At 35.1% G+C, this 72,089-nt stretch overlaps 3 protein-coding genes and 1 pseudogene across 7 annotated transcripts in view; all 4 read left to right on the forward strand.

Moving 5' to 3' along the window:
• Positions 1-22,287: 22,287 nt before the first annotated feature.
• On the forward strand, positions 22,288-35,139 carry LOC105032120 (phytyl ester synthase 1, chloroplastic). Of its 4 annotated transcripts, none has more exons than XM_073249950.1 (13): positions 22,288-22,846; positions 22,994-23,045; positions 25,784-25,839; positions 26,064-26,222; positions 26,343-26,447; positions 26,530-26,636; positions 28,951-29,072; positions 29,449-29,557; positions 30,002-30,135; positions 30,225-30,594; positions 31,758-31,871; positions 34,347-34,429; positions 34,567-35,139. In XM_073249950.1, the coding sequence occupies exons 1-13, from the start codon at positions 22,303-22,305 to the stop codon at positions 34,862-34,864; spliced, it is 2,253 nt and encodes a 750-aa protein (XP_073106051.1). In that variant the 5' UTR covers positions 22,288-22,302; the 3' UTR covers positions 34,865-35,139. The 4 variants fall into 4 exon arrangements, with proteins under 4 accessions (XP_073106051.1, XP_073106054.1, XP_073106057.1 ...); XM_073249953.1 differs by having other exon boundaries at positions 31,791-31,871; XM_073249956.1 differs by lacking the exon at positions 31,758-31,871.
• Positions 35,140-35,281: 142 nt separating this feature from the next.
• LOC140854297 (uncharacterized) lies at positions 35,282-46,019 on the forward strand (annotated as a pseudogene).
• A 588-nt stretch (positions 46,020-46,607) lies between these two features.
• Positions 46,608-58,894, forward strand: LOC105032122 (uncharacterized). Of its 2 annotated transcripts, none has more exons than XM_010906475.3 (3): positions 46,608-46,852; positions 58,030-58,139; positions 58,431-58,894. In XM_010906475.3, the coding sequence occupies exons 1-3, from the start codon at positions 46,762-46,764 to the stop codon at positions 58,716-58,718; spliced, it is 489 nt and encodes a 162-aa protein (XP_010904777.1). In that variant the 5' UTR covers positions 46,608-46,761; the 3' UTR covers positions 58,719-58,894. The 2 variants fall into 2 exon arrangements, with proteins under 2 accessions (XP_010904777.1, XP_010904778.1); XM_010906476.4 differs by having other exon boundaries at positions 46,621-46,852; positions 58,033-58,139.
• Positions 58,895-61,770: 2,876 nt separating this feature from the next.
• The window catches only part of LOC105032123 (double-stranded RNA-binding protein 2), a 16,643-nt gene continuing 6,324 nt past the window's right edge, over positions 61,771-72,089 (forward strand). Inside the window, exons 1-2 of the mRNA XM_019846191.3 lie at positions 61,771-62,028; positions 62,751-62,998. Of these exons, the coding sequence (XP_019701750.1) occupies positions 62,753-62,998 (246 nt within the window). The 5' untranslated portion in view covers positions 61,771-62,028; positions 62,751-62,752. The remainder of the gene's footprint in view (positions 62,029-62,750; positions 62,999-72,089) is intronic.

Raw genomic sequence — 72,089 nt, forward strand, 5'->3', positions numbered from 1 at the left:
TATCAATTTTGAGATGTTTTATCTTCTGGATGTCATAATATTAACATAACATATTATAATTTTGATCTAAAAAATCATAATATTGTTAAACTATCTTTAAAAAATATTTTATCTATAGAATATTATAATTTTAATATAAAATATTATAATTTTAATCTAAGATGTCATAAAATTATTAAAAAAATATTAATTTTGAGATATTTTACCTTCTAAATATTATAATATTAATATAAAATATTATATTTTTAATTTAAAATATTATAATATTATCAAAATTATCTTTAAAAGATATTTTATCTATAAGATGTTATAATTTTAACATAGAATGTCATAATTTTGATCTAGGATGTCACAAAATTATCAAAAAATATCAATTTTGAAGTATTTTATCTTTTAGATATCATAATATTAATATAAAATATTATAATTTTGATCTAAGATATTATAATATTATCAAATCTATCTTTAAAAATTATTTTATCTATAAGATATCATAATTTTAACATAAAATATCATAATTTTGATCTAAGATGCCATAAAATTATCAAAAATATTAATTTTGAGATGTTTTACCTTCTGCATATCATAAGATTAATATAAAATATAATAATTTTGATCTAAAAAATTATAATATTAATAAAATTATCTTTTTTTTGGTAGTGAAAAAGGAAGGGGTGGGGGATGATACCCCCACTATAGCTACCCTCCACTGAGGATCCCTCCCCCTCATCCATGGAAATGTTCGATTTGAGCCCTCAAGCGGACTCTTCCCACCACACGCACACCGACAGGTCATCGGGCATCTATTTTCTTATTTAACTGATGCACGTGCATTTCGAATCTGCTTGCATGAAAGCCCATGGCCCGTTTTGCCTGGGCTACTGCTTAAGCGATATTGTCAAAATTATCTTTAAAAGGTATTTTATCTATAGGATATCATAATTTTAATACAGAATGTCATAATTTTGATCTAGGATGTCATAAAATTATCAAAAAATATCAATTTTGAGGTGTTTGACCTTTTAAATATCATAATATTAATATAAAATATAATAACTTTGATCTAAAATATCATAATATAGTTAAAACTATCTTTAAAAAATATTTTATTTATAAAATATCATAATTTTAATATAAAATATCATAATTTTGATCTAGGATGTTATAAAATTATCAAAAAATATTAATTTTGAGATATTTTATCTTTTAGATGTCATAATATTAATATAAAATATTATAATTTTGATCTACGATATCATAATACTGTTAAATTATTTTTAAAAAATATTTTATTTATAAGATATCATAATTTTAACATAAAATATCATAATTTTAATCTAAAATGTCATAAAATTATCAAAAAGTATCAATTTTGATATGTTTGACCTTCTAAATGTCATACTATTAACATAAAATATTATAATTTTAATCTAAAATATTATAATATTATTAAAATTATCTTTGAAAGATATTTTATTTATAAAATATTATAATTTTAATATAAAATATTATAATTTTGATTTAAAATATCATAAAATTATCAAAAAATATCAATTTTAAAGTGTTCTACATTTTGAATATCATAATATTAACAAAAAATATTATAATTTTGATCTAAAATATCATAATATTATTTAAATTATCTTTAAAAGATATTTTATCTATAAGATGTCATCATTTTAACATAGGATGTTATAATTTTGACATAGAATGACATAAAATTATCAAAAAATATTAATTTTAAGATATTTTATCTTTTGAATATTATAATATTAATATAAAATATTATAATTTTGATAAAAATATCATAATATTATCAAAGCTATCTTTGAAAGATATTTTATCTATAAGATGTCATAATTTTAATATAGAATATCTTAATTTTAATTTAGGATATTATAAAATTATCAAAAAATTTAAATTTTGAGATATTTTATCTTCTGTATATCATAATATTAATATAAAATATTATAATATAGATCGATGATGTCATAATATTAGTAAAACTATCTTTGAAAAATATTTCATCTGTAGGATATCATAATTTTAATATAAAATATCATAAATTAGATTTAAGATATCATAAAATTATCAAAAAATATCAATTTTGAGATATTTTATCTTCTCAAAATCATACTATTAATATAAAATATTATAATTTTAATATACAATATCATAATCATATCAAAATTATTTTTGAAAGATATTTTATCTATAGTATGTCATAATTTTGATATAAGATATTATAAAATTATCAAAAATATTGATTTTGAGATATTTTGTCTTCTAGATATTATAATATTAATATAAAATATTATAATTTTGATCTAAAATATCATAATATTATCAAAACTATCTTTGAAATATATTTTATCTATAGAATATTATAATTTTAATATAGAATATCATAATATTGGTATAGAATGTCATAAAATTATTAAAAAATATTAATTTTGAGATATTTTATCTTTTAGATATCATAATATTAATATAAAATATTATAATTTTAATTTAAAATATCATAATATTATTAAAATTATCTTTGAGAGTTATTTTATTTATAAGATGTCATAATTTTGATTTTAGATGTCATAAAATTATCAAAAAATATAAATTTTTTGATATTTTATCTTTTATATGTCTTAATATTAATATAAAATATTATAATTTTGATCTAAAATATCATAATATTGATAAAATTATCTTTAAAAGATATTTTATCTATAAGATATCATAATTTTAATATAGAATAATATAATTTTGATCTAAGATGTCATAAAATTATCAAAAAATAAAAATTTTGAGATGTTTTACCTTCTAAATGTCATAATATTAACATAACATATTATAATTTTGATCTAGAATATCATAATATTATCAAAACTATCTTTGAAAGATTTTTTTTTATAGAGTATCATAATTTTAATATAGAATATCATAATTTTAATCTAAGATATCATAAAATTATCAAAAATATTAATTTTGAGGTATTTTACCTTCTGTATGAGGTTTTTTATCTTCTATATATCATAATATTAATATAAAATATTATAATTTTAATCTAAAATATCATTATATTGTTAAAACTATCTTTGAGAGATATTTTATCTATAAAATATCATAATTTTAATATTGAATATCATAATTTTTATCTATAATATCATAAAATTATTAAAAATTTTAATTTTGAGATATTTTATATTTTAAATATCATAATATTTATTTAAATATCATAATTTTGATCTAAAATATCATAATATTATCAAAATTATCTTTAAAAGATATTTTATCTATAAAATATTATATAATGTTAATATAGAATGTCAAAATTTTGACTTAAGATATCATAAAAATATCAAAAAATATATTTAAGAGATATTTTATATATAAAATATCATAATATCAATATATAATATTATAATTTTGATCTAGAATATTATAATATTATCAAAACTATCTTAAAGAGATATTTTATCTATAGAATATCATAATTTTAATCTATAATATCATAATATGAATCTATAATGTCATGATTTTTACTTTAGATGTCATAATGTTATAAAAAATTATTATAAATAGAAATTATAACATCTTAACTTATTATATAATTTTTTTAAAAAAATTTATATGACATGCTGTATTTCAAACTAAAAAAAAGCTTTATTTGAACCGATTTGATGAGTAGGACATATTACTTGGATGGATAATATTATCTGGATGCTAGCCAATAGCCTCAAACGAATAATTCTTACAGTAAAATAAATTTCGGACACCTAGACGCTCAGACAGAAGTTCAACAAAATGAGAAAGAAGAGAGAGAAAAGAACAACATTCGTAATATCCAATCAGACTTTAAAATAGTAAAAACACTTCATCTTGAAGAGAAAAGATATTTTCATCATGTTTAATTTAAAAAGCAGCCTGTGACGTGCATTAAATATATTCGATGATCGAATAAGATGCTACCCTCATTTTTTTTATACCTTCAGATGCTCAATTTGATGCGAAGTGACACATGTCACATCATGCCATGAGGATGCTATGTGGACTAATTGGGTGAGGTGGTGCACTCCACGTCAAATTTTCTACACCGTGGGTGGTGTGCAAAGAATTTTGCTTAATCACCATTCTAGCAAAAGTTAAACTTCTATTTGGTGGCTCTATTTGAAAAGCATCCTTACTAGGTGATGGTTGTGTTAAATTGAACGGTTTGGAAAAGAAAATTCTTCTAAAATATGAAAATTTCTTTGATAAAGCACAAAAATACAAAAAATTATAAAAACATGCTCCTAGTTTGGGCCACTTATATATGGATTTCAAAAGTTTAAAAAATATTAATTAGCTATCAGAACTTCAAATTTGGTGCAATCTGATCCAACCGTCTATTTTGGTTACAAAAAATTATCATGTGATGGTTACATGATAACTAGATTTTTGTAAAATCCCAAACTCACCCTTCCTACTAACATAGCAAGGGCCTCTTATTTTGGTATAAATTGATAGAGACGGGTGGGAGAGTCATATAGGTGGAGTGCTTTGAAATTTATGCAAATGGATGAATGATAAAGGATGGAATATTTTGAGATCTGTACAGGTAGATAGATAATGAAGGATATAGCACTTTAAGATCTATGCAGGCAGATGAATGATAGAAGATGAGCATTTTAAGATCTATGCAGATGAATGAATGATAGGAGATAGAGTGCTTAGAGATATGTGTAAGTAGATGGATAATGGGGGATAAAAGATAGAGCTTTTTGACATCTATGCAAATGGATGGATAATATAGGCCAAGGGCTTTAAGATCTATGCAGGCAGATGCATGATAGAGATGAAGAGCTTAAGAATCTATGAAAGTGGATGATGCAGGTGGATGGATGATGAAGGATGAAGCACTTTGAGATCAATGTTGGCAAACAGATGATAATGGATGGAGTATTTTGAGATCTATGTAGACGGATAGATGATGGAAGACGGAGTGCTTTGAGGTATGTGTAAATGGATAAATGAAAGAAGATCGAGTGCTTTGAGAATTTGTAGATGGATGGATGAGGGAGGATGGAGTGCTTTAAGATCCGTACAAATGGATGGATGAGAGAGGATGGAGTGTTTTGAGATCCACATAGGTGGATCAATGATAGAGGATGGAGCCTTTGTAATTTATGAAAGAAACAAGCAGGTATTTCAAGCATGCTTTTTAAAAATTTTTTAGTAGAATACACAAGATTAAATGATTTAATCTAATAAGCATGCTTCAGATCATATCTAAAAATACATACTCTAGGATTTATAACATGATATATTGCATAAAAATGATCTGAAAATGAAAATCTATATGCATGATCATATCAAACATATGGTAGATCTAATCTACAATGAATATGAGTTCAAAACTCATCACCTGAGCACGGATAGCAAATCTCCATGATTAAACAACATGGATTTGAGATCTTGCTTGTTGGTCGTAGCCCCATAGGGTATCTGGCCTCTATAGATCATCCACTCGAAGTCTTGTACTAATCGATCTCTATGGGAGTGCTAACTCATGGGAAGACCACGTTGAAGGCTGATCTAGTTCTTTGCTTCAGAGCTCTCGATCACTTCCAGAGGATGAAGAAGGCCTATAAGGAGGAGACAAAATGATAGAAGGGGATAAAGAGAAGACACTCTTACTCTCCCTTCCCACAAAACCTTAGATAAAATCCTAGGGCACCCACACCTGATCCTCATGCCCAAAGAGAAAGAATATATACTCTGTACATGCACAGAAGGCCCACCTCCTCTCTGTTTCATGCCCCCTCTCTCTAAGAAACTCTTTCTCATGATAAAAGCCTCAGATTTGTCGCACAAATCAAAGGGGGTTTAATGTGGGCGATGAGAGTGGATAAGGAGATAGGATAAGGATTTGTTTTGATTCAAATTCAAAATCCTTTTGAATTTAAACTCAACTAATCTCATCCTAATCCAAAGGAGTGGGCAACAACAAGGTTTTGGTGTGTAAATTCTCCATGCAAATTTTGAATTTGTATGGAGAGCAGAAGGGTGTCGGTTCAGGTAGCGCAAGGTGTTTGAAATTCAAACCATTTTGAATTTAAATCAATCTAATTAGGTTCTTATCCTAATCAAATTAAATTAGATCCAATTAGATATTTGAACCTAATCTAATTAGGTACTAAATTAACTCAATTAAATCTTAATCAAATCAAAATTTAATTAAGCCCACCAGGGGGCAGGGGGGCAATGGCCCCCCTTAACTTTTTCACAACTTCTATATGCTCGGATTTTCTCCTTTCATCTCATCATATAACCTAAACATGCATAAGATAAGTATACTGAAATAAGTGATTAAAGAGCGAGGATTGTGATGGACACTTATAGGACATATAGGTCGACCTCTGTACAGTTTAGCAAAGCATATGTCTCTACCTGTCGAAGTTCGGTATCAGAGAAAATCTGATAAATCTCATGCCCAAATTCTCGAGCAAGATAGGCAAATATTGAAATCTCCCGCTCTGATCCATCAGCACCACCATCATCATTTTGGCCCATTTGAGTCAGCTTGATCTGCACACTGGGATTAAAGTAGTGTCAGCTGAAATTTGAAATCGCTTCTATTATATAAGCCTCCACAATAGAACTTTTAACTCAGATTTTATTTTTCACTTTTTTCTTGAGATTGTGCATATATTTTTCAAATAAATACATCCACCTGTACTGCACTGGACCCCCACCCTAGGTTCATATGCCAGATGAATCATGAGGTGTTCCATGGAGTCAAAGAAGCTACGACGAAATATCTTCTCCAACTTGCATATGGTCTCTACACTACTGGCCTCAAAACTAGTGATGTGGTCTATGGATAATTTGGTAGCACAAAGGTCTCTGAAAAGAAAGCTAAGCTCGATCAAAAAACTCTATATGGAGTTGGGAAGGAGATCACGTCAAGCCAATGGGAGTAATCGTTGCATGAATACATGGCAGTTATGGCTCTTAGCACATAGAACCTGTAATTTTTGACATTGACACACCGAGTTAGATTACTTGCATAGCCATCTAAAAATTTAAGGCTCTTAAACCATTCGCAAACATCCTTCAGCTGCTCTCTTGTTGAGGTATAAGATGCTTTCAACTTTAAAAATTTTTCAGATGACACCTCAACCAGCTCTAATAGAGGATGTTTGCATATATTCTTTATATCTGCTCGAGCCTTGGGATTGTCTTTCGTCTTGCCCTAACATCCATAACAGTATAGAAAATAATATCGAATACATTCTTCTCGATATGCATGATGTCAAGATTATGACGGATCAAATTGATGGACTAATACAGTAATTCCTAGAAGATGCTTCGCTTCACCCAGTTATGAGTTGTACCAAACTCCGAGGCTTCTGCTTGTCAAATTCAATGCCAAACGGGACTTCATCCAATTGGAATACCCTCTAAAATACTTCCGTACTACTGAGGTACTGGGGTGCATGATCCTTCTCTATCTTATTCCACCTGAAACTATCCCGTTACTTTCGAAAAGGATGATGCTCAGAGAGGAATTGATGATGACAATCGGACCAGCAGGGCTTACGACCATGCTCAAGCTGTAATGATTTTATATTTTTCATGCAATAGGGATATGCTAGCTTCTCATGAGTGCTCCATCCTGACAGCATCCCAAAAGCAGAAAAATCACTAATGGTCCACATCAACATAGCCTTCATTATAAAATTCTGCTTCTTCGATGCATCAAAAGTATGAATGCCATTGGACTATAATAATTTCAGCTCATCAACAAGAGGCCTTAGATATACATCAATACTTCTACTAGGATGTCGCGGTCCAAGAATGACTAATGTAAGAAAGATGTTATATTCTTTAATGCACATCTCAAGTGACAGATTGTATGGAACAATAAAGACTAGCTAACATGAATAAGGAGCCGCTGCATGATCGAACGGTGTAAAGCCATCCGTAGATAGATCCAACTGGACATTACGTGATTCCTGAGCAAATAAAAGGTGGTAAGTATCAAATTGCTTCCATGCCTTGTTGTCCGATAGATGACACATCATATCGAGGTGCTTACATAGTCCTTCTTTGTGCCATCCCATCTGTCTGATAGTACTCTTGGATAAATAGAGCCTTTAAAGTCTAAGAGTAAGAAAAAGATATCGAAGAACTTTATATGGTATGTCCTTCTAATTCCTATCCTCTTGTCTCTGCTTAAATCGGCCTGCACCGCATTCGCTGCATGATCTCTTATATTGGTCCTTCTTATAGAAAAGCATATAACCATTATAGCATGCATCTATCTTTTCATATCCCATGCTCAATCTTTTTATCATTTTTTTCAAAGCACAGAAGCTCCCAACAAGCTTCTCATCCTTCGGTAGCATTTTTTTTTATTATTACTATCATCCTATTATAATAATTGACCATCATATTAAAACTCGACTTTTCAGTTCAACAACTTTGACACAGTTGATAGAAATCATCGCTGTCAGTTTCTGGATCATCCACCACATCTCAGTTAAATTCAGGATCAGTTGCATCCATAACCATGTCCACCATTCTATCTGTGTCCATGTCCTGTTCGATTCTAACCCTTATAACTTTCTCTCAAATCTCTCAACGCAAGTACCAATGCTTGTAGTTAAGTATAAATCCACTCTTATACAAATGGATAGTAATTGATCCCTTTCAAATATTTTTCTATTACTACATCTGTTACAAGGGCAACGAGCCAATTTTTGATGTAAGAATGCCGCATTCCAAAAGTAAAATTACAGAAGTACTCTACACCCTCCCTGTATTCAGCAAAAATCTTTCCATCGACTACTTGTTGATCCATCCAACTACAATCCATGGTAGACTATCTAAAAATTCTACATGTACATAAATACAAGACAATTGCTAATTACTATTTTATCATTCAAAATGACTGACATAGTAAATACATCCTATCATCAACTAATATGTAAAGATAGATCCTATCCTATTCAGAAAATACATTAATTCTATAGGTCTATTACAGTAATCAAATAATACGTAACAAGGATCGAAAGAAATTTCAGCGGTATTTCTCTTTTATTCTTCCGTGTAGGGAGAACAAAAAAAAATACTGTCCAAATTTTTTTTTGAACCCTCAGTATACCATTTGATTACTGTAATGATTTATAGAATTGTTTATATTTTTCAAACTGTCCATAGTGGATAGTCAATTGATCAATATATATAATTTTTTCATCCATACAAAAATAAATAAATATATGGATACATTAGAATATGTACATCAATCAACTGATGGATCTATTACTCCATGCAATGCAAATTTTATTAAAATTAACACATAATTAATACTGTCTGGCACTTTCCGTCGGCCTAAGCGTACAGGGCGTGCGAGGGCAAGATACCTTGGACGCCAGTTGTGACTCGAGGCCCGGACATGTCTCGACCCCGTGTTTGCAATGCTATCTGGCACCTTCTCTCGATCTGAGCACTCTGGATGCCGAGACATAAGTCTCGTGCATCTAATTAATTAATTAAATATCTAACTAATTAATTAAATCAATATTTAATTAACTTTTAGTGACGATAATAGCCGTCACTGATACTAGACAATACTATTTACCATTGCTAATACTCACAATAGAAGGCGTGCTGGCACAGGGACGAGGCTGCGAGGCAGAGGCCGCAGGATCTGGGCTACAGGCTGGGGGTGGTGGGGCAGGAGCCGCATGGTCAAGCCAGCAAGGATGGGACCATGGGGAGGCTGGTGGGGCAGGGTCTGACCGATAGGATCGGAGCGACCGCGGGCAAGGTGGGGTCGGGGCGACTGGCTCGGGGCTGCAACGTAGGAGGCATCAGTAGGGTCGGGGCTACCGCGGGTGAGGCATAGGAGGCACTGGTAGGATCGAGGCGGCTGCAGGTGCGGTAGGCTTGGGGCTACAGCATAGGAGGCGCCGGTGGGGTCGGAGCGGCTGCGAGTGAGGCAGGACCGAGGCGGCTAGCTCGGGATCGCGGTGTAGGAGGTGCCAGCAAGGTCAAGGCGGCCACGAGCGAGGTGGGGCCGATGCGGTGAGCTCGGGGCCGCAACGTAGGAGGCATCGGTGGGGTCGGGATGTCAGGAAGGAGGATGCGTGGGGAGTGGAAAATGCTGGGAAGGACGCATCGAGGAGGGGGGTTGCCGTTAGTCAAGAGGAGGCACCGATGAGGTGGGAAAAAGTCAGAAAAGAGGAGAACTAGAGGAGATTCGTAGAAAGGAGGAGAGCGTGCCTCCGACGGGTTGGAGTGTGTTTTAGGTGGACTATTACCGATGGCAACCCGTCATCGGTAATACAGTCGGTAAAATATCATTGTATGTGCCAGGATATTAGCGACGGTAATTTTCTTCGCTAATACCCATTCACTATCACTAACTATTAATTTTTTAAAAAATATTAATTTTTAATATTAATTTTTTTTAATTTTTAAAATAATATTTTTAAAAATATTAGTGATGGCAAATTATTCCGTCTTTAATGCCGTTGTGAATACTATTAAATTTTTTTAAAATATTAAATTTTAATATTAATTTTTTTCTTCTTGATCATTTTTTAGGTGGTTAAAAATCATTATTGAGCTTTATTAAATTTTTTAGCTTAATTAATTTATGAATAAAGTCTTAATTGATTTAAATTAAATTTAATTTATTTAGACTTGACTTAATTTAAGGTTAATTGAGTTTTAATATTTCAAGTAGGACTTCGATTCAAAGCTTATTAAATTAGGTTTGACAGGATTTTAAATTAGATTTGAATTGAATTATGGATCAAGTCCTAATTGATTTAAATCAGACTTAACTTAATTAGGCTTGACTTAATTTTTATAATCTAAATAGGACTTGGATTCAAAGTCTAATTGAATTAAATTTGACAAGATTTTAAATTAGATTCGAATCAGATTTGAATTAGATTCGAATTGAATCATAGATCAAATCTTAATTGATTTAAATCAAATTTAATATAATTAAGCTTGACTTAATTTGAGGCTAATTAAATTTTATAATTCAAGTAGGATTTGGATTCATAGCCTAATTGAATTAGGTCTGACAAGATTTTGAATTAGATTCAAATTGGATTCGAATTGAATTCGAATTGAATCATGGATCAAGTCCTAATTGACGTAAATTAGATTTAATTTAATTAGATTTGACTTATTTTGAGGCTAATTAAGTTTTATAATCTAAGTAGGATTTAGATTTAAAGTCTAATTGAATTAGATTTGACTGGATTTTGAATTGGATTCGAATTAAATCATGGATCAAGTCCTAATTGATTCAAATTAGATTTAATTTAAGTAGGTTTAACCTAAATTGAGGCTAATTAAATTTTATAATCTAAGTAGGATTTAGATTCAAAGTCTAATTGAATTAGATTTGATAAGATTTTGAATTGAATTCGAATCTGATTCGAATTGAATTTGAATTGAACTCAAATTGAAAACTATTTTCATCTAATCGATTTAAATCAGATCAAATTTAATTAAACTTGACTTAATCTAAGGGTAATTAGATTTTACAATCTAATTAGAAATTAGATTCAAAGTCTAATTGAATTAGATTTGACAGGATTTCGAATTGAATTCGAATCGAATTTGAATTGAATCTAAATTGAAAATTATTTTTTTAATTGATTTAAATAAGATTAAATTTAATTAAGTTTGATTTAATTTGAAGATAATTTGATTTTATAATCTAAATAGGACTTAAATTTTAAATCTAATTGAATTAGGATTGACAGAATTTCGAATTGAATTTGAATTGAATTCAAATTGAATCCAAATTGAAAATTATTTTCTTCTAACTGATTTAAATCAAATTTAATTTAATTAATCTTAACTTAATTTGAGACTAATTAGATTTTATAATCCAAGTCAAACTTGGATTCAAAATCTAATTAAATTAGATTTGATAAAATTTTGAATTAGAATCGAATTGGATTTAAATTGTATCCAAATTATTTTCTAGATTATTAGCAATAAAAAAGTATCCCATCATCAATAACATTTTCAAAAGAAATTATTTTTTTAAATTATTATTGAAATTTTTTTTAAAAAAATTATTAGTGATGGCAAAATTTTTATCGCTAATAACGCTAATTCATCATCGCTAATAATTATTTTATATTTAAATATTATAAAAAAAATTTAAATACATTTAGCGATTGCTTTTGCCATCGATAATAGTTAAATTTTCATCGCTAATAGTATTAGCAACGGTTAGATTTTTGATCGATTTTGTGATGACTAAAAGATGTTATTAGTGATAGAATTTTTTTCGTCACTAATACCATCGTTAATATTCAATATTCTTATAGTGATTGTGCGTTTCTTGGATATGTGAAAAAAAAAATTGAATTCCTCACATATTGTTGCTATGAAGAGCTATCATGATTTGATAAATGAGAGGTAACATATTCAAAAAGTAGTTGAGAGACAAACCTCTGAACAGATTGCTCAGAATTGTTTATAGCTTAAGACCTCAGTGGATGCAATTAGATGGCTTACATTTTAGGCTTGTGCTTTTCGAGGACATGATGAAGCCCAAATTCAAAACATTAAGATAATTTTCTTGAACTACTCAAGATTTTAGCATGTTATAATGAGGATATTGGAAAAGTTGTTTTAAAAAGTACTCCTAGTTATGCTTCTTATACTTCACCAAAGATACAAAAGGAAATTTTATAAATTTTTTAAAGAAAGGTGAGAAAAGTCATAAGAGATGAAATTGATGATACCAAATATTATATAATTATTGATGAAGCTCGGGATGAATCAAGAAAAGAATAAATGGCTATTGTTTTGAGATTTATTGACAAGAATGGATTCATAAGGGAGCGATTTTTTCATATTATCCATGTCTCAGATACAGCTTTTTGGACTCTTAAAGATGCTATTGCTACTATTCTCTCAAGACATAATTTAAGCATTAAACATATCAGAGGTTAAGGCTATGATGGGGCTTGCAATATATGTGATGAATGGAATGGTTTGAAAGCTTTGATTAATAATGATTGTCCATATGCTTATTATATCCACTGCTTGGCTCATAAACTTCAATTAGCACTAATGACTGCATCAAGAGAAGTTGTTATTGTTCATCATTTTTTCAATGATTTGCTAAATATTGTTAACATTGTGAATGCGTCCACAAAACATCATGATGAATTAAGAGCAAGACAAGTAATCGAAATTGCAAATTCATTGGCTATTGATGAGCATGAATCTGGAAGAGGGCAAAATTAGATTAGTAGTTTACAAAGGCCTGACGAGACTAGATGGAGTTCATATTTGAATTTTGTTTGTAGCTTGAAAAAGCTGTTCTCAATTACTTATTCTATTCTTGAGGATATTACTCATGATGGAGTTGGTTATGCTCGATGTGGAGATGCTGATGGTGCATTACATTACTTGACATCTTTTCAATTTACTTTTATATTATATTTGATGATAAAAATTTTGGAGATAACTGGTGACCTTTGTCAAGCTTTATAAAAAAAATCCCAAGACATTCTCAATGCAATGCATTTGGTAAAAAGTATAAAGATTTTATTTCAAAAATTAAGAGAAAATAGATGGGCCAGTTTATTAGAGGATGCGATACTATTTTGTGATAAATATGAGATTGATGTTCCAGGTATGACTACTACTTACAAGCGTGGTGGTTGAGGTCATCGACAAAATGATATTACAATTGAGCATTATTTTTGGGTTGATATATTTAATGCTACTATTGATACTCAATTACATGAATTGCATAGTAGATTCAATGATGATGCAGTTGAGTTATTAATTTTTAGCAGTGCTTTGGATCTTAAAGATGGTTACAGGTTATTCAATTCAGAAAGTATATGTCAACTTGCAGAGAAATTCTATCTAGAAGACTTCTATCTTGGCCCGACCCATTGGGCCTTCAACCCAGCCCAATACACAAATGAAAAAAAAAAAAGAGGAAGGAAAAACAGAGGAGAAGACTTCTGAAAGGAGTCTTCTTCCTCCTCTCACCGACTCCCAATCGGAGTTGGAAAGAGGCCCTCTCCGACTCTATTTAAGAAGGAAATCCCTCCTCTCTCTCTCTCATCGGAGAACCCGAAGTCCATCGGCGGCAATCATCGAAAAATCATCACGGAAGACCGACTCTGTGCCCGTCTAATTTTCTCGTCGGAAAGCCTCGCCGGCATCGAAGGTGAGCCTTCTCCCCTTCCTCTCTTCTCTTCATTTCTTCTCGTGCCAGTGTGCACGCTCGTCGGCGATCGGAGTCGTCGGATTTCTTTGAGAAAGGAGTTTCGATTTCATTTGAATTTTAGCATCGGTGGTCGCCGTCGGCCATCGGATTTGTATTTTTCTTGGGTGGTGGGTCACCGCCCTCCTGTCGATGGCCGCCTCTATGCAGGCTGCGCCGTTGGTTAGCCAGCCAACGAAGGGATTTGAGATCCCCTGTTTCAGCCCAAGGCAAGCCGCGGAAAGAAGAAGAATGAAAAGAAAAGAAAAAGAAAAAGAAAAAGAAGAAGAAGAAAAAAAATAAAAAAATAATAAATAATAAATAGACTCTCTCCCTCTTTTTTTTTTCTTCTTCTCTCTCTACTTTCTCTCTCTAAGTTATTTCTCTCTCCTAAGATTTCTAGAATTTTGAGAAGAATGATGATGAATTTAAATGATCATGTGATGGATTTTTGATCTGTGATCGCCGGACGGTACACCGACATCTACTTTGATAGGATTAGGTATTTTTAAATTTTATTTTTTATAATTTTATTGAATTATCCATATGATAATTTCAGTATGATTTGATCTGATCGATCAAATTTATTGAATCATATCGTCTGAAAAGTCCAAGATGAATTTTCTCTCTCTAATTTTTTTTTTTAAAATTATTTCTCTCTCTTGATCGATTTATCAATGAGAAATTTTTTTTAATATTTCTGATCTGATGAAGAATTCTGATCTATGATTGTCGAGCAGCGTACTGGCACCCACCTTGATCAGATCAAATATCTTTAGATTTTATCACCCATGATTCTATTGAATTATCCATATGATAATTTCAGCATGATTTGATTAATTTATCTTGATCTGATCAATCGAATTTGTTGAACCGTATCGTCTGATTAGTACAGATTCATCTTCATAAATTTCTCTCTCTAGAATTGTATCTCTCTAGAAATTTATTTTTTTAAAATTTATCCAGAAAAAAATTTTATTTTGATGAGTTTGAATGATTCTAATGAAAGCATCCTGATCCGTGGTTGTCAGGTAGTATGCCAGCACCTTGATCAGACCATGAATCTTTAGATTTGATCATCCATGATTTCGATCTAGCCATGACTTGATTAGATCATGTTGATTTCACCAATTGAGATATTAGACCAATCGTAATGATGGATTGTGTCACCTGATCAATTCGAATTGTACCTCATAAATTCTCTCTCCTCTGATTTTCTCTCTCTACTTGATTTTATGAAACCAATGAAGAAACCTCGGTCCTATCACTTTGAATTTGATTTGATCTGATAATCAAATTTTGGATTGTTTATGTCCTAATTAGATTTTGAATAGATGAAAGTAGATGATCGGATCCAATCTAAACCATTGAAATATGGTATCCATATTCTTTCTGATTATTGAATTTGATCTCGTATATGTATCATTGACACCTGATAATCGGATATTGTGATATGATTTATGAATTGAAAAATTTTAGAAGAAAATGTATAGAATTATATGAATTTATTGGAATGCGTTCGAGATAAGTAATGTTTCATTTTTTTTAGATTTATCAGCAAATGATAATATATTTTTCTGATATGATTTGTGAAACGATGCATGAATTGGATGAATAATATTTTATTATGAAAATATCTTATTCGAAATGTTATGATGAAGCATGATTGAACATATTGATTTCATGATACATTATATTGATTGATTTCGATACTACATGATTATATGTTTTCTTATCGAAATTAGAATATGAAATATGATTTATGAAGAATTCTGATATAAGAATAATATGAATTGACAACCTGACTATGTAAAGGACCCCGCCAATGGAGGCATATACGTTGGTAATTGATTTGTCTTGAGGATTTATGTTGCCAGCGAGACTAGCGATATGTCGCTAGAGAGACCAGCGACATGTCATCAGAGAGATCAGCGGTTCGAAGGACTTTGCTGCCAGATGATTCGCAGCTCATCGCAAGAAGATACGCGGTGTTATGACTCTACCATAGAGAAAATATGGTCATAGCTCATGGTTGATGAAAAGAACTTAAGAATGAAAGAAATTGAAATCTCGAAAGAAACTCGAATTTTCGAAAAAGAAATGAATTTGGCATGAATTATGTTGCATAATTGAAATTGATTTCGAATTGATGAACTCTATGTGCTTATTTTCTATAAATGATTATTTACTTAAATGCCTGATGAAATCTGTTGAAAGTGATCATTGTTTACTGGGCTGTCTAGCTCATTTCCTCTTATTTTACTATTTTTACAGATGTTGAGGAATTAAGATGATACAAGATATGAATGGAAGAGTAATGAGAAGGAGAATCTTCAAACTTTTATTTTAGACTGAAAGTCTTATTGAATTTGATGTAAGGTGTATTGAACATTGTTGAATTTATTGAGATATTAATGTTGAAATTTAGATTGTTATATTTTGGATTTAAATTATTGACTAATTATTTCGCTGTTGTTTTATGATAGTATGATAAGATGCCTTGCATGCTTATGGGAAGAATTTCCTATGAATATGCGGCGGTTGCCATGACCCTCGATTCACAATCTCGGATCGTGGGCATGATAACTTCAGCGAGAATAAAAGAAGATTTTTGATGAATCAATTACAATATTATCATTATTGATGTTCCAAAGAATCTTGAGTTCCAGAATATGTCTACAATTTCAGAATTATGTCAAGGATTGGTGAGAACAAGAAAGTCAGATGTTTATCCGCTCATTGATAGACTGATTCGTCTAGTATTAACTCTTTCAGTTTCAACTGCTACTATAGAGAGAGCATTTTCAGCAATAAAGATTATCAAGATCAGATTGTGTAATAAGATGGAAAACTAATTTCTTGCCGATTATTGCCGATTATTTAGTCACTTACATCGAGAAGGAGATAGCTGAAAATTTTACAGTAGATTTCATTATTGATGAATTTAGTTTTATGAAAGAACGTCGAGTTCAACTCATATAATGTTTATAAAAAATTATTTAAATTAATTTTAATTATTTATTAATATTTTTTATTTTTATATTCTTTTGGTCCTCTCTATAAAAATTGGTGCGGTCTGCCCGTCCTCCTGGGGTGCCATGAAGCTGGCTAAGTTTGTGAACCTAGGTGGCGGAGCATTTGTCCATTTTTTTGCTTTCCTAGAGGATGCATAGTCTCAATTGGATGCAATATTGTCCTTTGGGAAAGCAGGCCCGTTTAACGGGCAATATACGCCTCTTTCTGCTTGGTTGCGGAAATAAAACGTAAGGCCCCTTCTGTTTTTTTTTGGTTTAGTTACGGTCAGGCCGCTTTCGTTAACATGGCTCTAGGCGTAGGCGCATAGCCTGCTTCATGGCCGCTCGTTTCACTTCTCTCATTTTCTTCTCCGTCTCCGTCCCATAAAAAATTGGGAACTGCTGCTGCTCGGTCGTAATCTGACGAGAGAGAGGTCGGATCGGTAGGCGGATTATCCCCATAATAGGAACAAAAAGACAAATATTTATCATGTGTACTGCAAAGAAATTTTGGTCATTTAAAGAGAATACTTTAAGAGTTAAAACATCATACAAAGTTAACATATATACACGCAACATATGGGCGAGAACCTCTCATTATCTATAATCCGAGATTATGGTGCATGTGCGTACCTTCAATTGCCATCCCATAACGGTCTCCACCATCAGAACACTTGAAAAAGTGAGTCCCTCGAGTGTCCTTTCTCTCCTATAAATGATTCGATTATGTGTACTTAGGACCTCCTGGTACCTTCTTTCACGTATCATATGTGAAACTAGCTCACTGCAACAAATAGAAGTTTATCACAATGACATTTTAGTAATAACCGATAACATTGGTTTATCAAAAGTATTACTAAAAATTATTATATAGCAACAATAATTTTTAACTGTTATAAAAAATTATATTTTATAGTAACGATTTTAAAAATTATCATAAAAGGTCTATAATATTGTAATAATTATTCATAAATATTGATAAAACTTTTTATATTGTGATGATACTATATATACGAGGACAATATTTTTCTGATTCAATAAGATTTAATTAGCAACATATATAGTTTTATTGTAAGATACTACCTATTTAACAATGAAATAAATTTTGCCATCTATATGTCGTTATATAACTAATAGTTTTCATTACTAATTATTTATGATTTATTTTTATGACAAATTAATACCATTGTAAACTAATTTAGATTTTTGATAATAATAATAATATTTCATCACTAAATATGCATCAGAATTTTTTTTGAAATAAAAATTATAGATATCTAATAAATTTTAGAAGTAATAAGATTTCAACTATATATATTGACTATCATATGTTCTAATAGTTGGACAAGTTTAGGATGGGTTCAGCTTGGGATTTTTATCTTATTACTAATAATTTGTTAATATGATGGGTGTGTAATATTTTTTTACCTGCTCTCATGAAAAATGAATCCTTAATATTTATTGGTTATTTAATGAAATTGATTATGTATTATGTTTGTACTGAAATTTTTTTCATGCATTAAATAAGTTATCTTCGAGATTTGACCCGATCTTTTTATTGAAAAGTTAAATCAGGCTAACAATTAATTTTCAATATAAAATCCACTACCAATATTGTAAGGTGCGCACTATAATCAATTAATGGTCTGAGATATAATAATTAAAATTTACATTGAGATTAATTTAACCAAGGATTTGGATCATTGATCCAACCTAATTTATATTAAAAATATATAAAAAAATAAAATTTTCTATATAAAATATATTATATAAAGTATTAAAAGTATTCTATATTAAATAGTATTAAGTTTTAATTATAGGATGAACAAAAAGAATCATGAATTTATTTACCTTAAAAGATTTCAAAAAAATTATATATAATTACAAAAATACTTTTAAATTTTTAATATTTTTAGTGCATGGACCTGTTTTCAAAATCTTATGGGTAGTGTTTGGTTACCTTCTTTATATTTCTAAAATAGAAATACGAATTTTTGGAGAATAGCTATTCATCATGTCTGTTCCAGATTTCTGTTTGGTTGGAGAAATGCTATTCCACTGAGAATAAGGTACAATTAATACAGTGTTATTTCATATATCTAGAATAAAATATAATTAATACTCATTAAAGATCTAAAGTAAACTATTTCATGTCCATCATGGAATAGCTAAATCAGGGTACATGAGAATAAGGTGCAATTAATGCATGTTGATCGAAATTGCTAAACATACGGAGCCCACCACCACTTTTTCTAAGTTGCATTTGGTTACACATTTTGATTTTTGATTTTTAAAAATATATTTTTTAAAATTTTTGCTATTGAGTAAAAACAAAAGAAAATAAAAAGTATGTTTGGTAAAAGCAAAAAAAAATAAAAATTTTTATAATTTTTTTATAAAAATAATTAATTATTAAAATATAAAATATCATAATATATTTGAAATCAGTATATTTTATAATTTGAATAAATTTATAAACTAAAACAGTAAATTAGAAGCTTATGGCGGATGGATAGGTATTTTTTATCAAATATTGGCATAGATTTTGTCGGTGATTTGACATGTCTTTGTCATAATTTCAATCGATAGTTTTATATATAGAGAGAGAGAGAGAGAGACATATAGACAGGACATTTTTGTTTGCGTAGTTTAAACGTCAATCTTTGGTGGAGGGTGGGGGTGTTGCGGTAGTTTGCGTACGTGAAATGGCTGGTCACCGACAGAACGACGTGTATGATTCCCGTTGAGACCGGCTTCTGCGGTCCTCTGCATGACCAAAGTGCTACAGGCCCCCCATTCGCACACCTCCGGGTCCCCTTTCCTGCCAACCATCTCAGGTAAACGGCCGTTATAAAAATAATAATGGCGGTTATAACCACCTTATGGTTGTCTTAGTCTTAACAACCATCATTTAATGTTTAGTTCCTAAATAATATCTTCATAAATACAAAACTATTAATAATGGTGTATCATCTAATTTTCTTCTTATTGGTAAGTCTAGATTTTCTGCAATCTAAAAATACATTCTATTTTATTTTATTCAAAATTTTGGATCCATTGAGCTTGATTCCTTTGCCCCATTTTGTGTCCATCAGCTGTGCAGCTGTGGCCCTCTACATCGAAGGCCTATTGATTTTGTGCAATCATAAAATTTTATAAAAATTTGTACCTAATAGAAGTTGCTTGAGTTCTGAAGATTAATTGAACAAATTTATATAAAAAAAGCCAGTTTGCTGAAAAGGATAAATTTGTAGAAAACTCACAACTTAAATTCTGAATTAAGTAGTTTTGTATTAGTTTGTATGAATTTTAAGTATAGCTCGAATATTTTTTTGATCAAATGACAAATAGCCTGGACACATGTCCTATTGAGGTGAAGACTAATGGTATTTTCATCAAGTTTGGATCCTTTTGAAGTTGGGATTGAATCAAAGTGGTACAGTTAATGTATATCAATTATTCATGAGTTTCAGAATGGTTGATGATTAAATAGGATTCACCTATTCAAATAAAACTCCATCCAACCAACAACCATTCTTGGAGACATAACAATTACTCATTTTGCAAAAGATGAATGGCTAGTGCTTTAATCTCATATCTTGTTTCGCCCCTATAATTTCCAGCTCAGTCATGCAATATAGAAGATTTCAATTTTTAATTTAACAGTAAAAATGTGTTTCAATTTCATATAACAACAAAAGCAATCATACTATTTGTATTTTTGATGCAAAATACAAATAGTAAAACTAAGATGCTATTTGGCATAAAAAATAAAATATTATATTTTTTATTTTTCTAAATTTAAAAATAAAAATATATTAGTATGATAAATTATTTTTAAAATATACATATGATGATCAGTAGGTAATATCAGTAATGATGGTTGCGTAGATGATACGGTGGCAGTAGCAATAATGATAATAATAAAATAATAACAAAGGCATCAATAATATGGCAATGGTAAAATTGCTAGCTAAATGGTGAAGACATTAATGATGATACTAATATGTCGAAGACAATGATGATAATGTAGGTGATAGTAATGATTGTAGAAATGATAGTTGTGATGATCGATGAAGCGATGATTGCAGTGGTTGAGATGAAGCGATGATGTGGTGATCATGATGGTAAATTTTTTTTAAAAAAATATTGAGAGTAAAAATTTTATACTTTTATTTATCTAGAAATAATACAAAAATATATAATAACATGAAAATATTTTTTTTATCTTGATTTTAATCATTTTATTCAAAAATAATAAATAATAAATAAAAGATGCCAAATGGATCATTTATTTACAAATTATCCTCTAAAATAATAATATAATCTTTCAAAAGCAATGCCAAGCATGTTCTAACAATAACGTGCTTTTCATCTGTCTCTCTCTTTCCATCCATGGCCAATCCCTCCATATGCTCTATTCAAATTTTTATACATTTCACCTCCTTATTAAGAAAAATGGATGTACAGAGAATAATTTTTGAAAGAATCTTAAGATTTTTAGCTAAGCACGTAATTGCTATCTTTAGAATATTATTTGCTTCCACTCAAAAGAATTTGCTCTCGGATTCAAAGGAAATATACTCTCAAGATACAAAAAAAATTTTATGGATTCTGTAAATAGCAATTTTGAAGAATCTTCGAGAACTCTCTATAAAATTATTTAGATACTAGAAAAAAAAATAAAATTTTAAAATGAAAGAGAGAGGATTAATTGATTGATATTTTCGATCACAGGGTTCTATATTTATAGAGTCCGAATAGATGCAAAAGCATCTTTCCTGAATATATAATTTTTAATTCATAAATACATGACTTCAGTTTAAACAGAAATTAAATATCAAAGATTGTCTTATCACGATGAAATACCTCTTAGAGAGAAATCCATCCGGGTGGTCGATGGGGATATTTTTTCTAAAAATTTCTTCAAAAAATAATTATAAACATCCGCTAATCTCTTTCTTTCTCTATTTTTATTTATTTATTGTTTTAAAAAAAAACCTCCATTTCTCTTCCACATTTTATTTAAATATTACAATGTATCCAACACTCCCATCTCTCGGCCCACCTTCGCGCACCGCGGCCTCCCTCTCCCTCTCCGTCTCTCTCTCAATCGTTCAAAACTTATATTTCCAACATTTCCCACCACCTGCTCGTATCTCCAACCTTCCCCAGTTCTCCCTCCTCCCATTTCCTTCTCGGCCTCTCTCCATGCTTCTGTCTTCCGCTCAACTCCCCTTCCTCCCCCTCCGAACCCCAACACCTCCCTTTCACTCGCCGAAGAGGTGTCGGCTCGCTGCGGTTTGCAAGAACCAAGTGAAGCATGCGTCCAGTTTGGAGCTTGATCGGTCTCTTCCCGGAAGTGGGGATTCCCATGCCGAGAAGAAGGCGAAGGGGACGAGAATCAAGGCTGGAGAACTGAGCGGACGGTATGATGATGGATTCGGGACGAAGAGCATGAAGGACTACTTCGACATGGCGAAGGAGATCATCAAGCCCGACGGAGGCCCCCCTCGCTGGTTCTGCCCTGTTGAGTGTGGACCTTCGATAAAGGACGCTCCTCTGCTGTTCTTTTTACCTGGTAGGTTTAAAGTTTTGTTTTGTTTTTGTTTTTTTTTTTTTTTTTTATTGCAGAGTACAAGTTGTGGTAAAAAAAGTTGCAGTCATAACTCATAAGGACTCTATGGGAGGTTCCATAAACTAAATTTTGATGTCTTATGATGTACAGGTATCGACGGCACTGGAATGGGGCTCGTTCTGCATCAAAAATCACTTGGAAAGTACGTTGTCCTGCCATACTATTTTTTAGGACTAATGTGTAATTGTTTACTTTCGCACTTAAAGAAAAGGAATAAAAAATCATGTCTAAGTAAGAAAACAATGTTTTAAGATCATTCTGAAGTGTAGGCATTTTGTTTTCCAGATATTTCATCATTGTTATAGATACGTCTGAATTCATTGCAGTTGAATTGATAACTTTCACTCTTTGCTGATATTTTTCAAGAAATAATGATGACTTAGTGCAAGATATCATGAATTTAGGAGTGAATTAAAAACTCATGCAATATGTGGAGGGGATTTTACTTTTTTTTGATGTCGAATGTACATATTGGTTGGATGTTGGATGCATGTATGGCTCGAGTATATCTGATGGATTTACTCATTTTACTCTTGTTTCTTTATGTACTATCTTTATTATTACAGAAATCTTTGATTTTTACCATTGCTTGTTAAAAATTTTTGTGCTTTTGACATGTGCTTTATCAAGATTTGCTAGGAGTTGGATTGATCTGTGTACTCTCTCTCAGAGCCAGTGTGCTCATTTTGTTGAAGATGGAGCTCTAATGGCAAAAATCAATTTTATGAAGTTGATTCAAGGGAGAAAAAAAATACCCTGAATTAGTAATAGGTTACAATATGGCAATGGCAGGGAGCATTTTATTTTAATTTTATCTTATGCAATCGCTGCTACATTGATCCCATGACCGAAATGATATTCCTAATTGGTCAAAATAGTTATAATATAGAGTTGTGCCAACATCTTATTAGCGAATATCAAATATCTGTACTTTCCCAGTTCAAACCTGTCAATATATGGACCCTAAAAGTGACAATGTGTTTCATCACAGCAATTAGTGATTTCAAGATTTTGAGTAGCACAGGTTTTACAAAAATAAAAGGAAGAAAAGAAGAAAAGATAAAGAAAACAGAGAAAGAGGAAAAGAGGAAAGAGAGTTCTCAAGGTGCAAAATAGATGGGAGAAAGAGAGCTGCTTGGTTTAATTTGCTAACTTTGCAGTCCTCTACTTGTAGAGGTTGTTCTTTCCAACCACAATTGAGGGAAAATCATAGGGCAAACTTATCCCGTATAGGTGACTGATTAGATGAGTCCCATATTAGTGTTAATTTGTAATCACAATTCTAAGCTAGACCTTAATTACAATCAACTATTTATACCTGGATCAACCCATGATAGCCATCATATATTGCAGAATATTATTTAGTATTGTCACAGTCTTCCATCACATTTTATGGAATCTTTGCAATATTTTCAGAAATATTTTGAGTCTTTCGTGATCTTGGTCAAATTAGAGGGCTACCATTCGCATAACTGCCAACTGAATCTCAGACCGAGCAAATAGCATGGAGATCTTGAGGTTAAACCACCTTCTCCTGTAAAATATCAGTCAACCTCGACAAAGTTGCTTCATTCATGAAACACAAGCTTGCCAGAAATATGTAGCAGCTTGGTTGTCTGACAGTCAATTGGAATGGAAACATGCTCAACCATGTTAACTCTCATGTAGTTGGAGTCATTTATTCAAACTCAGCCTCTGCACTCAAGAAAACAAACAATGGTTGGAGTGCATGTACTCAGAGGTAGACTGTTAGTCGGATGGGCGATTAGAGTTAGCACTTCTTAAAACTTCAAGATGCCCTCATGCAGATGCAATCAGTGTTAGATTGTTAATTGGATGGGCGATTAGATTCAGTGCATCTTTGAAACTTCGATATGTCCTCATTCAGACTTGTTGAAAACACCAGACCCTCTGTAGAATCACTATTTATGTGCCAAAAAAGGTCTAGTTGATGGGCACATGGTCTCAACTTGGTTTTCTACTGGGAATTCTATTGCTTGTCTCTAGAAACTAGTAAAGCATAAGTCCCATCCTTGTATGCTGACAGTGTATCTTCCTTGGAATGATGCTACTTCAATGCCAAGAATATAATGAAGCTGCCCTAAATCCTTGATTTCAGATCTTTGCTACAAAAGTTTCTTCAAAGTGTCAATCTCAATCAAATCATTATTCATAAGTATGAACTCATTGAATAGGCAACATGCACAAGTGCCCAACATGTCAGTAAGAAGTCCTACTGGTGAATAAAGATTGATCAGGTTGGCTTCTTATACATCCAAGTTTGAAGAATATCTGGCTAAATTTGTCAAACCAAGCGGGCAGAGATTACTTGGGTTGATCTTAGGGGACACATACAAAGACACTTCTTCATGTAAGTCAGCATGCAAAAACACATTATTGACATTTAATTGAAATAACACCTATTTTAGATTAACTGCATCACATATTAATCCTTAACAAAATTTAACTTTGTAAAGGTGAAAATTTCTTGAAAAAAATTCATTCCATAAATTCGTTCACATCCATTTATGATTGATTGTTGACTTGATATTTGACAATATATATCCCATGACATCCTATTATGCATTTTCCTTCAGACAAGGCTACTAATTCACATGTGTTCTTCTTTTTAAGTACCTCCATTTCATGTAATATAGCATTTTGTCAGCCAGAAAATGTTCCACGCTTCATTAGCTGACCTGGGATTAGATATAGACGAGATATGAAAGTAAAGTTTTTATAGACAGGAGAAAGAGACATAAAATAAACAAAGTGATTATACAATATGAAGCACATTTTTCTTTCTGCTTCCTAATGCATAATTGTATAAATTCTCACATAGTATTATATATTTATGGGCCTGTTTTGCTGGTGATATAGGATTTTTGAAGTTTGGTGCTTGCACATTCCAGTAAATGATCGGACACCATTTGAAGGTTTTGATCTCTCTTCTTTTCATATGCAGAAAATGTACTGGTCAAGCATTTTATCTTTAATTCTTTTTCAGATTATTTGATTTTCTATAATTAATTATTATTAGAGGTTTTCATATCAGACCATTATAACTCTATTTCTTTTTTTTTTTTTTTAAGAATTTTTTTCTTGTGCTAATTATTTGCCCATGCATCGACTTGTAATTTATATATTTTTTTGGATTAAGGACTTGTGGAATTTGTTGAACGCTCTGTGAATTCTGAGCATGCTATGTCTACAAATACGCCAATATACATTGTTGGAGATTCCCTTGGGGGATGCTTAGCACTTGCTGTTGCTGCTCGCAACCCCGCTGTTGGCATTGTACTAATATTAGTCAATCCAGGTTGGTAAAGACTATGCATAAAACCTGTTAACTTTGTTGTCCATAATTTTCAAAATCCTCCTTCATTATCTGCATGAATTATTCTGGGATGGTTACTTATATATTTGTCATGTTCTTCAGCAACATCATTTGCCAGGTCACGGTTGCAGCCTTTACTTCCTGTCTTGGAGGCACTACCAAGCAACCTCCACATCACCATTACTTACCTTCTTAGCTTAGTCATGGGTAATCTGTTTCTTTACTTTTATTCTTAATCTGCAAAGTTTATGGTGCTCATTGTTGGATTATTTTTCTGTCATGGCAATAGGTGATCCTGTGAAGATGGCAATGGCCGGTGTTTCAAAAGAGCTTCCTCTTCCCCAAACACTGGACGAATTGTCAAAATGTCTTACTTCCTTGTTACCTATACTCTCAGTAAGATAACTCTACCACTTGTTGGAACATCTTTTTATCATGTTTTTCTGATCTGTAGTTTATGTTACATATCATTACTATGCAATAAATTGCATAGATAAATTCTTCTTCTTTCATGGTGGTGACTCCATGCCCAAGGTTGAGTGCATTAAATAAAGGTGAAGATTCCTAAATATGTTATGCAGTGGTGATTACTCCATTGTATTTATCTCTTGTTAGTTTCCATTTCTTTATCTTCTTTCTTCAAACATGTTGTCTTAGTCTTGTAGAAGCCTAGAAGCATAGATTCTAGAATCCATCTTTCTATATAGACATGTTTTCTTTTCTGTAACCTTTTTAATTTATCGGTAAGTTAGTCAGACCTGCCCTACAAATTACAGCACATCAGAGATGCAGCTTGCTCCATCACAAAATCAGCTACCAGAAACCAGTTATAGCCTGTTTGCTAAGCCTTTATCAACCATCAGGTGATCTCTAGAAAAATCATCTTACTTTCGGCATGATCTGTATATTAGATAAATTGAGATTCCTTAAATTATATTTGGATTTTCTAAATTTTAATATCATAGACTGTACCCAAATAAGTCCTTGCATCAAATGTCAGATAGATGAATTTCACGCATCAATTTTTAGACTATTTGTGTTTTAAGGTCTTAATATTTCTCAATTCCTCTTATGCTGAATTCCTCAAATTAGAACCTTTATATTTTGAAATCTTTAACATTGGTAATTTTGAAGAGGATCAATTGCGAGTATCTTAGTAAGGAGCCCCTTTTAACTTTTTATATCTGTAATCTTGAAGCAAAGATAAGGTATGATGCTTTATGTTTTTCTTTTAAGTGGAATTCTTCTATAAGAATCATTTTAAAGTTATGATCTACATTAAAGTCGCATTTGGTGCATTGCCAGATTATCTTGGAAGATAATATGGATTGCCTTCAAGATAGATTACCATCATTAAATTGTCAGTAATATTGATTACTGTGTTTGGTACATGCAGGTGATGTTGTAGTAAAATTACTAAAAATATTAATTAACATGTTTGGTATGACAATCAAATTACTAGTAATGTGAAATCAAATTTTCAAAATATCCTTATAAAATTTTGTGAAATTTTGAATTATTAGGGAAGAGTTTGGTTTTAAATTTAAATCATAATTTTCAAATATGCTGGCAAGAAAAGAGGGCGGTGGCTAGGTCGTCGGAGGATGGGGCGGCGGTGATGGAGGCAAGGGAGGAGACATCAATGCCGATGTAGAAGTGCGGGCCATGGCCGAATATGACAAGGGCATGGGTGAAGGGGAAGCGGTCGAGGGTGGTGAGGGCATGGGGGAGTTCGAAGAAGAAGGGGAGGGTGAAAGCTCCCTGGGAAGGTGGTGGAGGGATGGGTTTTGCATGATTTTTTTTTGAGAGATAATTTTATCTAAAAATTTTTTTGCAACATTGCCAAACAAGTGATAATCTGGATAGCAACCTCTCCCTTAGGCAATCCAGATTATCTCCTGGAAGGCAATCCAGATTGCCAAGATAATTTAGATTGCCGTCCAAAAAGCATACCAAATACAATAATCTGGTGGGCCCACTCTAAATTGCCGGAATCTGGATACATTGCCAACTACCAAATGCAACCTAAGTATTTAACCCTACAATAACCACCAAAGTATGTATAACAAATAAGTCCTTGGCACCATACTAGCTTGTGTTGGTTAATGTAGAAATAAATTAGTGGGTAGGATGATGCAAATATCAAGAACACACCTTTTTAAAACCTTGAATAGTAAGTATAATGGAGGAAAATCAATCCAGTCAGTTGGCAAATATTATCTTTTTTTTTTTTTTTTATGTTTGTTCATAATTTGATATAGTGAACTTTATCATCATCTCCTATAAGCAATTTCAAGTTTTAAAACTTGTGAAGTTGGTCAGTCCCTCTCCTCCCATTTCTCTCCCCTTAAGTTGTATAATATCCTTTTTTTTGTCAAATTTCCTTTTCTGTCTTTCTCGAAATTGACTCCTGATATGCTTTCTAAAAGTTATAAAGAAATTGATTAAAATAAATCAAAGGGTGCATTTTCCAGCTTTATAAGAAGCATATATAGTGCTTTTTGCTTTTGGCCTACCATGTTCTGCATCTTCTTCACATCAGGCTTTCTTTTCCTTTTTTTTTTTTTTCAGCTAATTGTGGTTGCAAAGAGAAAAAAAGGGGAAAAGCCACATATGGGTCTTGTGGACCTCAAAACTGTCTTTATTAACATAGGACTCTAAATTAGGTTTCAGATACGATCGTTTCTTTTTACTTTTTGTGTGATAACAGGATTTGGCCGATATTATACCGAGGGACACTCTTCTATGGAAACTTAAGCTTCTCAAATCAGCTGCAGCTTATGCCAATTCTTGCCTTCATGCTGTGGAAGCTGAAGTTCTACTGCTTGCCAGGTTTGTCTTATGCGATTTTTTTTTTTGTTTCCACTTTTATCTTCATTCAGTGTTCCCCTGTTATCTTCCTTTTTCCAGCATCAACAGCATGAATAACATCCTTACCCATCTGATCTGATAAAGTTCCCCAATATGCATATAGGATGTCATATTTGGACTTTTTTTCAGAAATATTTGAGCAACATATGAGGAGAAATTTCCTTACATCGACACTTATCTCAGTATAATGAGGAACTGAGCAAATTTATGAAGACAAATTAGATATCATATATGTGGTTTTATGCCAATTGCTTAGATGCAAGTACCTGATTTGATTTATATCTCAAATTTTATTGCTTCTTGTGAGTTCATATCTGACAGTGTACTCATGATTTAGTGGAAAGGACAACTTGCTACCAAGTGGAGAAGAAGCAGATCGACTTTGGACTTCACTAAAAAATTGCAGAGTTCGGTACTTCAAAGACAACGGTCACACCTTACTTTTGGTCAGCAGACGTTTCTAGTTAAATCCTTATCACTCATTGTAGAGTTGCCTTTTATTGATATATCCATAATTGCCAGGATCAGTGACAGTGTCAATTATGTTGATGCTTTCTCACTCAGAGTTATCATTCTAGAACGTGATGTTTGTTTAACTCTTATGCTAGGACTTGAGTGTCTGGAATATAGAAACAAAGAAAGTTTTCTCCAGTTTGTCAGTTTGTTGGCTTCGTCAAGAAATTACAAAGTTTCATATTTTTCATGCTTAAGTTTGCAGAAAAATTTCTAGTATGAGAAGTAGGCTGAATAATACCTCTCAGTAATTTCATCCTTTCATATTTATTATTTTAGAAACACTCAAATTTTAAATCAAAGAAAAAACAGAAAAATTTTAGTTCTATTGGCTGACAATGAAACACTCAATTTTCAAATTTGTCATGATGATACAGGAAGATGGTATCAATTTGTTGACTATTATTAAGGGTGCCTGCATTTATCACCATTCTGGACAACATGATTATGTCACAGATTACCTTCCTCCTACTCACAGTGAATACAAAAAACATATTGAACAAGATTATAGGTGCATGTTCCATGTTCTTACAATAGTTGCCAATGCTCAACCATGCACAACATCTTTATTCTGTTTCATATTATGCTGGTTAACTACAGATGGTTTCTCCTTGCAACAAGTCCAGTCATGTTTTCAACTCTGCAAGATGGAAGGATAGTGAAGGGTCTTGCTGGGATTCCTGACAAAGGTCCTGTCTTGTTCGTGGGTTATCACATGCTGATGGCGCTCGATGTTATCCCACTTTTCAAAGCATTCTGGAAAGAGAAGAATATTATATTTCATGCCATGGCGCACCCACTGTTCTTTTCAGAGAAATTTGAAACTTCACGGCGGGAGTTCTGCCTACTTGATTTTTGGAATATCTTTGGTGCATTGCCCATTACTCCAAGCAACATGTATAGGTTGTTTTCAAGAGGATCATTTGTACTTCTTTATCCTGGAGGTATCTGTGAGGCTCTACATCGGAAGGTGTGCTAAATTACTTTTTTCACTTCATTATTAAAGATATCTTTGATCTTCTAGCTTTATTGTGCTAAGTATCAGTGGATAAGAATAACCATGCTGTATATAGGTATAGACGGACGGATGGATGGATGCCTTGCAAATACATTGATCACCCATAGGCATATAAGTTAAAAGTTCGGGGATATTTTTATATAAGCCCTTTAAAATCCCCTCGTTCCCTTATTTACCCTTTAAAATGCTGATAGTGTATATATGCTACTCTTGATGTCTAAAATTTCACCTATACTGTTTATTTCATGTTGCATTCACTTCTGTCATTCAAATTTCATCTAGATTAAGAGCTGACAAAACTGGTCCATGAACTATTTTTCCTCATGCATAATGTTTGAAAACCTTAAGGGAAATATATGAAATGTTGTGCCTGTGGTACATGCATTACTTCTCAGAGTTAGAAGGACTACTAACCAAGGACCATTAGCGGAGCATATGCAAGAGAAACATCAAGAAGGTAACACAATAAAATAATATGGTAATATCACTTTTCAGTTGCTGACTTCATCAAATCACAAGGGCATATATGCAAGTTTCACATTTTAGAGTGGCATACATGTAAGTATTTTGGAAGGGGTATATCTGTAAGTTTTGTATATCTTGATATATATCTGGAAAATATTTTAGTGGCGTGAGGATCAGATGGTGCATAGAGGTGCAACACTAAGTGATTTATGATTATTTGCAAAAACTAGGATTGTCTCAATGAATGTTTTCAATGATACAAAATTCATGGTTAGAAATATCCAAATGCAAGGAATTTAGACCAAATAGAAGACTGAGTCATGATATTAGGTCAGGATGTTTTGCATGCAGTAGGGAAAACTATATTGGCCTATTCTTTTTATTCATCAACCAGTGTGTGCATAGAATCTATGAATGAAGCTTGATCAAGCCCTAATAAGAACAGTGCATTGATTCCAAAATTTTAATTTAATTTCCATTTAGCAAAGTTGAAGTTGGGCCTAGGGAAAGACTTAAACATGATGCACCAACTCGTACACGAGTATACATTTGAGGATCATGCTGGTTAGTACATGTTGTGATGTATATCTACTATTATAGGCCACTTTATTTTCTCTAAGAATTAATTTTGATGCATGGATGGTTGACAGCATGAAGAATATAAGTTGTTTTGGCCAGATCAGCCTGAATTTGTGAGAATGGCTGCTCGATTTGGGGTCACAATTGTACCATTTGGGGTTGTTGGAGAAGATGATGTGACAAAGGTAAAAATTTCATTTAGTTTTGTAGAATTCTGCGAAACAAATTTTAAAATAAGGTATATTTTTGGAAAGCTACTGTCTAAAACAATAAGGATTCAATTGACAGCTTGTGCCAGTTGGCACATGCCATTCCGTGCCAGTACCAGCATGCAACCTTGGATTGGTATAACTTCGAGCTGACCTAGTGCCTTAGCATGAGTACTTGGTCACGACATGTGCTGTGCTGTGTGAGCCAAGGTTTGAAAACTGACAGTACCTCAGTATGGTATTCCTAGAGGTGTAAGAGAGCTAAGCTCAATCAAGCTTGGTTTGAAATCAATTTCAAGATGGAACTCTAAGATCAAGCTCGATTTGTTTCGATTACTTAATCTCGAACCGAGCCAATCATGAGCATAATTGATCCTAAAAGCAAGTTGAGTTCAAGCTTGAATAAAACACTGATTCAAGCTTGGTTCACGCCTATTTAACATTTAATTGATTCAAAAAATAATAAAGTACTAATTATAACCTGCTTCCAATGATCCACTGTTTATATAATACATAATATACACATAATATATAATATAAAAATGCAACACATAAATATATTCTAACCTTGTTGAGCCAAACCTAATTAATTCTGAGCCTTTTTTTCTGGTTCAAACTTTGGTTTAGCTTCAAACTGAGCTTGATTCAAGATTTTCTCACGCTGACCTCAAGCTGCTTGTTTGACGACCCTTGGTATATCTTATACTGAGGCACACTGAGGAATGCACCATGAGCCATACTAAGGCATACCGGCGAACCATGAGTAATTACAGGGTCATACGTACTGTTTTGATACATTACCAGTATGCCCCATGCTGGCAGCACTTAAATCCTTAATTGAAGCAGTGATGTGTTTCTTTTGATTGTTTCAATTTGATATTGTGACAAGATGTCCACTTACAAATTTGATCCATATAAATATCAATATCCACGTAAATGACTTCTTTAGCGTTGACTTATTTACTCCATTAAGGACTAACGTAAGTTGCTTAAAAACACAGTGATGTGTTGGCAATGGACAATATCAAGTGCATGAGACTATGATCCCATCAAACATTAATCTGATAAAAGTATAGTTCCCCAGGAAAAATTAGGTTTAAAACAAACTGGAAATTTTCCTAGACTTAACAATACAATCGGTTAGATTATAAGTAGTCTTTTCTTCTCCTGAGATTGCTAATTGCCAAACTACTGATCTTTTGACACTCATCTAACATACTATACATTTTACTGTAATATACAGTGTCATGGATATGCAAATATCAGGTACTTCTGGTGATCAAGGTTATGTACAGAAGATAAAAATAATGAATTCAGATCAGTTGATTAAGGCGGAATTTTGTCAAATGATATCCGGACTCAAAAACAACAACACACTGGATGAGTGAGTTGCTCAAATGAACCATGACCTGAAAAGGAAAGAATCATGGATTTAATCGATTTTTTTCCCCATTTGTATGAATAGGCTGCATTTGACATCGGTTCCAATTCTCTTCTTTTTAGAAGCAAAAAACATGAATTCATTTCAGAAGTAGGAAGCAGATTTAGTAGCTATGGCTATATATAATTATATACGTACATACTTAAATATGTAAACACATACATGGAACGTATGTGCGTATGTACACATGTACACACACACATGCACACAGGGCCTAATAAGAATTACCATCCACCCAGACCTAACCAAAAGAGATTCCAACTGTTGGATTGCATTGTTGTGACACCTAGCATCACTGCAACAGTTTAGGTTTTTGGTTAAGAATTTCATGAGTATCCTATTGTCTTTTTGTTGTTGAACCATTGTGAACAGTTCTTGATGACTTCTTCTGGCACTTATTGCACCTACCATTGAGAGATTTTGAATCAACAGGGGGGAGGCTGTCTCAACCCATATCTTCATTCTTTGGTGATTCGAGGGCTTAGAGGACTCCATGAACATTATGATACTATCTTGTCGGCCAGCTATGTCATAATCTCAAGTTGATTTGAGCTCAAAACTGTTATCTTTTCAATTATTCTCTAGGTGCTAAAGAAAATCCTTTGTGGCCTTTATCTGATTTTCTCTATGCAATTATGGTTCTCATATGATCTTATGATCTATTTATGCTAGTTATTGATGAATTTCAATATGATCAGTCAATCAGTTAACAATGTATTGTAATCTAGACCCTCTTACTTTGTCCACCCAAACCTTGCCAATCATTCTTTACCTTCATCAACCTTGTTTTGTTAGCTGTGGGGGCTCTTTTTTTGCTGTAATGTTAAGGATGCATCTTTGGCTCCCATTACCTTGCCAATTTATCACTTGTAAATAATTTATTTACAGTCAAAGTGCTCATTATTTTCAGCTTTTCATGGCTAAGGCTCCCATTTTTGTTTTCCCCATATAATAATTCATGTTCTTCTAAATTCTGTTTGTTGATTAATAACTTGTGAATATGTTGACAGTTGGTTCTTGATTACAATGATCAAAAGAACATTCCATTTATCCGAGAATGGATAGAAGCGAACAGTAAGGAATTTACTCTAAGGTATCCATTCTGTATCAGATGTTCTTAATTTTTGGCTGAGATGGTTAGTCTTTTCTTATCTCCATGCCGTATAACTATCAATGGAGGTTTATCATATTACTAAATGCATGCTAAACAGGAGCATTCCTTGGTTGTAGGTCTGATGCCAGTGGGGAGGTTTCTGAGCAAAAGCTTTATATTCCAGGAGTTCTCCCAATATTACCTGGGCGTTTTTACTATCTATTTGGGAAACCATTTGAAACACAAGGAATGGACATTCTAAAAGACAGAAGTAAAGCAAATGCAATGTATTTGCAGATCCAATCAGAAATTGAGAATATGCTCTCATATCTGAAGCGAAAGAGAGAGGAGGATCCGTATAGGAGTATCCTAAAGCGGGCTCTACATCAGGCTTTTTGGGATTCCTCAGCTGAAGTCCCCACCTTCGAGCCATGATGGTTTGGACAGTCAAGATGCAACTCTTGGTCCCATATCTTTATGACACTTTCAGTTTGATCATGCAGATGGTAGTAATTAAACCACAGTCTGCAAAGCGTGAGCAAAGAATTCAGCATGGATTGAGAGTAACAACAGAAAGCATGTCATTTTCTTATTTCAATGAAGCTAGGGAGAAAGTAGCCCGGCTAATTGCATCTAAAATGATAGGTTTGGTGGATTAGGACACTTCTCTTATGGAATGGTATAATAAATTGGCAGTCTCTGTTAGCCAATATAGTGGTAAGTGAGGTCATGAAGTGGTTAATATTCAGGTACAAGGATCGGTGGTTCATAGCTGCTGTTGGGTTAATATTAAATTATAAATATCACGTCCTCAAATTTGAAACATAGCATGACCATGCTATCAAGGATATTGTCTTCAATAATACGAAGCTTATTAATCATAATCGATTCAAACTTATTATAAGTAAAATATAACAAAAAATTTAATTTCATCATTCATCAAGTAATTAAAATAAAATAGATTTAGGACATCTAAATTTAAAATCAAATATTAAAACAATCACTTGATTAAGATTAATTATGTAGTTTTTTTTTATCAAAACAATCATGTTATGATTATTTGGTTAATAAATACAATTATTAGATTAAGATTAGTTATGTAGTTTTTTCTATCAAAACAATCATGTTATGATTATTATATAATAAAATTTTTTTATGAATCAAATAATATTTCATTAGCGGACAAATTTGACAGACTTAAGGATCCCAAGGTCTTGAGAATATAGCACTTGCGTGGTGTTTTTTCCCAGGCATTCTTGATGCAGTAATTTGTTATTGATGACTTAGACCCAAACACAATGTCGAACAACCCAAACCTATTACGGCATTAACCCAACTAAACCAAACCCAACTTTTGGACGAGCCAACCGGTTTACCCTACCTAGGTCCAACCCAAAGCTAAATTGACCGTGGCATGATCCGCCCCATGATAACTTTTAGGCCGTGGTAATTAAACAACCCCAACCGTTGGATACCTTCCTTTAGCCATTGAGACGCTCCCTTTACCGGTCAAAATTATTTATAATAGTTGCTGGCTTTTCTCAAAAAATAATACTTCATATTACCACGTGGAAAAACAAACGGAGAACTAGGCTGAAATTAGAGAGAACAATTTTATCCGACTTATCAGATATCTAAATTCAATCGATCAAAAGCTAGGGTTTTTCTCGCTCCCAAGGCCTCGCCTTTCTTCAAAGAGAGAGAGGATGAAGAGCCGCGAGCTGGAGTGTGGATCCGAGAGGAGAACGAGCGCTAATTATAAGAAAAATAATTGGAAGATGAAGAAGAATGAGAGGAGGTTGGGAGGGAAGGGCCTCTCTCTCGGCGCCTTCGCCAACACGAAGTCCAAGCCGTCGGGATACAACCTTCGCTCATCAGTAAGATCGATCTCCTGATTATTTCTGTTCAATCCTGGAAGAGTTTATCCAATCAGTCCTAATTTATATGTCCGTTTGTTCTGTTATTTCGTATTGAGAACTGAATTGCTATCTTGATAAGCATGTTGGAGATTTTATTTCAATCCATTATGGGCATACAATTAAAAGGTACAAACTTGATAAAATTTATATAAATATTGCGTGCTATTTTAGTTCTCTCAAGATCACTGAGTTATGGCTCTCTGGAATTAATGATCAAACTAGTTGATTGGAATAAACTGTATCTTTCTAATGGTATATGTAATATGAACGTTTTGATTTACGTTTGGAGAAGGCCTAAATTAAAGTGAGCAGGGATGTTTAAAATTTATTATTGAAAGAAACAGGTGGAAAAGCTCACGTCTAGCAGGATTTTGAAGTAGGACACTTTTGGTTTGCTTGCTAGTTAGGCATAGACATTTTGAGACATAATTTTTTTGGCACATTCTAAGAAAAATATATCTGCCAGCTTATTTCATCCTGTGATTTATGCTAATTTGTGATAATTCGTATTTATGACTAGCAAACAAGCAACAATCAAAAAATTATGATTTAAGTTAAAAAGTTATCACCAATCATGTAATTGGTGAAAGATACCATTGTACTGTTAGAACGTGCATATGTGACACAACATGTAAGAATAAATGATGCATGTTTTACACAGTCATCCCACATTGAATCTGGTAGAAAATTTATAGAGGGTAACATTGTTAATGCAAATACAAGGTTTAACTTTGTTGACCAATTCAAAATTCTGTGAAATTTTGGAACTCAAAAAGTTAAGAAAAGGCACCTATATACTTCTTCAATTTCTTATATCTCTTCTTTTGTACATGATTTAGAGTTGATTAGGTGACAAAGGAATAGATTGGAGCTTCAAAATGTTGAAAACTTTGAGCTGAGGAGGAGAGAATGACTGCAGAATGTGGAAAAAACTATTTTTTTTAACAGTTCAGCTATTTTTTTGACAGAAAAGCACCTGAGTCAGTATGAGTATGGATGATGATGCACACTATAGTATGTCAACCGGGCAGTGGTGCTGTATGCATCAGACAATCTGATATGATATTATTTTGATACCCAAATCCTTGTATGGAGGATATGATATGTGCATGCGGATCTTGTACTTTTTTTCCTGGGTCTTTTGAGGGTTATTTGCAGGTTAATGTAGGTGGAGGAATCATTAAATCCTCCCCCCCATTGGAGAGGTTTGATAGGAGCCAGTTCTGGTCTTGTACACTGCTGGAGGTTTTACATCTTGAACTTGTATGTGTAGGCCGATCTTTAGTTATCTTGATGTAGGGATGCAAGTAGGGATGGGAGAATATTTAGATTACACCTATTTTAGAATTTTATTTAAGATAGATTTGCAATTGATTTGATTGAGAACCACAAGCCCTTTAATTTGCTTCTGGCTTCCACCTAACAATTCTTTGGTTTGAATCTGATTGAATAACAATCTGTATAGGACTTGAGTTTCAATACAAACTGGCCCACATACACCTTAACTGAGCTAGCATGGTGAAGTTTGACTTTTTGTGTTGAGAAACTTAGTTAGACAATTCAATTGTGTAGCCAGCTTGGACTTGCATCCACTGGAAGCACTCGTTGTCTGAATCACCAGAAAATGACTAAAATATCATTAAAACTGCAAAACTGCTGAGAATCTTGAATAGAATCACATTTGGACTTCATAACTAAAGCCTAGCCAGATAGTTATGCTTTAAAAAAGGACTATTTTATGAATTTTTCACTTATCTGGACTTCATTTGTCTGGGCACTAAAAATAGAAAATATGCTATTTCAAAGCATCTCGATGGACATGAATTATACCTGCTTCTGCCTTCTATCATTGCGATTAGTAATCTAGCCTACCACGGTTCTTGTCCATGTTCAGCTTTGTATTTGTAACAGATTGGGTGTATTTTAAAAAAAAAATCAAAAGCATAAAGTTTGCAAGAGGACTATTGTTTATTAAATTTCGATGACTAAAATAATAGATAATATAAATAAAAGATTAAAAGAAAGCAAGGCAATTGGGCTAGAAGGTGAGGAGTGAGATCACTACCATAAGATTGTAGTCACCTTATTATGTGTGTGGCTGATGTGCCTGCACATAATTCTAAGGGGCGAGCCAAGATCAGATGTTACTTATCCATGTGCATGTCCTTATCATGACAAAATAACCCTTTGATATGCTAGATGAAGGACGGCTATTGGAAAGATAAATGAAAATATTCTGGCTTGTAGACAACAAAAAATTTCCATACATTGTTGTTGCTATGCTTAATTTAAAAACATCAGCTGTGTTGAGATTAGCATGACTGATTTGTAAGGTCTGGGTTCTGCCAACTATGGTGGAGTGACATTTTACAATCTAAAAATGCATTACAGTGATTTAAAAAAAAATAAAAAAGAATAAATACAACAATCTTAGCTGCTTTGAGCTAAAAAATACTAAATGCCAACAGTTGCTGTTGGCTGAAGGATTTGAAGTTGATGCCTCAACTTCAGTGAGGCATCATGAGGACTGTCAAATAAGCGATGTATGGGTGCATGTCTGCTTGTAGGAGTATTGACCAAGGGGATATCCTCTATCAACTGCTATTGTTTACGTATTAAGAAAGCACGTTAAGTGCATGGGTTGAGAGCAATAGAAAAACCATTACAAGAGGGCTTTCTTGAAGTTTCTGTTTAGGGATGGTAAAATTGATCCGACCCGATGGGTATACATCCTACCCGAATCCGATCAAATCCGAAAAATAGGATTTGACCGGGTTTGGGTTCGGATTTGGATAAAACCCGAAAACTATAGTATGGATATGACTAGGGTATGGATAGTGCTATTTTCTATCCGAACCCGAATCCGAACCCGATCCGAACCTATGGATATGGGTAATACCCGAACCCATACCCGAATCCATATCCGAATATATATATATATATATATATATATATATATATATATACACATACATACATATATATATACACATACATATATATATACATATATACATACATATATATACATATCTATATATATACATACATATATACATACATACATATATACATACATATATATATATACATACATATATATATATACATATACATATACATATACATAGATATATATACACATATATATATATACATATATATATACATATATATACACATATATATATATACATATATATATACATATATATATACATATATATATATACATATATATATACATATATACACACACACACACACATATATACACACACACATGTATATGATCTCTCTCTCTCTCTATATATATATATAATTATATATATGCATGTATGTATATGTATGCATGCATATATGTATGCATGTGTGTGTGTGTGTGTTAGAAGTGTGTATGTGCGTATGTATGTATGTATGTATATATATATATAATTATATATTTGATTTATCTTTATATAGAAATCTTAAATTTATTGTTAATGTGATATTTATATTAATTTCATCAATTATCGAATTATACTTGTATATTTTTTTCTTCATTCTCATTATCTTTTAGTATTTCAAACTTCCTTTTCACTAAATATTTTTTATTATAGAATAAGATAATTAATATTTTTATATTTTTAAAATATAAAAAATTTGAATTCTTTATCTTTTTGAACAAGTCCTAATAAAGATAGTCTTATTTTATTTAAAAATAATACCTTTCCATCTCTATAAAATTAGAAATATAAACTTATTCAAAATATCAATAATAATAATAATAATTATTATTATTTCTTCATTATGGTTTTGTCTTCTAATAGATAATTTCAATTCACCCCATGATAGTGATTCATCTTTAATTCATCCCATAAAAATTAAGTTTAAAATAAAAAAAATACATCAAGTGTATATCAACCAAGCCAATAAAGCAATTGAATCTAATAAATAATTATTTTTACATTATATAATCCTTAATATATATTTTATTATAAAAGTAATTAGTAGCCTTGATTCTAAAGTAAAAAATTGAACGTAAAATATTTTCACTATATATTGCAGCTAAGTATATAATAAGTAACTAATATAGGACTTACAAGTATAAATATGTATTCAATATTTTAGTTACATAAGTGTATAATAAATGTTACATAAACTATAGTAATTTCAATATAATAAGTAAATAATATAAGTATATTTAATATTGTTATTATATAAGTGCTACACAAATTATAGTACTTTCAATATAGAGATTTTTAATGTAATAAATAACTTGTATAAGTATATAATAAGTGTATCTGATATTGTTACCATATAAATATATAATAAGCAAGCTATTAACCAACTAATATTTATTATCCAAATTTAATTAGAAATAAACTCAAAATTGTATTATCTATTAGTATTATAATGTCTAAATTAATTAAAGTAAACTCATAATTATTAATTATAATATCTAAACTTTAAATTAATAATTATAATATATATAATATATTAAATACCCTAACTACCATCGATTTTCCCCTAAACCTAAAATCCCTATTCCCTATTCTTAATTTTCTTTTACCTTAGAAATTTTGATCACCGCGCCGTCCCGCATCACCGTGCCGTCTTGCCGTCCTGCCTCGCCGTGCCGTCCCGCCGACCGCCGTCCTACCTCGTCGTGCCGTCCTGCCTCGCCGTCCAGTCCCGCCTCATCGTGCTATCCCGCCTCGCCGTCCAGTCCCGTCTCGCCGTGCCATCCCGCCTCGCCGCCTCTCGTCCAGCCCAATCGTGAGCTCCATAGGCCCTGTTCGCCGTCTCACGACATGCCGTGACCTTCTGTTCGCCGTCGCTCCACCACCACACGACCTCGCCGTTTCGCGTCCAGCCCTACCGTGCCTCAGATTGAGATCCACAGGCCTTGCTCGCTGCCACTCCACCGCCCCTGCTCATTGCCCCCGTCTCCAACCCCACCGCCTCTGCTCATCGCCTCCGTCCAACCTCTTCGTCCCTGCTCATCACCTCCGTCCAACCCCTCCGCCCCTGCTCATCACCTCTGTCCAACCCAGGTCCCTGTTCAGTGTTCACGTCGTGTTCAGCCCAACCACAGGCCTTGCTCGCCGCCACTCCATCGCCCCTGCTCATCGCCCTCATCCAGTCCAACCTCGCCACCCCTGCTCATCACCTCCGTTGGGCCCCGCCTGCTCATCGCCTCCGTCCAACCCCTCCACCCCTGCTCATCACCTCCGTCCAACCCCGCCGTCCCTGTTCGCATCGTGTCCAGCTCTGTAGGCCCTGCTCGCTGCCACTCCGCCACCTCTGCTCGTGTCCAGCCATCGTGTCCGGGACGAAGGAGGTGCTCTCAAATTTTTTTTTTACTTTATCCCTGCTGTGATTGCCATACATCATATGATACAAACAAAAAATTATTAAAATTTATTTATTTCATTGACAAGTATTCCATAAATATTATCAATTTATTTATTTATTTATTATTTTAAATTAATATTGAAAAATTATATTATGATCTTTTACTATCTACATATCTTTGAAGCTGCATAGATATATAAAATGTTATAAATTTATGAAATAGTTGCTTATTTATGTTTTGTACATAACTTTTCTCATGGCAGTTTATTAATGATGTCGGAAGAAATATTGAGCTCTCAGAATCCCAAAAATGGAGGTTCTTCTTGAGAATTAGAGAAAAAATCTAATCCTTCAATACCACAAGGAACTTCTACTTTTAGTACAACTTTTACACTTACATCGAATGTCATAGGTGCTTCATCTGAACCAATTCCTGTGGCAGATAACTCAATTATAGAGCATGGAAAGCAAAGAAGTGTGATTTAGAATCACTTTACCAAGAAAAAAGTCAATGGAATGGATAAAGCAGAATGCAATTATTGTCATAAGTTATTTGGAGGGTCTTCGAAGCATGGAACAAATCATTTACATCAACACATGAAATCTTGTCCGAAAAGAAGTACAAAGGACATAAGACAAATGATGTTAAGTACGGATGTTAAAGGGGACATAGCTAATTATGCTTTTGATCAAGCAAATGCAAGGAGAGACTTGGCTTCTATGATCATAGTATATGAATATCCTCTTTTGATGGTAGATCATGATCTGTTTAGAAAATTTCTCAATACACTTCAATCACTTTTCAAGTGTCCATCTCACAATACTATAAAAAATGATATTTTTAAAATTTATGACTTTGAAAGAAACAAGATGATAAAGATCTTAGAGAATAATACTAGTAGAGTTGCCATAACAACAGACATGTGGATAGTTTCAACCCAAAAAAAGGGATTTATGATCGTCACAGCGCACTTTATCAATAACTCGTGGACTTTACAAAGCCAACTTTTGAGGTATCGAACTCTTTAATACTTTTTTAGTGCTGTTTTATAATATTTTATACTTATATGATTGTTTTTTGATTATGAATTATTAAATTTTTAATAGATTTATCTATTTGTCTTGTCCGCATACCAGTGATGTTGTTACTAAAGTATTAGTCGATTGTTTACTGGATTGGAATGTGGATGCAAAGTGTCAACAATTATTTTGGATAACTGTTCAACAAATGATGCTTTGATTGGTATTGTGAAAGATAAATTACAAATTGATTACTTGTTGCAATCTGGTTCCATGTTACACATGCGTTGTTGTGCTTATATTTTGAATTTAATTGTCAAAGATGGTTTGGATGTGATAAAAAGTAGTCTTGAGAATATAAGGGATAGTGTAGTATATTGGACTGCAACTCCTAAAAGAGTTGAAAAGTTTGAAGAAACTGTGAGACAATTACGGATTTTTTGTAGTAAGAAATTATGTTTGGATTGTCCAATAAGATGGAACTCTACTTATTTGATGCTTCAAACTGCTACTCAATATAAGGATATTTTTACTCGATTGAGACAACGTGAATCTCAATATAAGTATTTACCTAGTGAGAATGATTGGAAATTTGCTCGAAAAATTTATGAAAAATTGAAGATTTTTTATACTATTACTGAGTTATTTTCAGGGATAAACTATCATACTGCCAACTTATATTTTAGAAAATTTTGTCAAATTAAGTTGGCTTTAGGAGAATGGTTGTTTGAAGATGAAGTAATACATGAAATGGCAATGAAGATGCTAGACAAATATGATAAATATTGAGGTGTGGTGCATGAGATAATGGGTGTTGCTTCAATTTTAGACCCAAGATATAAGATGAGTTTAGTTGAGTTTTATTTTGATCAAGTCTTTGAGAACGAAGAAGCTCCCAAATATGTTGATAAAATTCAGATATTATTAAATAATTTGCTGAAGAGCTACAAGTCAGGTAACATTTCAAATGCAAAAAATGTTAAAGATAGTGAGGGACAATCAACTATCAAGTCAAAGCTTGATTATGATGATAGTGCTTTACTTTCTTTTATTCAAAGTAAAAAGAAAGCTAAAGTAACAGTTATGACTGAGTTGGACCATTATTTAGAGGATGATGTGTTGTCTTGGTCTGATGATTTTGATATTTTGGTATGATGGAAGTAAAATGGATTAAAATATTCTACATTACAAACTATTGCTAGAGATATACTTGCTATTCCTGTATCCACAGTTGCTTCTGAATCTGCTTTTAGTACAAGTGGTAGACTTGTGAGTCCTCATCGAAGCCGACTCCAGGCAAAAATAATTGAGGCATTGATGTGTGCTCAAAATTAGTTATTAGCTTCTAAAAGTAAAGGTATATTAAATTTAATATTATTTATTATTTTGTGTACTTTTCACTATATTAATATGTTTATCTTATTTTGAATCATTGATAGATAGATCATTAGTCTACAAATATTTATGATGATGATGATGATGATGGTCATTTGGATTGTTCAGGTAATAATATTTTTACTTTATGATTATTTTTCTTATTTTGTTATATATATTTACTTAATTATGTATTAATTTTTTAATTACTTATTGCAGAGCCTACTATTTGCCTTGAATGATTTGTGGAGTTGCAGTCATTTCATAAAATTATTTAAAAGTTTGGTATTCAAGTTCACTACCTTTTTAGCATTATACTAAATTTTCATGGATGAAATAATGAACTTAATGGTTATGTTAGATTTTGAATGGTAGTTCTATTTCTATGTTGATTTCTATAAATTTGGACTTATAAATTATATTCTTTGTTGAATTGATAATTTTATTTTAATTGATAATATATAAAAATTTATTTTGGTTGTTTATATGTTCTATGTTTAAATATAATTCTATTTTTATGTTTGATTTCTATAAATTTGGACTCATAAATTATATTTTATATGGAATTGGTAATTCTATTTTTGATTGATAATATGCATAAAATTATTTTACTTTTTTTTTTGGGTATAGAATAGACGGGTATGGGTTGGGTATGGGGCGGGTATGGGTTGGGTATGGGGAAATGGGTTACCTACGGGTATCTCCGAACCCGTTGGGTATGGGGATGGATATCTCTTTTCTTACCCGATTGGGTATCGGGTAGGATTTGGATATAGGGTATTAAGTTTGGGTTTAGGGATGGGTAATACACTATCCGACCCAAACTCTACCCATTGCCATCCCTAAATTCTGTTCACTCGGTCGATTTTCAAAACGTCTTTGTTTAATCTTTATCCTTTCAAAAACCTGTTAGGGACTTTGATGGTTGCAAACACAGAGGAGAGAAGAGAGGGGTTGGGTTTGGCTTTAAGTTTGAGCCTTTACCGATGACCATCTTTCATGGTAACCTTATGATGCATTGCTTGTGTGAATCTACAATATGTCTTCTTGAGTGATTATCATTTTTTGTTTGAGTACTTCAAAAACAACTGAAATTTTAACTGGATTTCTCATGTTGTCACTGAAACATGATGATTGTGTGTTTTCATGGTCCAGAAAAGCAAAAGTTGTTCTATAGAAATGCCAAATATGTGAGCAAGTATGAGAAGTTGCAAAAGCAGCAAAACCAGGAAGGTAACATTCTTCCAACAGCTTCAGAACATGAGGTTTGCTTTTTCCTGTCTCTCTATAATTGCTGATCTTGATGTGCATGGAACTGAAAGCAAGAGAGATGGTAAGCAATCTTAAAGCAAATTAAAATTAGTATACCGTGATGCTGACTTGTTCCTGATCCTCATGTTACCTATCTGAACTCTTCTGTCTACTTCTTATCTAAATTTAGAAGCTTCTGTAAATTTATGAAACCATCTGGTTCTGTATCTTAATGCGGCTCACTTCAGTTTTTCTTTTTTAACTTGACATCAAGATTTATGGAGAATTTTGGATTGCTTTTGCAGGTTGGGAATGATAAGGAAAATATTCCAAAGCCAAGCAGGAATAAGAAGAAAAATAGTTTACAGAGCTTGAGAGAGGAGTATGAGAAGAAGCGTGCAGAAGATGAGAAGGCAAGGATGGAGAGAGAAGCCATCATTCAAGCAAAGAAAGAAGAAAGAGCGAAGGCTGACGCTAGAAGGAAGTCTTTGAGGGAGAAAATGTTTAAGACGACCAGATCTGGTCAACCTGTTATGAAATACAGAATTGAGCATCTTTTAGAAGGTTTAATCGAAGGTTTAATCGAAAGTTTTAAAAAGTAGATGGGACGTGTGAAGTTCTTGTTCTTGTAAACGATTGTTTGTTAACTAGTTTTGACCATAGGTATTATGTTTCTTGCCCTTCTTAAACCAGTAGCTTATTACTGGGAAGTTGAAAGTTGACCAGCATGCTCATGTATACCCATACCATCAGCTGTGGGTCTTCATGGTTCTGGTTAAGAATGGATCCGTTTCATATTCCTTTTTTATTAGTCTTGGCTCCACAAACAATAGGGAAACTAAATGCAGTGGGAAATGGGAGAGTTCAAGTCTTCTAATTTTATGAACCTGACATGGGGACTAATGTTTTAATATTAATCTAATAAATTTGAAAGAATTTTTTTCTCTTTTGTTATTTTTTTTATCAATTTTTTAAGAAAGTAAGGAGAAAAAAATTTCTTTCCAAAATTTTTTTTTCCATTGCTTAGTTAATGTCGAAAAAAATATTCAATAAGTATATTCAATCTTCGTACTGGGAAAAAAATTTTTGTTGATTATCTATGTTAAAGTTTTTTTTTAAATCTTCTATAATATGAAAAAACTTTTTATTTTTTTTTTTCAAATCCATTCATTAGATAACCTTTTTACCTTATTTTTTTAAAATAAAGGGTCCGCATAGGGTTTTTCTGTGGGGGCACGCGTACAATGTCCTGCGCGCGCACCCACAAAAAAACCCTAAAAGCCGCCCTAACCCGCCGCTTTCCTGCAAACAAAACCCTTCCGCCCAAACCCCCACCATCCTCCCCGCAAACCTTTCTACCATTCGGCCCCCATCCAAACCCCGAAACCCCGAGCGTCGTCGGCGTTTCCCCCTCTGCTGGATCACTCTGTCATGCGGCGTTACCACAGGCCGAGGATGCCCGCCGGAAAGGCAAAAGCGAAGCCCCATCGACGAAGCTCGCCGGCGGTGAGATGCGGCTCTGGTAACTTCTATCGCCCCATTCCTCTTTTTATTTCCCGATGGTTCTGGATCCTTACCCCTTTTTTTTTGTCGCCCCTATCCCTCTCTCCATTCTTTTAGGGGCTTCTCCGTTGTCATTCCCCACAACCTAAACCCTAATCCCAGCCCTAGCCGCGTCATGTCTTTTGGTCCCGAGACCCCATCGCCGGCTGTGACCGAAACCCTAACCCATTGCCGCCGCCGCCCTCCAAACCCGCAATCCCCACCCACACCGAACTTCAACCCACCGACTACCACCCACATTCCCCTGGCCCGAAGTCTCACCACCCGTCGCCCTCTCCTTCCTCTGTCGTCTCCACCCCGTAGGCCAAACCCTAACCCTAACCCTAAACCTGTTGACACACCAAACCCTAACCCTAACCCTAAATCTGCCGACACATTTTGGGAATCCAATTTGGAGCCCAAACCCGGACCGGACCAAATTTGGGAAAGTCTGGTTCGGCCAGAAGGCTGCCCTAACGCAGGTTCCCTGCCACCGAACCCTAATCATGGACCCAAACCCAACCCTGAGCCCGCAACGGACACAATCCCGGGCCTCGGGCTCAATGCAGCCACAACCCAACCCAGACCACCCTGTTATCTAACCCGATCAGGGGACCAAATCCTGACCGTTGGTGCTGGCTCAACCCTATTGGAAAAATAAAGGCTCAGCCCAACCATCTTCCTGAGCCCGGGCTACCTGATCTTGGCCCTGATGAGGGACCCAACCTGCATCCTGGACTCAGGCCAAACCCTATTGGGAAAGCAAGGCCTAGCCCAACCATGTAGGCTAACCCAACCTGAAAATCCGATTCAGGTTTCTGAATCGACTCAACCAAATCCAGCGCCCAATAAACCATCACCCGAAAACCCTAACCCACGTGGAAGTGGTTCTTCCACGCCCGACCCGTTACTTCGATTAGTGAAGTTCGAATCTGTTTACCCAAACATCCAAAAAAAATAATAATAATAAAATAGTGGTCGAGCGGCCGAAACTAGATCTGTCAATGGGTCGGGTTTGGATCGAAATCTGGATATCCAGATCCGATCTTAGTTACTGGTATCGGACTTGGATCCGAATACTCGACGGGTCTGGCTTTGAAGTACCAGACCCAGACCCTAATGGATCCCGGGTATCCGGATTTGGTTTCGGGACCTAACAAGCGGCGGATCTCAGCAGCTGAGGCGGTCTTGGTGTCGTGGTTTGACGAGCGGCAGAGAGGGAGAGGAAGCCAGGACGATGAAGGGCAGTGGCAAAGAGATCGGATCTCGGTGGAGGGCAACAGTTGAGGGGGAGAGGCGGCCCGGATGGCAGCGGAGATGATGCGAGGCAGAGGGAGGGGGCACGGAGTGGTGGAGCCGTGGAAGGCAACGACAGAGGGGGAGAGGCGGAGAGGAGATCGGATCTTAACGGAGAGGGAGAGGAAACAATGGATCTCCTCCCCCAATCGCCCAAAAAAGAAATGTAGTACTCTTCTTGAAAAAAAAAAAGAGAAAAACTACGAAAATGCTGGAGGAAGCATTACCGTCGATCTGGGTGTTGGTCCATGGGGTTGGCGACCCTCACAAGCTCTTCCGCTCTCCATCCCTTGTCCTGGATTGCCTCATCTCCTTCAACCTCCACAGCTATCGCTTCAGCGACGTCCCTTTCGAGAGTGTCGACTGGTCCGAGCCACTCGAAACCCTCCATGCCTTGTCGGATCCCGCCGTCGCCTCCGAGTCCGAGGTTGTGGAGGCGATCCACGCGCTAGAGGCCGATCCTGTAGTTGAGAAGCACCACCAGTTTAGCCAAAGCCAGTCGGACTCACGCCTGATGGTGGGGGAGGTGTCGGTGAATAGGGTTGTTCATAATTTGGTTTTAGATCGAAAATCGGCTCGAATCGAACCGAAAATTCGAACTGAAATCGAATTGAATATAGTTCGGTTCGGTTTTCGATTTTCATTTTCAAGAATTTCGATTTCGGTTCGGTTTAGTTCAATTCGGTTAAAAATCGAAAAATTTGAAAATTGAAGTTATAATTTAAATTTATATTATTTACATTGTTGAGAACTTGTTGGTTACATGGATGGATGATTGGATATTTAAATTTGGTCGTTTATTATAATTTGCTGTGATGTTTGATTGCTTGTTTGTATTATAGATGATGTGATTTTTGATATATTATATTTTATTTATTATCGATTTTTCATTTATCAATTATCAATGTATCATTCCTTGTCAATTGTTAATTTTTAATGTAAGAAATTATCAATCAACAAATTCAACAGATCCTGAATTTAATTAAATGTAATGTAACAAACTAACCATGAATCCACAATAATTATTTGAATATGTTGTATCGAAAATGGATAATTGAAAATAAAAAATTATAAAAAAATTGAATAATCGAACCGAATCGAAATTTTTTGTTCGATTTCTCTCTTATTTGGATCGGTTTTCGATTTTTATTTTTCTATTATTCGATTTTTGGATCGGACCGGGTCGGTTAAAATCGAATGAATAGCCCTATCGGTGAAGTTGGCCGTGAAGATGAAGTCGGCGAGCGACAAGTCGATGTTCGCACACTTGGAGGTCGAGGAGGCAAAGGTAGTCCCGCAGCCAGCGACGGTGAGGGCCGGAGAGAGGGAGAGGATCTCCTCTCTCCTCTGTCCACATCCTTGGTGTCGGGGTCCGACTGCCGACAAGCGAATCTCGCGGCGGAGAGGGAGAGGCAGGGCGTCCAGAGCAGGAGAGGGAGAGACTGAGAGAGGGAGGGAGACGGAGAGACAAAGAGAGGCTCTATCAGGTATTATATATATCTATATTATATTATTCGAATCCCAGATCTATCGAGTCTGGATATTAAATATCCAGACCTTACCTGTTTACATTATGGCTTATCGTGTTCGGATTCGGGTTCGGATCCAGGTAAATGGGTCCAATGCTCATACCAGATTCGGATCCGTCGGGTAAATATCCGTGGGTCTCGGGCTTGGACCCGGTCCATTGATAGCTCTAGCCAAAACTCAGCAACCATCTCGGCCACTATCACCCTTTCCCCTATCCTCAAGGTCGGCATGCCCGAACACTTGTTATCCTATCCTTTCTCTGAATGCCAACATGGGCGCCTGGTGCCTGCCAAAGCGTCGTCCATGCCGATCTTCGGGGATTGGAGACTGCTACATGCAGCAATCTCCCCACATTTAGATATATAGCGATCTCTCACCTTCATCGTGCATAATAATCCCACCTCCCATGTGATGCTGCGTGGAAGGAGGAAGGCTGCCAACGAATGCAGCAATCCCTTCCATAGTCCTGATGGGAAAACGGCTCGTAAATGCCATGTCGATTTGGACCGAACATACCTCTCCCTCAGATGATGAAGTACGGGGGAAGGATGGCGGCAGCAGACCTGCAGCAACCACCTGATACACACACACACATATATATATATATATGTGTGTGTGTGTGTATGTATGTATGTATATGTATGTATGTATATACATACATATACATATATATACATACATAAATATCAGTTATCACAAATTAGCATAAATCACAGGATGAAACAAGCTGACAGATATATTTTTTCTTGAATGTGCCAAAGAAATTACATGTCCGAAAATGTTTATGTCTGACTGGCAAGCAAACCAAAAGTGATCTATTTCAAATAGAATTATTTTAAAAGTGAAATCTTGTGCGCAAATTATGTATCTCTTGACGAATTAACATCCTACAAAGGTGTGTATTCAGGTGTTGATCCCTAGATAACACTAGCACAATACACAATAATTATGTATTTCTTGACAAATTAATATTCTGCAAAGATATGTATTGAGGTGTTGATCCCTAGAGAACACCAGCACAATACACAATAATCTAATCTTTGGCTTTGCAAGAGATCAAGGAACAACCAACATAGCAAAGATGAATAATTGGCTCAAAATCCTGCTAGATATGAGCCTCTCCACTTGTTTCTTTTCATAATAAATTTTGAACTATCCCCTTCTCACTTTAATTTAGGCCTTCTCCAAACGTAAATTAAAATATTTCATATTACATTTACTATGAGAAAGATAAAGTGTATTCCAATCATTCATTTAATCATTAATTTCACAAAGCCGTCACTCAATGATTCATGAGAAAATTAAAATTGCACGCAATATTTACATAAATTCTATCAAGTTTGTATCTTTTAAATGTGTTTTTGTAATGGATTGAAACCAAACTCCAACATGCTTATCAAGATAGCGATTCAGTTCTCAATACGAATTAACTGATCAAACGGGCATGCGAATTCGGGTTGATTGAATAAATTCCAAGAATTGAAAAGAAATAGTTAGGGGATCGATCTTACTGATGAGCGAAGGGTTGTATCCCGAGGGCTTGGACTTCGCGTTGGCAAGGTGCTGAGAGAGAGGTCCTTCCCTTTCAACCTCCTCTCATTCTTCTTCCTCTTTCAATCATTCTTCTCATAATTGGTGCTTGTTCTCCTCTCAAATCGATCCTCCCCCTCGTGGCTCTTCATCCTCTCTCTCTATGGAGAAAGGTGGGGCCTTGGGAGCTAGAAAAATTCTAGCTTTTCATCGATGGAATTTAGATTTCACTCGGCGTAGAAGGTCTTGTTTAGATCGGTTTGATTGGGTATATTTGTTTTGCCTTGGGTCGGGTCGAGTTAGATGCAGTTGCATCGGGTCTTCTCTAATCAAAATCCTTCGAACCCTTAAAAAAAATCTTTCTTCTATCAAGATTAAGCTCTCAAAACCTCAAGGGACCAACACACACCACTACATATCTCTCTCAAGTTCTCTCCTTCCCGACAAATCTCCTTTTCCCCACAGACCTCCCTCGGGTGCTCCACTTTCCCACGGATCTCCCTTGGGTGTTCTCCTTCCCATCTCTCTCAGATGCTCTCCTTACCCATAGATGTCCCAAAGAAAGAATGAAACAAACAAAAAAGGATGCAAAAAAAATGGAAAAACCACCCAATCTTCGTGCTCTCCATCTCCACGGATCTTCGAAAAAGAAAATAAAATTAAAAAAAATGGAGGAAAGAAAAGCTGCAATCTATGTGGGGAAGGGTCTTATCTTCTAATTTTTTGTCTTTCCTTTGCTTTCGTTGATTTTTTTTCCTATTATTTTTCATGGTTTTCTTTTGTTTTTTCTGTCTATAGGAGTTTCGATCGGGAGGGAGCGTGAAGCATTTTTTTCGTCCATAAGAGTCTCAATCGAGTGGGACTGCTTGGAGCGGCTGAACGGGGAAGCTTGGATAACGGTTAGGTTTTGTGTTGGATCTTTATATTTAAGAATTTAAAGGCAATTTTATCTAAATAATGCTAATTTAAAAAAATTATAAAAATATTGCTCTTTTCAAAATATTTGTTAAAATATTTGTGCTCCTATTATAGAACGATTTTATGTGCTGACTTGCTACAATTTACGCTATGTATGAGGAGTCGGCAACTAGTAAGTCATCCTAAAATATAATGACTCTATGAGTCATCTTATTATAAAGCGACCTATGGAGTCGTCCTATGATAGAGCAATTTTGTGCTTTTTCCAATCACAAGCTCCTGCGATCCAACCACCCCTATCGCCTTCCCCTCCTTTGCTCCCCCTCCTCTCGCCCTTCCTATCTTGATCAAGGAGGCCTCAGTGGCTTCCCTCAATGATCCGAAGGTGTGAGGACTCCATGAGAGAAGAAGAAGAGTAGCGTTGATTGTTAATATCAGTAGTGATGAAAAGGGGGGAAAGGAGGGGAGGATGAGAAAAGATTTCTTTACTGCCGCCTTTGCAATGCAATGAGAAAAGATTTATGTTTGGAGGGATCTTCTTAGCAAAATGAAAAGATATAGATGATTGAGAGGATTGCAGTTTCATCAGGCTTTTCTTGGCACTTATGGATAAAAAAATTAATTATTTTAAAAAATTGCATATGAGATATGAGAAAATATTTGATGTAAATAGTAAATATAGAAAGCAATGTTAAGATAAAATTCTGAAGACGTGGTTAGAATATGATCGCATGCAAGAAAGAAAAGCTTGTGCTGGGAGTTGCTCTATTTTAGAGCGACTTACTAATTGCTGACTCTACCTTCCATGGCATGAATGGTGGTGAGTCAGCACATGAAGTTATCCTATCACAAGGCGATTTTATTTTGAATAGTATTTTATTAAATATTTTGAAAAGAGCATTATTTTTGTAATTTTTTTAAAATTAGCATTACTTAGGCAAAATTATCTTTAAATTCTTAAATATAAAGATTCGACACAAAATCTAGTTGACATCCAAGCTTCCCTGTTCGGCCGCTCCAAGTAGTCCCACCCGATTGAGACTCTTATGGATGAAAAAAAAATGCTTCATGCTCCCTCCCGATCGAGACTCTTATAGACAGAAAAAACAAAGAAAAACTATGGGAAACAATAGAAAAAAAATCAACGAAAGCAAAGAAAAGACAAAAAATTAGAAGGTAAGATCCTTTCCCACATAGATTGCAGTTTTTTTCCTTCGTTTTCTTTTAATTTTATTTTCTTTTTCAGAGATTTGTGGAGAAGGAGAGCACTTAAGGAAGATTGGAGGGGTTTTTTCATTTTTTTTGCTTTTTTTTTTTGTTCGTTTCATTCTTTCTTTGGGATATCTGTGGGGAAGGAGAGCACCTGAGAGAGATAGGAAGGAGAACACCTAAGGGATATCTGTGGGAAAGTGGAGCACCCAAGGGAGGTTCGTGGGGAAGGGGAGATTTGTCGGGAAGGAAAGAACTTGAGAGAGATCTGTGGCGGTGTGTTGGTCCCTTGAGATTTTGAGAGCTTAATCTTGGTAGAAGAATGATTTTTTTTTAAGGGTTTGAAAGATTTTGATTAGACCCAACTCGATGTGATTGGGCCCGACCTGAGGCAAAACAGATATACCCAATTCGATCGGATCTAAACAGGCCCTTCTACGTCGAGTGAAATCTAAATTCAGTCAATGAAAAGTTAGTGTTTGTCTCGCTCCCAAGGCCTCGTCTTTCTTCATAAAGAGAGAGGATGAAGAGTCGCGAGGGGGAGGATCGATCTGAAAGGAAAACGAGCACTAATTATAAGAAGAATGATTGGAAGAGGAAGGAGAACGAGAGGAGGTTCGGAGGGAAGGGCCTCCCTCTCGATGCCTTCGCCAACGCGAAGTCCAAGCTCTTAGGATACAACCCTTTCGCTCATTAGTAAGATCAATCCTCTGACTATTTCTTTTCAATTCTTGAAGAGTTTATTCAATCAATCTGAATTCACATGTTCGTTTGATCTGTTATTTCGTATTGAGAATTGAATCGATATCTTGATGAGCTTTTGCTTCAAGCCGTTACGGGAATACATTTAAAAAGTACCAATTTGATAGAATTTATGTAAATATTGTGCGCTATTTTGGTTCTCTCAAGAATCATTTAGTGATGGCTTTGTGGAATTAATGATCAAATTAGTTGATTGGAATATAACTTTATCTTTCTAATGGTGTATGTAATGTGAAACTTTTGGATTTACGTTTGGAGAAGGCTAAATTAAAATGAGCAGGGGATGTTTAAATTTATTATGGACAGAAACAGATGGAGAGGCTCACATCTAATAGGATTTTGAGCCAATTACTCATCTTTGCTATGTTGGTTGTTCCTTTATCTCTTGCAAAGCCAAGTATTAAATTGTTGTGTATTGTGTTGGTGTTCTCTAGGGATCAACACCTCAATACATACTTTTGCAGAATATTAATTTGTCAAGAGGTACATAATTGTTGTGTATTGTGCTAGTGTTCTTTAGGGATCAACACTTGAATACACACCTTTGTAGGATGTTAATTTGTCAAGAGGTACATAATTTGCGCACAAAGTTTCATTTTTAAAATAATTCTATTTGAAGAAGGCCACTTTTGGTTTGCTTGTCCGGCATAAGCATTTTCGGACATGTAACTTCTTTGGCACATACAAGAAAAAATATATCTTTCAGCTTGTTTCATCCTGTGATTTATGTTAATTTGTGATAACTGATATTTATGACTAGCAAACAAGCAACAACCAAAAAATTGTGATTTAAGTTAAAAGTCGTCAAAAATGATATAATTGGTGAAAGATACCATTTTACTGTTAGAATGTGCACATGTTGCACAACATGTAAGAAATAAATGATGCATGTTTTACACAGTCATCCCACATTGAATCTGGTAGAAAATTTGTAGAGGGTAACATGGTTAATGTAAATACAAGGTTTAACTTTGTTGACAAATTCAAAATTCTGCAAAATTTTGGACCTCAAAAAGTTAAGAAAAGGCGCCTTTATACTTCTTGGATTGGTCTTATATCTCTTCTTTTGTACATGATCTAGAGTTGATTAGGTGACAAAGTAATAGAGTGGAGCCTCAAAATGTTGAAAACTTTGAGCTGAGGAGAGAATGGCTCCAAAATGTACTGGAAAAAAAATATTTTTTTTAACAGTTCAGCTATTTTTTTGACAGAAAAGCACTTGAGTCAGCATATGTATGATGATGCACACTATATTGTGTCAACCAGGCAGTGGTGCTCTATGTATCAGACAATATGATATGATATTATTTTGATACCCAAATCCTTGCATGGAGGATATTCTATGTGCATGTGGAACTTGAACTTTTTTCCTGGGTCTTTAGTGGGTTACTAGCTTATAACCCCATGCGATGCATGGGATGAAATTTTTTTAAAATAATATTTAATTTTATTAATCTATTTTTATATATCATGATAGTCAGATGATTTTTTTTTTTTGGATATTTGATCCAATCCGTTAAGCAATATCTTATAAGATTTGAAATAAATTTAGAATTTAAAATTAAAATTTATTCGGAAATAGGATTTTGGGCCTAAATCTTTCGAAAATATCAGTATATTGACATGATGAAGACTTGAACTTAGGATCTCATAAGATCACTTTGTTAATTGCGTGGTGCATATGAGCATTTCCATGGCTTCAAAATCACCTACTATTTCATCAAAATGGTGGCCAATTTAATTGGTTTGACTGCTTTGAGAGGGGAGGCATATTTGATTAGCTTAGAGGGCGGCCCTTTACCCGATAGAATGAACTCGCGGACAAACAGAACGTCAACAACACTAAAACAGAAGGGATTTTATTTTTAAATTGCAGATGGAAAAGAAAGGAAGAGATTTTTCGGCTCAAAAAAGAAAAAGATTTGATCTTTATAAGATTAGAAATCTCTCTGCAACATTCAAAGCATAACCTGAGGAAATACATGTAAAGAAGATGGCAAACTAAAGCCTTAACAGTTGTGGAAGCCAGTATAGGATGTGGGAGAGGAGCACCTTCGCCGTGACCCCAACCCAGAGAACCGAGATCATAGCCATTAGCCTTGGAATCTAAGCCTACCATCGTCCTCCTAACCACCCAATCGCCCACGCAGAAGGCCTTCTCCCTTCGCCGCGACCAACCGCTCTGCAGAAATCGGTGGTCATCTCCCTCATCCCCCTATCCCCACCAGAAACCCAACGCCCAAAAAAAATCTTGAAGAAATCTCTTCAAGAGAGAAGACGAGTGGGATTGAGACCAAAGGGAGAAGAAGCGAGGGATCGGAGGAAGGAGAGAATGAGGGGGGGAAATGGAGGTGCTGGTTTTGGGGGGCGGGGAACGACAGGGAAGGGGCAACGATATGGGGGAGCATTAAATTCTTATTTCCATGGGTTTCTCTCCCACTTTTTCCAAAATACGTGTCAAATGGAGACATGCTTTGAAATGCCTCCATATACATATGTGATTCTATATATATATATATATATATATATATATATATATATATATATATATATGCATGCATGATGGACTGAAATATCATTAAAACTGCAAAACTGCTGAGGATCTTGAATAGAATCACATATGGACTTCATAACTAAAGCCTAGCCAGATAGTTATATTTGAAAAAAGGGACTATTTTATGAATTTTTCGCTTATCTGGACTTCATTTGTCTGGGCACTAAAAATAGATAATATGCTATTTCAAAGCATTTCGATGGACATGAATTATATCTGCATTTGCCTTCTATCATTGGGATTAGTAATCTAGCCTACCACGGTTCTTGTCCATGTTCAGCTTTGTATTTGTAACAGATTGGGTGTATTTTTTTAAAAAAATCAAAAGCATACGGTTTGCAAAAGGACTGTTGTTTATTAAATTTCAGTGACTAAAATAATAGATAATAGAATAAAAGATTAAAAGAAAGCAGCAAGGCAATTGGGCGAGAATGTGAGGAATGGGATTACTACCATAAGATTGTAATCACCTTATTATGTGTGGCTGATGTGCCTGTACATAATTCTAAGGGACGAGCCAAGATGAGATGTTACTTATCCATGTGCATGTCCTTATCGTGACAAAATAACCCTTCGATATGCTAGATGAAGGATGGATATTGGAAAGATAAATGAAAATATTCTGGCTTGTAGACAAAAAAAAAATTCCATACATTGTTGTTGCTATGCTTAATTTAAAAACATCAGTTGTGTTGAGATAAGCATGACTGATATGAAAGGTCTGGGTTGTGCCAACTGTGGTGGAGTGACATTTTACAGTCCAAAAATGCATTACAGTGACTTAATAAATTAAAAAGGAATAAATACAACAACCTTAGCTGCTTTGAGCTAAAAAGTACTAAATGTCAACAGTTGCTGTTGGCTGAAGGATTTGAAGTTGGCTGAAGCATCATGAGTACTGTCAAATGAGCGATGTATGGGTGCATGTCTGCTTGTAGGAGTATTGACCAAGGGGATATCCTCTATCAACTGCTATTGTTTACATATTAAGAAAGCACATTATGCGCATGGGTTGAGAGCAATAGAAAAACCATTATAAGAGGGTTTTCTTGAAGTTTCGGTTCACTTGGTTGATTTTCAAAGGGTCTTTGTTTAATCTTTATCATTTCAAAGACCTGTTAGTGACTTTGATGGTTGCAAACATAGAGGAGAGAAGAGAGGGGTTGGGTTTGGCTTAGTTTGAGCCTTTACCGATGACCATCTTTCATGGTAACCTGATGATACTTTGCTTGTGTGAATATACAATATGTCTTCTTATGTGATTATATTTTTTTGTTTGAGTACTTCAAAAGTAACTGAAATTTTAACTGGATTTCTCATGTTGTGACTGATGATGATTGTGTGTTTTCATGGTCCAGAAGAGCAAAAGTTGTTCTATAGAGATGCCAAATATGTGAGCAAGTATAAGAAGTTGCGAAAGCAGCAAAACCAGGAAGGTGACATTCTTCCAACAGGTTCAGAACATGAGGTTTGCTTTTTCCCGTCTCTCTATAATTGCTGATCTTGATGTGCATGGAACTGAAAGCAAGAGAGATGATATGCAATCTTAAAGCAAATTAAAATTAGTATACCGTTATGCTGACTTGTTCCTGATCCTCATCTTACGTATCTGAACTCTTCTGTTTACTTCTTATCTAAATTTAGAAGCTTCTGTAAATTTATGAAACCATCTGGTTCTGTATCTTAGTGCGGCTCACTTCAGTGTTTCTTTTTTAACTTGACATCAAGATTTATGGAGAATTTTGGATTGCTTTTGCAGGTTGGGAATGATAAGGAAAATATTCCAAAGCCAAGCAGGAATAAGAAGAAGAAAAATAGTTTACAGAGCTTGAGAGAGGAGTATGAGAAGAAGCGTGCAGAAGATGAGAAGGCAAGGATGGAGAGAGAAGCCATCATTCAAGCAAAGAAGGAAGAAAGAGCGAAGGCTGAAGCTAGAAGGAAGTCTCTGAGGGAGAAAATGCTTAAGAAGACCAGATCTGGTCAACCTGTTATGAAATACAGAATTGAGCATCTTTTAGAAGGTTTAATCGAAAGTTCTAAAAAGTAGATGGGACATGTGAAAGTTCTTGTAAACGATTGTTTCTTAACTAGTTTTGACCATAGGTATTATGTTTCTTGCCCTTCTTAAACCAGTAGCTTGTTACTGGGCAGTTGGAGTTTGACCAGAATGCGTATACCATACCATCAGCTGTGGGTCTTTAAGAATGGATCCTCTGTTTCATATTCCTTTTTTATTATTGTCGACGCCACAAACAGTAGAAAAACTAAACGCAGTGGGAAATGGGAGAGTTCAAGTCTTTTAATTTTATGAACCGGACATGGGGAGTAATGTTTTACCCTCTCCACTTATCTTTAAGTTGACAAGATTGTTTGATAGGACACTCATGTGACTTGATGGGGTGATTTTGCGGTATGGCCGTGGCAGTCCCATCAAATGAAGCCATGCCTTCTTCCTTATGTTCTTATTTTATAGCCAAAGTTAGCATCAGTGACTCCAATTATAGCTCGACGGTATTCAGCACTAGCATTGAAGATATTTCTTCCTTGTAGAATAATTAATGAAGTCTGAATGGATCCTTCCAATAATTTGGATGTCAAGAGGTGCATATTGATCAGTCTTATACTGTGGTGCTGTGGACTGTAGTAATAGTTTAATGTTGGGTGATCAATGAGACAATTAAGAATCTTTGGTAACATTGAATGCTACTAAACAGGTCCTCATTTGATGGGCGTGTTGGTTGGCCTATATGCTTAAAGCAATTTCCTGGTACCTCATGGAGGGCACAAAGCATGTGGTCTTCCATACGCAGCCAAAGACTTTAGGTTGATCTCTCTGGCAGTTTGTGCAATCCCAAGTTATTAAATGCAGTGGCTTAAAAATGCCAGCCATCCAGGACAGGATGCAGTCTTAAAATTTGAAGAAGCAAATCATTTTAAGCACCAGATGTACGTAAATCCGATTAATCAGCGCTGTGCTCCTGATATGCGAACCTTATTTTTTTCATACAATGAACAGTTATTTTTTTTAGTGAGTGTTTAGTTGCAGGAAGCGAGGGTCTGGAATGGGAATAGATGATTCAAATCTCAGAATTTTGATTGTGAATCAAATACTTTGGGAGATAGGATGGTTCAGATTTTTCTTCAAATCCATTCCAAATACCTTCTTAGTATTTTTTTTAGATTGAAACGAAAAATTTTGAAATTTGATGCAAGCTTCTTGCCGATGGAAACCAAAAATAGTTGGTTTCTTGGCCATGTTTGTGAATGCTATTCACACTTCAAATGAAAGCCAAGTTCCATGAGAGGGCAGGATTGTTATATTTGCTTTTATGGCTTTTGGACATTATAGTTGAGCTACTCCTATGGCATGTGTGATGCATGTGAGGAAAAGCATGGGTGACAGGTGTTATCTCGTAAGAGGAACTTGTTGATAGCTTTGATCCTATTTTATAAGCGCACTCGCTTTTAAATGACGCAGTCTTTTCCTGTTTCTGGCCATTAAGAAAGCACTGAACTGATTTAGTGCATTACCATCAATGATGTGTGTACAAAGTGTCTCACAGATTTGGAGGCGCTACAGCTCTTTAGCTCGGAAGTAGGATCAGGGACCATGACTGATGGCTCGAGTAGTTATCTCAGTGGAGGGTAATTCTCGGTCGCTGAGGCAGTCGATTGTTATTCCTAAGTCTCTTGAGCGTCAGAGTGGAGTAAAAGAAGGAAGCTTGGACCCCACCAGCCCTGGACCCAACCCACACCCCATCAGGACCGCCAGATGTATAGGCTGGCCGGGGGTCTAGAGAGAGGCCTCTAATTGGGTTCGGGTCTGTTTTCTCTATGTGTGTGCCCGACCCGAAGCACCCTGATCCAATCATGTAGTATGTCAAGATTTTGCTGAAACCGGAACTGATGGTTCACCTCATATATGATAGACATAGAAAATATTGAAGTTTTATAAAAAGGTATGTCTACAATAGTAGAGCTAGAATTGTCCTTTCTTTCTTTCTAGGAAGATTTGTTGAATCATTTGAAGATGTGGAAGGCAATTGACTTATCTTATCCCTAAAATTCAGGGATTATGTGTGGCTCCCTCCATTTTACCATTCTCTTTGCCCATAGACCCAATTGGTTTATGAGACTTCACCTATTGAACCCGGCCCCGACCTAGCTCTTTGGTGAATAGATTGAGTCAAAACTTAGTCCCTTACCTCATTATGGGTTTGGGTCCATATAGGGTTGTACCCACTAACCAGTAACCAATCCAAATCCAACTCAACCAACTATTATCCTAGGTGCATGTATACAAATAAAACTCTTTTTGGTAATTAATCTCATCCAAACTATCTTTACCAGGGACCTGTAGCAAGGCACGTCGTGGGGCTAGTTGTATGCTCTCAATATATAATATTAGAAGTAGCATGCATCTCTATACTTTCACCAATAATAATATATCTATCCAACCTACCCTGCCACAAGCGCAATGGAATTCACTATCAAATAAACTCTGGTTGCTCACCACCAACACATTCTACCAGCTTTAACAACATGATGCAATCTATTATGCACATTTTCAAAATGATGTCTCTTGAGAACCTTATGCTCAACAATAAGTTTCATGTAATCTATTCTTTCCAAAAATTCTTGCTACAATCAAATCTAATGACAATTACATCATAAACAAAGTAACCATCAAATTGATAATACATAGTTTGATATATGTTTGCAAAGTTGCGTGTCACCATGTCAAAATAAAAGAAAAGAAACAAGAGAAGTAAGCCTTGTACAATTAAGTGTTTTAAGTGAAATAGGAAATTGCGACCAGTCTTGTTTCTATCTATCACATGCATCATGCTTATCCCTTGCCAAATCTGGTTAGAAATTAAGTTCAACAACCTCAAATCTAAACTTGCATGATCCAACCAAGCTAGTGGACTAAAATACTCTCCTTCCAACAACCAAATCCACACGGCTAAACTAACCAGGCTACCTACAGGAGTACAGGGACAATGCAAGTAAAAAATGGCCATCTTTTACTTTTTCTTTTTTTTTTTTCCTGAAAACCTAATTCTGAGGTTCGTATTTATGAGCTTTGGGGAGGGATGATGATGGAAAAGGCAAAGCCTACCTCCTTTTATCATTAGTGCTGGAGTCAGCAACTTGTGGCAAGAGAGAAACAGCACATACCATTAAACCCCCTGCCATCAGAAAGAGAGGGGGGGAAGCCCATCACTTGCCACCGTTGGTTCCCATTGGACCCCTTCCTCGTCCCCTTTCACTTGTCTCCCATTATCTGAAGCTTTAATCCTCTGCGGCGATCTTCTGGTGGCTCCCAAGAGGAAATCCGCCGGCTTCGAATTGAGGTCAGGTCCTATTTCCCCTTTCCTTTGCCGCTCTCCTTCTCCTTCTTCGAGCTCTGATCTGGGGGGTTGCTGGGTTGTTTCCGTTGTTCCGGGAGACTTGTTGTTGGATTCTTTGATTCAAAGATGTTTTTTTTTTATGTTTTTTCTTTTTTTTGGACATGGTTTTGGACTGATTGGCAAGGTTGTGAATGTTAGATTTTGGAATTTGTTGTGAACTTGGAGCTTTTCGGGTTTGGATGAGTGATTGGATTTTGTCAAATTTGGTTTGTTTTTGTGTTGAAATTTTCTTGGGGGAAGACCTTTTGTTATTATTTGAATTGTAAAAAAGGGATTTTTTTTTTTTTTAATTTTAGTTGATGGGGATGTTTGTATGAGGAGGTTGTTCGTTCCATGATTCCTTTGCATTGCTTTATCCAGAGCTTTTTCGGAAGTCTCATGATGATCTGTGAGCTCTTAAAGTTTCTTTATCGTATAAAATACAGCTTTATAGGACTGTTTGCCCTTTTTAGAAAAAAAGAAAAAGGCTTTTCTTCCTTCTCAGAGATTTTCTTTTCCGTCTGCTTTATTTTAAAAGTATCCACTTGTTACTTTGAGACCTTTAGTGCTCAATTTGTTATCAAAATGGCTTTTTTTTTTCCTCTCCTGTGGTTGTATGAGCTTACTCTTTGGAAGTACGTAAGTATTTACATTATGGGTGTTTGTTGCTTGCATATTGGGTGCAGGCATGTATAAGAACCAGTTGCAGGAACTTGCTCAGAGAAGCTGTTTCAACTTACCATCTTATGCGTGTATCCGGGAGGGGCCGGATCATGCTCCAAGGTTCAAGGCGACAGTTAATTTTAATGGAGAGACCTTTGAGAGCCCGACCTTCTGTTCCACGCTGAGGCAGGCAGAGCATGCTGCAGCTGAGGTAGCTCTGAACACCCTCTCGAAGAGGGGCCCTTCTAGATCACTCGCTGCAAAAGTTCTGGTACACAAGAGATCTTATCCATTCTGTGAAACATTAAATGTTTTGGTGTCTTTTATCTTTCAGAGTTTACCAAGGCTAGGTTCCTTCATGTTTTGGAGACACAAAGTACCTTTATCTATTTGCATTAATGGGAAAGCAGGGAGGCATAAGCATTAAGTCAGCTAATATCTTTTGTCATGACATTCATGTTAAAATACACATGCAAATCAGAGATGCTTTTCTTTGATGACCATTTGTTACAAAACTTCCACCAATTCCCTTCTCCTTTTCCCCATTGGTTGACATGAGTGGAGAGTTCAGGGAATCATGCACTGTATACCTTCATTATCCTGGACTTGAAAATGTCTTGAGATTTCATTGCTAGCTCATATTTATACTTGCTATCACCATTTAAAAGGTGATCAAGATGCTTGTTTAGTCTATAAAGTCTCCCAGCATCAGGCTATTTGTTTTGGAAGCCTGATTGTACCTGCATGGTAGAACATCTTTCCTGAGGCTAAAAATTTTCAGTGTAATGAAAATCTAGGAAACCTTGGAGACAAAATGTCGTTAAGATGTAATCACCAAACTGAATTAAAATGTACTTTACTATGTTGAAATTTGCCTTAGCTTCTTTCTGTCTCATACTGCTTAGCTAAACATTTCTGGATTAAGTGAATGTTATCCATTTCATGTATGTGAATGCATTATAAATAAGATCTACAATCTTTTTGCCATGCCAATTTTTGTGTTTTGTTCCATGGCAACTTCAATGTCAACCTTGGACTTCCATTTAGAATACACTGCTTGTTCTTGCTTTGGGCACACTTTATTGATCTTTAGGATTTTGAGTTGATCTTTTAGGTCCAGAATGAAATCATGTTAGGTTTCTACTGAGGCATATGGCTAAGAGTGGTCTTTTAAATAAAAAGAAAAGAAAAAGGAAACGATTTGAAGATATATGAGGCCTATATATTTCATGGCAAGAATCTAATTTGATCAGTACAATTGATTAGACACCTGGATCTGGACTTGACCTAGATCAACTCTTAGCCTTGAATATGCCTGATGAATGAGCATTTTGACAAATCTAACAGAAGATCAGTTTTATCAAGATGATAAGGGTGTTGTCAGTTGCGAGCCATCCCCTTTGACTAGGCATGGATTGGTAGCAAATGTATTAGAAAACCTTATGTCTGTGGATTCCCTAAGTGGGCTAGCCACTAACTTATCCTGATATGAGTTTTTACGGTAAACCTAGGAACTAGTTTTGGTATCAGAATTTGGGGACTGGTTAAAGAATATGGCAGGGGTGGTTCAGGTATTTTCAGGCCATGTTTTGACTATGGTGCTTGATATATCACAAACAGTCAAGCATGGCAACTAGTCTTGAGCCCAGAGATGGTTGATAGTTTTGACTGATTTAAGTTCAGTTAGCTGAATTAAGATCCTAACTGGCTAGTGATGTAAGAGGAAAGAGAACTTGAAAATGCTTAGATGGTTTTGGGTTTGCTAGGAATACGATCAGGTTATGTTGACTGTTAGGAAGGTGATAAGACTAAGAGGAAAACAGGATGGTTGCTTTTTGTGTCATTGCATTCTTCATGAATCATGATGCAACTAGGGTTTTTCTTATGTGGCTTACGTTGACTACAACACATATTACATCTAACATCTTATCCCTAGTGTGGTAGCAATGTCAAGTTAGATGGGTAACCTTGTTTTGGAAGTTTCTTATAGGCGTTAGTGGTTAATGGGGAATCCTGAAATCACACATGTTTAGGAAATGATGTTTGTTGCCTTGTTGATCAGTCAATAAGAACAAATATAATATCTCATACCTGCAAATATATGAAGCCCATGGTACACCATACTGGTCCATATAGTGCATATCATATCATGCTAGTACCCAACCAGTGTGTGGGATGGGAATATCAAGTATCAGTACACTGAACTAACCGCTGTACCAAGTATACCAACACTATACCAATATGGGACCGGTACAAGGTCCAGTAACAAGATTGTGAATCTTCATAAAATCACAAATTTATGCTGTCAGTTTACTCAGTTGATAGCTTGTGATGTTGATCGTTACATTTACATGTTTAGCTGCCTGTCTGAACATCCCTAATAGTAAAAAGTTTTCATGATTGTGTTTAAAATATTGATATATGTTTTGCATGATAATGCATGCACAATGGCACATAATGCTGTTGCTTAAATGGAAGCTAGAGTCTTCAGTGAAGCAAAAATTAGTCATATGGTATTGCTTGATGGGAAGAGATGGAATGGTCTTATGATGTGTGGCAGAAACAAAGACAAACTTTTCCTTGGTAAGAATTTGGTGTGACCCATGAAAATTAACAAAGATGGTACGGTAAGAGAAGCATTCCTTTTTCAGATTTCAATGGATTGCTGACAATTCTCATCACTTATATAATACTAGTGCACATTAGTATAACTTTTCCTTTGATGCATATCATTGACAAAAAACAATATTTGGTATAACTTTAACAATTGCTAAATTTTGATTTAGTATTAAGTGGAGCTGTTGCATTAAACAAAGAAATGTGGTTCGTCTATGTTGACTGTTTTGTAGGTCTTAGGAATTCTTTAAGTTTATTTTGGCTGAAAAGATGGCTTTTGTTTGCAAAATTAGTTATTCATCAATTCAGAACAAAATGAACCTTGATAATTATTGGACACCCTCCCACCTCTGTCTCAATATTAGAAAGCCTGAATTGTGTGCATATGGGAAATGTTCCGAGGGGCTGGCAGACATTACTGCGAAAATTCAGAAATTTAAAAAAAAAAAAAACCTTTTGCATCTTTATACATTTCCAATTGATACTGTGGTCACATGGCATGTTTCTGGAGTAATTAATCCATATGGTTTTAAGTTATTGGTAAATTATGTGCCATAACTTTAATGCTGTCTTACTGGAGTTAAAAATGAATTATGTACGTCTATCAATGCCAGCATTATGTTTTTTATTTTGCTTTAAACATTTTAAAATGTGCTCTAAAATGGTAAGGGTTCTTGAACTTTTACACTAAACAATAAATTACATAGAAGCTTTATCTTGGTTTCTCGATAAACAATTAAGAAAACCATGGCAATGACTCGAGTAAGATGGGGTAAAACCACCTCCCAAAGAGTAGTTCTTAAATAAGTGTCATATATACTCAACATTTAACATGTTTTTCTGGCTCGCTTTAAATTCCTGGGTTAGTGAATACTAGCAAGAGCCCCGCGCTATGCAGTGGACTTAATCAAAATGTGAAAAAAAATAGAATAATAATTATAAAAAAATTTAATCAAAATATACATGATATACAATATTGTTTTGGAAACTTGCAAAGTGGTCAATTCTTTTCAAAACTCTTTTTTCACTTGTACTGAAAATCGAAAAGTAAACATTGCATTTTTATGTTACAAACTTGCATATGTATCATAATTAAATAAAATGATTATTATAATGAAGAAAATAAATTGCTTAAAGTTAAATTACCCGGGATGCATTTTTTTTCTTCGATGGTGATACTCATCCCTATACAATGAAGAAAAGTTAGTTTTTTAAAAGAAAAATAAATATACGATAAAATATTTATTGCAAGAGTTCAATACCGAATTGCAAGAAGTGATAAATATACGATAAAATATTTGTTGCAAGAGTTCAATATCAAATTGCAAGAAGTGATGTTTTGACAGAAGTGGTCCATTGAAAAATTTTTGAATGGAGTTGTGATCGGTACTTCTTTTAGAACTTATTATTTATAATCGGTGGAATAAGACCTAATTTAGCAGAAACCTCTTGTACCAAAATTTTTGGCAAAATTTTAATTAAATCTATACCTATAGATCATAAAATCAATACTTTAATAAAGAATCAATATTTTTAAAAAATAATTTTCATTTTACATGGTAAAAAAAAGCATAAATATATGTATTTAAATATTTTTTGATATTTATAAATAATATTTTAAATTTTAAATGCATAAAATAAAGTAAATTATTATTATTTTTAAGATTCTAATCATAATCTATATCCACTGACAGATACCAATTTCAGAACAACAAACACAACAATTTTTTTTGTTAAAAGGAAACTAAATTATTATTATCAATATTTGAAAATAACAATGAATTTAATTATGAATTTATTTATATAAGCATAATTTGTGAAGCAGCAAAATATAATTTTTTTAATTATAGGGCTTTTTTTGGAATTATAAGGAATCTGTGGATTACTTCACGAAAACAATAAGTAGAGGGGTTTTTTTGCAAAAATACTTTTTTTTAAAACCTCCATCTAGAAATTTTTGGTTTGTTCTTAACCCCATCTCGTCAGCTCCCCACTCGCTCACCCCTTTCTACCTCCTCGCTCAGCCGTTGCTTTCTCTCCTTGGTCGGCCCTCTTCTTCTCCAGAACTTTTTTCTTCGGAGCGCAGATCATCGGAGTCTTCTTCCTCGAGTGGAGGTCATCAAAGCATAACGCCGGCGATGACAGATAAACCATCCTCTCCTCCTTCCTCCCCTTTTTTTTTCATTTCGCCTCTCGTCCGCTTACCTTCTTTTTTTTTCTGGATTTATCTCCTTGTTTCTCCCTTTTCCCTCTTCCGGTCTTCTTCCATTCTTGTTTTAACACCGGCAACTCCCCTATTTTCTCTTACCCAGATCTTCTCCCACCCATGCTCCGACGGGAGCTAGGGTTGGGGTTTAAGGTTTGGCTCTGGATTAGGACTTGGATTTTGGTTAGGATTAGGGTTTCGGTTCCGATCTATCATGGCTTCGTGCTCGTCTCCCTTGCTTCTTACCCGAATCTTCTGCCGTCCATGCTTAGGGTTGCGCTTTAGGGTTTGGGTTTAGGTTAGGGTTTTTGATCGGATGCATCAGATCTTTTTCCTCTTCTTCTCCTTAGTCGAATCTTCTATCGTCGACACTCCGACGGGAGCCAGAGTTAGGGTTTTCAGTTCGGTACGGTTTGAGTTAGGATTAAGCGTTAGGGTTAGGGTTAGAGTTTGCATTTACGATTTGGGTTTAGGTTTTCTATCTTCTATTTCCCTCTTCTTCCCCTCAGCCGGATCTTCTACCGTCGATGCTTTGGTGGGAGCTAGGGTTAGGGTTTTTAGTTAGGTAGGGTTTGGGTTAGGGTTTAAAGTTTGAGTTAGGGTTAGGGTTTGCATTTACAGTTTGGGTTTAGGTTTGGGTTACCATGTTCGGTTCGTTAGGGTTAGATCAAGTTCATGCCCGAAATAAGTCCAGAACCAAGTCCAATACCCACGGGCTTGAACCCAGGCCCAAAAGCCTAAACCTACCCTTAGGTTAACCATGTCTAGGCCCAAGCCCAAGACCTGGGCTGTGATCCAAAACCCTAGAATGCAAGACCAAAAATCCTAAACCCAGATCGAAAGACCTAAGCCTAGGCCCAAATCCAATACCCATGACCTGCAATCCACGGGCCTGAGCCTAGGTCCAAAAACCTAAACCTAGGCTCAGGATAATCATGTCCAAGCCTAAGTCCAATACCATGGGCTGTGATCCAAAGGCCTAACCCATATCCAATCCATAACCCAACCCAACCCAACTCAAACCTATAACCCTGACCCTAAACCCGTATGCAGAAACTGAACCCACACCCGCGAACCCGACCCGAATCTGTTTACGATTATGGATCTTTTATCGGATCCGTATCTTAAACCCATTTACGTACTCGTTATTTATTTATTTATTTTTTCAATTCTTTTCCCGTGCTCCACTCGTTCAACCATATCCTCTTTACCCATTAGAGTACTTTACCGTGTTCCATTCAAATTGTCTTCCATAATCTAGTTCTTTCCTTCTTTTTTTTTTGGCTCTGACACAGGAAGGCTGCTACACTATAGCAGCAATCGTGTCCTACCCTTTCATTTCAATTTTTTTTTCTTTTACACATAATGGACGGACACAGGAAGGCTGCTGTACCACAGTAGCAACTGTGCCCCGAACCGACTGCTGTTATGCTACTGCTACACCACAGCAGCAACTGGTTCTCTGACTACCCCTCCCCCAAATGATCTTCTGAAATAAGGAGCGGAAGGATGTTATTACTAAAACAACAACCCTCTTAGATAGCTGATGAAAAATCGAATTGTGTTTCTCATATAATGCTAAAAACTACATAAAACTGATGGGGAATAAAAAAAAATTATCTGATTTTGCTCTGGCCATGAACTCCCTCACTCAAACAATCCTTTCTGTGCCCAACCCTAATTGAAAGTCAAGCAAACCTCCATGTCCCCTGTCATTCACAAATAAATGGTCCGTCTAATCCACCATTTTACCCTGCCGTGCACAGTCGCCATGCGCAGCCTCTCCGGTACCTTTTTTTTTTCCTCTCTTCCAGTATTGAATAGTGTAGTGACATGTCACTGTACCTCTCACATCACACTATTCCTTCTTTCAATTGCCTCTCAAACCTACTCCACTCTAAAGACTTAATAAACCATCAAATCAGCAATCGTCCACCTCTCTTCCCCCCTCTCCATCTTTCTTTTTTCCTCTTTTATTTTTCATATCAGATCATTTCCTATATCCACCATCCCTCCTACAGCCACCATGCGCAGCCTCCACAGTATCATTTTTTTTTTCTCTCTCTTTCGGCACTGAACAGTATGGTAAAACATCACTGTACCTCTCACATCACACGATTCCTTCTTTAAATTGCCTCCCAAACCGACTCTAACGACTTAATAAACCATCAGATCAGCAATCGCCCACCTCTCTTCCCCCCTCTCTGTCTCTCTTTTTTTCTTTTTTTTTTTAATATCAGGTCATTTCCCATATCCACCATCCCTCCTCTCCTCCGTTTTCATTTTTTTCAGATGTACAGGGGCTGGTGTCAGCTAGTATATATCACCAGCAACATCTATCCTGCGCTCTCCCTGCGTGCCATGTGGCACGGTCGCTGACGTATCCAACTGGAGCTGATTGTGTGCACAGGTGTCAGCTGAACTGTTGCAGTCTGATGAGGTGGTTTTTGCTGCTGAATTGTCGCAGCGTCCCCGTACATTTGAAAAAAATTGAAAATGGAGGAGAGGAGGGATGGTGGATATGGGAAATGACCTGATATGAAAAGAAAAGGGTGGAAAAAAGAGAGACGAAGAGGGGGGAAGAGAGGTGGACGATTGCTGATCTGATGGTTTATTAAGTCTTTAGAGTAGGTTTGGGAGGCAATTTAAAGAAGGAATCATGTGATGTGAGAGGTACAGTGACGTTTTACCATACTGTTCAGTGCTAGAAGAGAGAGAAAAAAAAATGGTACTGTGGAGGCTGCGCATGATGGCTGTAGGAGGGATGGTGGATACGGAAAATGATCTGATATGAAAAAAAAAAGAGAAACGGAGAGGGGGGAAGAGAGATGGATGATTGCTGATCTGATGGTTTATTAAGTCTTTAAAGTAGAGTAGGTTTGGGAGGCAATTTAAAGAAGGAATGGTGTGATGTGAGAGGTACAGTGACGTGTCACTACACTGTTCAATGCTGGAAGAGAGGAAAAAAAGTACCGTGGAGGCTGCACATGGTGGCTGTGCACAGCGGGGTGGAATGGTGGATTAGACGGACCATTTATTTGTGAATGATAGGGGGCATGGAGGGATTTTCTTTAAGCAGGCATCTGTGGGAGTTCGTGGGCACAAGAAGTTCAGTCGTTCGGTTTTCAGTTAGGGTTGGGCACAGGAAGGATTGTTTGAGCGAGGGAGTTCATGGCCAGAGCAGAATCAGATAATTTTTTTTTGTTCCCCATCAATTTTATGTAGTTATCAGTTTTATGTAATTTTTAGCATCACATGAGAAACCTAATTCGATTTCTCATCAGCTATCTAGGAGAGTTGTTGTTTTAGTAACAACAGCCTTCCGCTCCTTATTTTATAACATCATTTGGGAGAGGGGCAGTCAGAGAAGCGGTTGCTGCTGTGGTGTAGCAGCAGCACAGCAGCAGTCGATTCGGGGCACGGTTGCTGCTGTGGTGCAGTAGCTTTTCAGTGACCATAAAATGAAAGGGTCGGGACATGGTTGCTGCTATGATGCAGCAGTCTTCCTGTGTCCATCCATTATGTGTAAAAGAAAAAAAATTGAAATGAAAGGGTTAGGACACGGTTGCTGCCGTGGTGCAGCAGCCTTCCAGTGTCAGAGCCAAAAAAAAAGAAGAAAGAACTAGATTGTGAAAGACAATTTGAATGGAATACGGTAAAGTACTCTGACGGGTAAAGAGCATATCGTTGAACGAGTAGAGCGCGGGAGAAAAATTGAAAAAAAATAAATAAATAGCGGGTATGTAAATGGGTTTAGGATACGAGTTCGGTAAAGGATCCGGATTCTTAAATGGGTTCGGGTCGGGTTTGCAGGCTGGTGTGGGTTCAGTTTCTGCACACGGGTTTAGGGTTAGGGTTATGGGTTTGAGTTGGATTGGGTTGTGGGTTGGATTATGGGTTAGACCTTAGGATCACAGCCCATGGTATTGGGCTTGGGTCTTGACATGGTTATCCCAAGCCTGGGTTTAGGTGTTTGGACCTAGGCTTAGGCCCGTAGATTGCAGGTCATGGGTATTGGACTTGGGCCTGGGCTTAGGTCTTTGGATCTGGGTTTAGGATTTTTGGTCTGAGCTCAGGCCCGTAGGTTGTAGATCATGGGTATTGGACTTGGGCCTGAGCTTAGGCCTTTCGATCTGGGTTTAGGTTTTTGGGCCTACGTTCTAGGGTTTTGGATCACAGTCCATGGTCTTGGGCTTGGGCTTGGACATGGTTAACCTGAGGGTGGGTTTAGGCTTTTGGGTCTGGTTCAGGCCTGTGGGTATTGGACTGGGCTTATTTCGGGCGTGGGCTTGATCTAACCCTAGCGAATCGGAAACGATAACCCAAACCTAAACCCAAATCGTAAATGCAAACCTTAACCCTAAATCCTAACCCAAACCCTATCGAATCGGAAACCCTAACCCTAGCTCCCGTCGGAGCGTCAACGGTAGAAGATCCGACTGAGGGGAAGAAGAGAGAAATAGAAGACGAAAAACCTAAATCCAAACCGTAAATGCAAACCCTAATCCTAACCCAAACCCTTAATCCTAACTCAAACCCT

Source organism: Elaeis guineensis, chromosome 1 (genome assembly GCF_000442705.2).
Source record: "Elaeis guineensis isolate ETL-2024a chromosome 1, EG11, whole genome shotgun sequence".
NCBI classification, from domain to species: domain Eukaryota; kingdom Viridiplantae; phylum Streptophyta; class Magnoliopsida; order Arecales; family Arecaceae; genus Elaeis; species Elaeis guineensis.

Coding starts and splice junctions, on each gene's coding strand:
- LOC105032120 (XM_073249950.1), top strand. CDS start 22,303: ATGTATCCAACACTCCCATCTCTCGGCCCACCTTCGCGCACCGCGGCC. Junction 23,046..25,783: donor CATCAAAAATCACTTGGAAA/GTACGTTGTCCT, acceptor CTGGTGATATAG/GATTTTTGAAGTTTGGTGCT. Junction 26,448..26,529: donor CCTTCTTAGCTTAGTCATGG/GTAATCTGTTTC, acceptor TCATGGCAATAG/GTGATCCTGTGAAGATGGCA.
- LOC105032122 (XM_010906475.3), top strand. CDS start 46,762: ATGCGGCGTTACCACAGGCCGAGGATGCCCGCCGGAAAGGCAAAAGCG. Junction 46,853..58,029: donor GGCGGTGAGATGCGGCTCTG/GTAACTTCTATC, acceptor TTCATGGTCCAG/AAGAGCAAAAGTTGTTCTAT. Junction 58,140..58,430: donor CAACAGGTTCAGAACATGAG/GTTTGCTTTTTC, acceptor TTGCTTTTGCAG/GTTGGGAATGATAAGGAAAA.